At 34.5% G+C, this 72089-nt stretch overlaps 2 protein-coding genes across 3 annotated transcripts; one reads left to right on the plus strand and one right to left on the minus strand.

Annotated features, from left to right (window-relative positions):
- Window positions 1-24531: 24531 nt before the first annotated feature.
- LOC137813720 (SAGA-associated factor 29 homolog A-like) lies at window positions 24532-30881 on the plus strand. 2 transcript variants are annotated; one of them, XM_068616126.1, is made up of 9 exons: window positions 24532-24821; window positions 27972-28065; window positions 28141-28217; window positions 29225-29334; window positions 29599-29684; window positions 29947-30000; window positions 30182-30335; window positions 30472-30485; window positions 30571-30881. In XM_068616126.1, the coding sequence occupies exons 1-9, from the start codon at window positions 24704-24706 to the stop codon at window positions 30671-30673; spliced, it is 810 nt and encodes a 269-aa protein (XP_068472227.1). In that variant the 5' UTR covers window positions 24532-24703; the 3' UTR covers window positions 30674-30881. The 2 variants fall into 2 exon arrangements, with proteins under 2 accessions (XP_068472227.1, XP_068472228.1); XM_068616127.1 differs by having other exon boundaries at window positions 28141-28232; window positions 29201-29334; window positions 30571-30866.
- Window positions 30882-38408: 7527 nt separating this feature from the next.
- On the minus strand, window positions 38409-57309 carry LOC137813721 (serine/threonine-protein kinase STY13-like). Its single transcript, XM_068616128.1, has 6 exons — window positions 56583-57309; window positions 56274-56406; window positions 55911-56106; window positions 49450-49574; window positions 49196-49354; window positions 38409-39058 (listed from the first exon to the last, which is right to left on the minus strand). Exons 1-6 carry the CDS (start codon window positions 56711-56713, stop codon window positions 38744-38746), a joined length of 1059 nt encoding a protein of 352 aa, XP_068472229.1. The 5' UTR covers window positions 56714-57309; the 3' UTR covers window positions 38409-38743.
- Window positions 57310-72089: the final 14780 nt, after the last annotated feature.

A 72089-nucleotide genomic window follows, 5' to 3' on the forward strand; every position in this document is an offset into this window, starting at 1 on the left:
CTAAGGAAGAGGGCGAGATATCACTCGGTTCTCAGAGCTATGGGCAAGAGAATGCTCGGCTATCAGACAACTCACAAAGGAAAAGTGCAGCGTCTCGGCACTGTTGAGACCGCTATTTATAAGGCCCAGGGACCTTAGAATTCGAAACGTCTGATTAATCTCAACCGTTAGATCTTCTGGATCCAACGGTCCACAACGTTTCCTTTCCGAAAAAACCCTCATTAATGCAAGTCACGTCATGCCGCCCGAGGTCACATCACACCTCGGGAAACGAGACACCCACACATCCAGGGAGACCGATCGACACCCATTATCAAAGACTCATCGGACATAGCCGTCCTCGAGCCTGGGGGGCAAGTGTACTGGTATGGGCGAGACCGAGATTCGGTATCCCTGACCAGTACCAGGCAAACCTAGCCGAGACCAGGGAAACGACCACGGACGACCCGACCGATCGACATATAAATCCATTAACGCTCAAACCAAGGTCAGTGAAGCTAATCTGTCATTAAGGATTAGGTAATACATCCATAAGTGTGATCCATTCCACTAATTACGCCTAATAAGGTAAGCCCATTAAAATAATATAAAAAGCACACATTCCAAGGAGAAAGGTACATCATTTATTACTGTGCACCTACCCGAGTGTTGATCACCCGCTTTACTGACTTGAGCGTCGGAGTGCCTTCTGCAGGTACCCCCCCATTCAGTGTTCACCCGAGACCGAGAGCCAAAGAGGAGACACGAAGACAAGAAGAATCCCTGATGGAAGAGGCCTAAGCACCACTACAACTGAGAGCCCACCACCATGTCATATTGGGCCAATTACTAGGGCCATGGCTAGGAAGCTTGAAGAGGATTGGAACACTGCCACTGATGGCAGAGAGACCTATCTATACATCCTCAAAGATGCCATAGTTCCTAGTGTAGAATAGCTTTTAATTTCTTGTCAAAAGTAGCATAGAATACTTCTTTTGTAATTTTGTTAAAAATGCAAATTGGTACCTAAAATGCTAACCTAAGTTTAATTAGAGTTTCCTAAACTCTTAATTAAACTTAGGACCAACCCAAGCTAGCCCAAGGTGGAGCGTAAGTTCTAGATCTATTTACACATGCTAGATTTTAGAACTTACTTCCCATGTGCTGAATTTTAGGCGCCAATTCACTCGTGCATAGCTTTGAATTTCCCTCTCATTTCACCTTGTGTAAACTGGCCTCCAATGCTATTTAAGGAGTGTCTTGGCTCTTAGTTTTACAAGATTAATATACTTAGTGAATTGCTGCCAAATTGTGCCAATTTCACTTCTTGCCCAAAAACCTCTTAGGTTAGGCTATTGATCTTCACAAATCCCCCTTACCAAAGAGAGTTGGTCTCACCACTCTCAATCCCTACCTTTCATGCACCTTCAAGGTCACCATAGCTCCTAGGAGAACCTTGTTTCGTTTTCAACCCATGAAGCTTCCGCCAATCACCAACAATTCTACAAACAATGAAGGCACTTCTCCATCAATATCAGCCAAGCACTTAACAACCTGCCCGACCGAAGGAGGAAGACGAAGACTTCAATAGTTCTCTATGTCCCATCTCCCTAGCAGGAACAATACCTCATGAATTTGCTGAAACTGTTTATCTTTTTGTTGTATTACAAGCAAATATTCACAGGGGTGTTCAGAGGAATATATATCATAATATTCAAAAGAATACTTGACTTTCATTTGGTGATTCACAATAACAACCCCTATCATTTTGAAGCCAAAGATGTTTATAAAATGATACAAGGTTATTTATGTTGTATTCAGCATTTGAATAAACAAAGGTATAAGTAGATAACTATCCATAAGAGAAAACCTTTGAAAAATATGACAAGTATTACGAAAATCATTTTCTCTATGTCGTATTAAGTTGATTAACATTTTTAAACAAAATATTTGAATAAAGGAAAAATTCATTGGAAATAATATGAATAATGTTAGTGTTAGGCTCTTCTCCTTTCAGCTCAATATTAATCAACTCTTCATAAGATAGCACTATTGCTTGTTTTTTATTTCATAAATTTGGAGGAGGTTCTATTATTGGTGTATGCATAATATGAGGTACCTCCTTTTGATTTTCTAGGGATGGAAATATTGGTGTCCTTTGAAGAGATTCTATTTTTTCTCTAAATTCTCTCTCTTTGTGAATATAATCCTTTTCTCCATCTAGAAATTTCTAACCTATTGTAATAAATTTCTTTAAATTTTGAAAACTAGGTTTACAATAATAGATTCAACAAAAGATACCTTTTGAGAAGTCTTCTCCTATTATGTGGTTTGGATGAATAACCCTCCATTTTGTAATCCTTCCTAGGGTAGGTTGAGCTAGAATATTGATCCACAATGAGTTATAGAAAACCTCTTTACATGGAGAATATGATTTCTTATAAGGTTTAATGTTTGTACCTTCCCCTTGTATGCTCCTAGTTTTATGTGAACTTTCTTCGTATTTACTCCTAGACCTATATGTTTTACTTTCCTGAGTTTTGTTATATTTTATAAGCATTTCTTTTATCTCAAAAATATTTTTATCATGTTGGTCTAGTTGTAAACGAATATCTATTTGAGTTTGATCACGTATATTGCCATGAAATCTAGACTCATGAAATGATCCACTCATGGTTGATTGTAAAGAAAAATTCCACATTTGTTTGAAAAATAAGTCAACTAGAGTGAGTCCTAAAATTTTCAAAGTAAAATAATTTGTTTAAAACAATTTTGTGGGTGAATTTAGTAAAGGAAGAAAAAGTGATAAATTTTCAAGTTCACTCCCAGGAAAGCGAGGTGAGTCATAACAAGGCTTTCCCTGCAAAAGCTAACCTCAAAGATATGTCATAAAAGTTTCCAAAAGAAAACTTCAAAACAATTTTGGAAAACGGGAAAAGATATGTATGTATGTGAATGATCTTAAAACCAAAGAAAGGTTATCTAATCACAAGAAAAAGAAAATCCCTAAAGTATCACAGGGAGGTAAAAGTAAGCAAAATAAGAAAGGAAAAAAAAAGACAACAAAAGAATAAATGCGAATGTAATGCTTAACGAGTTCTATTGTGATAGTGCAATGAACACTGAGAGCTCACTGATACACTATCACTCTAATGCACGTAAAAATATTACAAAAGTTTATTGGGATTTCCATTGGAGCATTTTCCCAAACAACTAAAAAATTAAAGGCAATTACACAAGAAAGATTGAAAATACACAAAAGTGTGTGATACTAAAAAAGTTACAAAGTTTGAGAATAAGGTGTTTGGTGAAAGCACTAAGAGTGTTTGAATTGCTTCTTGAAGTGAAGTAGTCCGAATTTGCTTCTCTTTGAGCCCTCTTTCTCCTCTTGATAGAGAGTCTTGAAGACAAAAGAATAACCCAAAAATTATTGAGCCAAAACAGTTATTGATGTACCACTTCAAGCACCACCAACTCATAAAAAATGTGTAACAATGGAAGCCAAAGAACAAAGCAAGAAAAACTAAAAAAATTGGAAAGCTAAACTCAAAAGAATAATGTGTCAAAAAAGAACAAAATGTCAAGAAAAGACAATAAAAAATTAAAGCAACCAAGAAAAGGAAGTACAAGAAAGAAGACCTAACAAATGCTCAGGAAAAGATTACAAAGCAAAAATTCTATAAGGGATTGGCACAGACAGTTCCAGAATTTATATGAATTTTTCCACCAAGCTTTTGAATATGAAATTTTTATGGTGTATTTTTCACTCAATAAGAAACAATAGGGCAACAAATTTGAGGCTATTTGGTTCTGTTTTCAGAGAGAAATAAATGCGACAAGTTTGAGAAAAGCACAAGAAATTTGAAGCAATTAGGCAAGCTAGGTTTAACACTCTTGGAGTAGAGTGTAAAATGGATGGTAATTTTATATACAGAATTTGAAGCTAAAATTTTAACTGGATATAGGTAACATATGAAAAGACATATGGTAAAATGTTCAAGCTAAATCACTAAGGAAAACAGGTACAGAAAAATGAAAATCGAGAGCTACAAGTGCATTGAACAAAGTTTGATATAGCAAAAACGTCTGGGCCTTTGTGATTTTTAATTTTTTTTGTAGTTGATATTAGGATATGCCTTTTTTACTAGATGTTATAGACATGTTAAGGTTCATACAGAAAAACATTTCACAAAGTTTGGATGCAGAACAAGATCATAATAAATTTTGAAAACTAAATGAAAATCACACAATTCTGGAAACTGAAATAGAAACCTAAAGAAGTAATGAACAAAGGAACAAAACTTCAAGATAACAAGTGAAAATTGATTAAAGAAACTCACTAATGAACTAGTAGCAAGTTACAAGACTCAAGAATAGGTAAACAACGAAAAGCACTAAAGAAAAAACTCAGAAAAGTCAAAAGGACTTTAAACAAACACTAGGTGTGCATGAAAACAAACTAACAAACATGTAGCATGCAACAACAATACTTGATCGAATTAAGAAAAATTAAGAAAGAAATGAATGTGAAAATAAACATGCAAAGAGATGAAACACTAAACAAGATTTAATGCACACATACATAGATTAAAATGCAGGAAAACAACAAAGAATAAAGCATGATTAAAGGAAAAATTGAAGAACATATGTTGTTTGGACAAGGTTTGTTGCAAAAACAATAAGCAAACTAAAGAAGCAAAATGCACCGATCAAAAGATTATTTAAACCAATTAGACTTGAAAACAAAGAGATTAAATGGTGTAACAAGAACTAAAATGACAATTGCACCGATTGAAAAGAAGAAAGATATACAAACAAAGCAACAAAGCAGAACCATAAACAACCAAGGAGGTTATGCACTAGAAACAAGCCAAAGTGTTTAATGAGTGTTTGATAGAAAACAAATGGTAGAAATTTGATTTTAAATGGTGAAAAATAGATTACAAGTGATGAACAAGGAATATAAATAGTGGAAACAAAGATTGATGGAAGAACAATAAAGAAACAAGCAAGAAATGTGAGGAACACAACTTGACATAATTGTTTTTTGTGAAAAAAGACTTAGCTTGATCGTGGGATCTTTCATGTGCTCTGATCCACTTAATGTAGTACAAGCTTGTGGTTGATGAAATGATTGGAGTGGCAGTGAAAATGAGTTGAAGAAAGTGCGCCAAAGTTGAGAGAAAGTGAGAGGATTCGATGGAATTGAAGGTACAATGAATGGAAAGAGGTTTGGCCAACTTTCCTTAGGTTCACTAGGCCAATTAGGATCACTAGAAAAGGAGATTTGGGAGAGGATGAGGTTTCAATTTTTGAACTCTTCATATGCAAATCTGAATACATGAGTTTGATTTAGGGTATTTATAGTTGAGGGTAGGTTTCTCCTTAAGCTTCCATAAGCCTAGTTAAGTGGACTTAACTAAGGTGAGTTGTGGTGGCTCAAGGAGGTCGCGTGTGCTCTATTTTATATGCTCTAGGGACCCTCACTTGTGTGACAAGTTAAGGTTTCTAGAGTTTCTTTGTTTCATCTATAAAATACTATTGAAAAAAAAACAAAATATAGTTATTATACATGTTTATTCTAGTATTTATACAGATAGTTCGTCGGTCTTTTATTCTTGCTTATGGTGGCTTGGATGGTTCTCCATCAATACGTCTGAGGAATCTTTCATTTCTTCTGATAACTTCTCTCCACAAAGCATTTTCAGTTTCTCTTCAACTAGTTTAAGACTTTCAAAATTACCAATAGGTATTGGTTATAGATTATCCAATATGTATGCCAATAAGAAATTGGGATTTCGAGAGCTTGTCTTAGCTTTAAAGGTAGTCCCAGACACATCTTTCAGATATATGACACAGAAAATAGGTTGATTCACTATGCATCCAACCTTGGAAATGATTTTGTTTCAAACATTATCGTCTAGCATTAAGAACTGCTCATAAATTCCCTGATGGCATATCAGACGATTAATCAGAGTTGTGTAAGGAATGTTGTTCATTCCCTTTCCTACCTTTTCAGCAAGCTAAGCAGGTTCAAATAAATTAAATAAGGAAGGTTGAAGGATACACCAACCATGAGGTGCTAAACAACATGTCTTCCATACTCGGTGATGTGATTCTTTGAACCAAACATTGTTGTAGATTTTTTGCCAAATCTTTGCATTAGTACAAAGCTCATTGGAAATTGTTTTCTTACCAAACCGATAATTTGTAACTTTATTTTCATAAAGTTTTTGCTCTATGGTATCGATTTTAGAATACATTGATTCCCATTAATTTTGAAAGCAAATAGGTAGTCTATGACATTGAATAGCCTCAGAGATGTTGACCTGGTTTACAATAACTTCTTTCTCAAGAACCTTAGAGTTGATAAAGTTGTTTGCATTGAGCATGGCTTTTCTCAAGAACATCCTCACAAGTTCTGGATGAATAGTTTGAGGTTCTAGAAAGAAACCTAAAATACCGCATCTCTCCAAGTCAATACTTACTTGAAGCCCTATTTCATCTAGTTCTAGTAAGGCACGATGATGTTCTACTAGCAAGGTAGCATCTTTGGATGTTTTTCCCTTAATTGTTGCAATGGTAATGGTGTTGGAAGCCATTATAGAGAATTTTAGGTTGAGAGTTTGAAACATTTGTTTTTTTTTGTTGCATCATAGATATTCTCAATTTCTTTCTCATCTTGGAACATTTTTCTGATTTATCTTAAGCTCCTTGAATCACGTTCTTCGTAGTGTGAATTACTCCATTCTTTTAGTCATGTACTTTTTCTTCAAATATCTTATTTAATATGCTATTCTCGAACATTGTACTGACTCTTTAACATATCAAATGCTGAATAATGAAAGCTTTGGCTTGTGTCTTTAATGCTCATTCTCGCTTGTTCTTTCCTCAACTTAATCTCTTTTGATTTTTCTCTTTCACTTGTTACTTACAGCAACTTCAATGCCTTTAATTGAATTCAACAAATCTCGCTCTGCAATAACTTCATTTTGCTTGTTGGACGCCTGATAAGGAAACTTGTCATTGTTCTCCTATTCGTCTTGATGGTTCCTAAAAACATATTAGAAAACCTTTGCGATTACTAGTCATTTAATATATTCAAATTCTAAGAGCAAATATATCACTGAATAAAAATTTCTTAATATCTTAGAATATCAAGTGAATTATCAATACTTTCCATTCTTAGGTATTAATTCAAAATACATAATCAATATATTCAAGTTTTGGAATAAATCTTGCACATTTTCTCTTAAATATATTTAACAGCGTATATTTCGAAAAACCTTTTTTAAGACAAATTTAAATCTTAATATGGTATAATTGTGTTTTCACGAAAATAGCATATAAAAAGATATATCAATGAAGCTCATAATGTTTTTAGTAAATTGGACAAAATAGTCACAAGATATATTTGTTGAAAATCATTAGAAAACATTCTAAGGTTTAAACACTGCATTTTAATCCAATATGATTTGTATAAGTTAGCACAATCAAAACATGTTTAGAACTATTTAATAGTGTATGTAAAATTTATAGGAATAAGTATGGAAACTTCTTTGATACTTGTTCATCCAGGGCATGATCTTCGTTTGTCGCGTTCATTTGGTCATCGTATAGTGTGTATAAGGCTCATGATTTCTTGCATGCACCGTACCACGTTTAGAAACATCATCTGATGCATTTATGTTTGTTAAAATTATAGGCCTTAAACAAGAGGGGGTGATTTTTTTATGAAATATTTTCGCAAATATTGAAGGTAGATTGAAGGACAATGAGGAATCAATCAATTAAAAATCAGTTAATTTAATTTCAAAATTGTTTTTAATGTGTTTTCAGCAATCGGTTGTTTATATCAGTAGTGTTAAAAACAAAGCAAAAGCAGTTTTAACACAGAGAGTTTATACTGGTTTACTCTTTACCAAGAGCTACATCCAGTCATCAGCAACAACTGAGAATTCACTAATTAATCAAAATCCTTGATTACGCACAACACACCAAAGTGGTGATCTTGAACCCTTCAAGAACACACACCACCTTTAGAAAAGTAAATACACCACAGTTTTCAGAACAACCTCTGAAACTGCACAACAAAAATTCTCAAAGAATTACAGTAGTCAAGAAAGAAGGAATGGAGTATACCTGGGTACAATCACAGATAAAAGAACAATTGATACATCACAACCGTATTCCACTCTTAGAAAAGATCCAAAGCTTTTAGCAATCTTGGAAGAACTGATTTGAATGATTTCTCTTGAATTAATTGAGACCAGGAGCGTAAAACAACTTATATAAACTCCAATCAGTTGGTCAAAGCATTTAATGCAATAGCAAAAACAATTTAAATAATTTAAAACAAATTAAAGCCACTTAACATAATTTTGTTAAGGTTTTCAGAAAAACAATCTATTGAAAACACGAAACAACCAATTGAATTTGTTTGACAACAAAGTCAAGCTTTTTCCAATCCTTTTCAAAAAACACTAAGTATAAAACAACCAGTTGAATTGAAATTTCAACAGGTTGATTTTTCACTTTCCTTTGGAAACACATATTTTTTAAAGGGATTAAAATCAAACAACCTTGGATCATCAATTAGAGTGGATTAACAAATTCAACTACTCTAGACACACACACAACCAACAACAAAGATCTTCTTGCATTTCACTTGGATTTGAAGACATTAAAGCACCTTGTTCAACAATGTTTCAAATATATGGTCTATAGACTTTGTCTAATATGTTGTATGTGACTCTTTTCCCATTGAGTTATTTTGTAGACCTCGTCTATGATGATAGAGCCCCTAGCGAAGGACCAATCACTAGGGCAATGGCTAGAAGAATACAAAAGGAGTGAGACTCAGCTACTCCAAGCCGAGACATACTCTTATACATTTTTTAAAAGCCATGACCTAGTTGTAAAAATTAGAATAGGATTTAAATTCCTTGCAAAATAATTTTGTTCAAATAGTATAGATTTTGGCTTGTAATTTTACTCAAAAGAACTAGGGTTAGGGTTTCTAAAACCTACTTAGGGTATAATTGGGCTCAATTAAGCCCAAATTAAATCATAGGGAAGTTACTTAAACCTAATTAGTCACACGGATCTCACACCGTCACACTTTCATAAATGTGGTGCTTTATATGAGTTTATAAAATCTGTATGAGCTTTCCTACTATACTTGCATTGTGTGGTATATCTTTATGTTTTTCAGGAACTCATCAATTCAAAATCAACAACACAAGGGATTCGCCTTTATCAAATAAGGGGAGATTGTTAAAGAAAGTGTTTTGATGCTTCTAAATCTGATTTGAAGACTTGAAGAATTTGTTGTTGTTGTGTGTGTTATTTATTAGATTTTGAGTTGTAAATTCAGATCTAGTATTGATCCAAGTTCATGTGATTCTTAATCTCTTTTAGAAGAATTTTTTTCTAAATTTTTTGTTAATTTTAATCATTTGTTTCGTGTTTTCAATCAGTTGAAAAAAGCTTTTGTTCAAAGTTTGGTGACTACAACAAGTTTTTCATCTAGTCAATTTTTCATGACAACCGATTGAATTGCTCTTAGTTTTTTTCAAAGAATTTGAAAAAGCTTTGTTTTCTTTTGTCTTTTTTGTGGGGCAAAAACAATCAGTTATTTCGAGAAAAGAACTGGTTGTTTTATGAGAAATCTTTAATAGAAAAAGAATTCAATTAGTTTATTTTAAAACAATCAACTGTTTTTTAAACAAAATTATGTAATGAATTTCAAACTGCTTTTAAATTAATGATCTAACTATTTTAACCACTTTATTAAGTTTATATAAAAGCTGCTTTGTGATCATTTGAAAACCAATATGAGAGTTTTATCAAAAACGTTTTCATGAGAATATCAAGAGCTTTTGGATAATTGCTTGTGTGTGAAGTACGATCTGGATTTTCTATTCAATTGTTTTACTACTTTGTAAAGCCCAAGTGTATTCTATTTCTTTCTTTGAATATTGGAATTGTGTCTAAAACAGTTTTAGAAAGTGGTTCTAGAAATTGTGGTGTTGTTCAAAAGTGTTGTGTGTTCTTAATGTGAGTTGATTTTAGGATTGTTCATTTTAAGGTGTGACACTTTACTTAGATTGAGATTTTAGGAATTTAAGAGTGAAAACCTTAGGAAAATCCCCACTGAACATTAACTTAACCAAGTGGTTAAGTAGATGTGAAGGTTCATTTCACAAAGGCAAAAGGAAAAGACAATTATAAGGTGAAAATGATGTTAGAAGGTGCAGAATTAAAGAACAAGGAAAAGAAACCAAAATAGAATTGTCGAATGGAAACAAGGAAAACCAAACAAGAACATGATACAAAAAGTAAAAATGGAATGACAATGGAAGAATAGATGAAGGAAGGAGAAAGCTTATGCGATGGATTTGAGAAGTGGAACACGCCACTTGGAGTGTGATTGGCCTCCAAGATAAGTGAATATAGCCGCCACTTGTCAATACTCACAAGATAAGACCTAAATGTTAAGAGGAATTCCAACCTCACTAACACCTCACTATTAGTTTCAACTTTTCAAATACATTAGGTAGGCCTCATATTTTTAGTTGAAGGAGCCTTGGAGAACAAGCTAAAGGGGTAAGATGGGAAAAGGGAAAAAATGGTCAGCCTTAGGGTTTGACTAAGTCAAACCCGCATCCTAGGCTTGTCCTTCTAGAAACTAGGTCAAAATGCCTTCCAAAAGGGCTAGGAACATGCTAAAATGCTACCCATACCCCCTATTATGCTAAAGGCACCTTATTCTAGCCTATCTTTGCTATTTGGACCCCTAAAGTGAGCCCAATTATTTACAACATATTTGTATCTTATAAGAAGACCAAAAGGAAGAATAGTTGGTGTGATGGTTTATGTTAAGCTCCTCTGGTGAGGTTCATGTGATCCTTGGTGGGTTTATTAATTGGTTGCTGAGATGACAGTTCACCATGTGCTTTCTCTTTTGCTTCCTTGGTCATCTTCGTAGCTACTTGGGTTGTATCAGTTCTTGAGGGGAAAAATCAACATTCTTGGTGTGGTTTTTGTTAAGAATGTTGTGTGTTCTTGAGGGGTTCAAGATCAACATTCTTGGTGTGTTTTGTAATCTAGTTTTGATTGCATAGGGAATTCTCAGTGGTTAGCTAAGAACTGGATGTAGCTCTTGGTTAAGAGTGAACCCATATAAATCTCTTTGTGTGAATCCCTTTTTCCCTACTCTGATATACTGCTTTATATTTTGTTCTTTGTTTTCTACTGCAAACAGTCAGTTGTTTCGATAAAACAACTGGTTGAGTTTTCATAGAGAACTGTTAATATGATAATTAATCCAGTTAAACAGAAAAATTAATTGATTGCTTTTACAGATCTTTTCACTCCACTTCGAATCTTTGTGAAAATATTATGAAAACAATTTACCCCCTCTTGTTTTGGCCATACATTCTAAAATAAATGACATGTTGAAATGGAGGTGGAGGTGTACTTATGGCAGAAGAAAGAAACCTCAACTAGCATACAACATTCAAGGCTTCGTGTCCTTTGTTGCTAGTTACTCATTTAAGAGTTTCTGTGATGAAGTTCTCATTGGCTTCATGCATGTTCTTCTGTTGGAATGGAGAATTGGTTGAAAATATGCAGCCGAATTAGAAGAGATTCGTTGGAGAAGCCTATGAATTGTGTAAGCTAAGGAGAATAGATAGCTTTGAAGAGGTTAAACCAACTTCAAGCAAGATCTCTAGACTAGTTCACTAAGCAAGTGATAGAAAGAGAAAGGAGATTTTGAGAGAAAAAGTTGAATCCAATTTGGTAGCAATTCAATACTCAAAACAAGTCTGAATTTTACATGGTGCATATGCCTATATAAAGATGGAATTTTAACTTGCAAGCCAAGTTTCTAACTTCTCGCACAAGCCTTCCCAAACCCTAATTTAGAGCGTAAACTTCTCACTAGCGAGAGGTTTTCCTAGATCACTTTTACAAATTTCTATTAAAAAAATTGGATAGTTAAAATAAAAGTGGAACAAAACTAAAGTTTAAGTTGAAAACCCAAATAAAATTAAAATCGTAATATATATATATATATATATATATATATATATAATTGAAAACAATAACAGAAATTAAGGATAAAAAGTAAAAATAGAATCAAAAACAAAAATAGGAAAAAAAATAAAATAAATTCTAGAAAATCAAAATAAGATAAATATATAAGGTATAAGAAAATAAAATAAAATAAATCAAAATAAGATAAAGATATAAGATATAAGGAAATAAAATAAGGTCAATATATATATATATAAGATTTTTTAATTTATTATTATTTTTCGTTTTTAAAACTATAATAAATAAATAAAACTAATCAAAAGAAAACAAAGTTAGATATGAAAAAAAAAATATGCAGATAAAAAAAAATTGATCACCAAATTCAAATTCAATTCCCCGACAATAGCGCCAAATATGATAGTTGTTATTTTGCTGTCAAATTAAAATGATTACAGCGTAGAACTGTCTAACGCTAGAGAGACAATATGATGTGAGTTGATTTTAGGATTGTTCATTTTATGGTGTGATACTTTACTTAGATTGAAATTTTAGGAATTTAAGAGTGAAGACCTTGGGAAAATCCCCACTGGACATTAACTTAAACCAAGTGGTTAAGTAGATGTGAAGGTTCATTTCACAAAGGCAAAAGGAAAATATTATAAAGTGAAAATGATGCTAGAAGGTGCGGAATTAAAGAACAAGGAAAAGAAACCAAATAGAATTTCCGAATGGAATCAAGGAAAACCAAACAAGAACATGATACAAAGAGTAAAAATGGAATGACAATTGAAGAATAGATGAAGGAAGGAGAAAGCTTATGTGATGATTTGAGAAGTGGAACAAGCCACTTGGAGTGTGATTGACCTCCAAGATAAGTGAAGATAGTTGCCACTTGAGAGCTCTCAATACTCACAAGATAAGACCTAAATGTTAAGAGAGATTCAAACCTCACTAACACCTCACATAATTTGTGTAGAGTAACTCTTCTTCTATTAATTTCAACTTGCCAAATACACTAGGTAGGCCTCCTATTTATAGGTGAAGGAGCCTTGGAGAACAAGCTAAAGGGGTAGGAGGGAAAAAATGGGCAGCCTTAGGCTTTGACTAAGTCAAACCCGAATTTTAGGTTTGTCCTACTACAAACTAGGTCAAAATGTCTTCCAAAAGGGCTAGGAACAAGCTAAAATGCTACCCACACCCCCTATTATGACAATGACACCTTATTCTAGCATATCTTTGCTATTTGGATCCCTAAAGTGAGCCCAAATTATTTACAAACATATTCTATTTTTTAAGAAGACCTAAAGGAAGAACTTCTGATATTCGAGTTTATAGCTTCTTCTTCTTTTGTTGATTCTTTCTCGAGGCTTGGTGGGGTCTGGCTTTGTATCTTGAGATGACTGACCCTTTTGGGAAGTGCTTGTTGTGTCCTTAGTTATGTGTCGGTTTGTATCACAATAGTATAATTATAGTCAGATGTTAACAAATATAATAGCGAAATCAATAGATTAATGCTCAAAATCTATTTACAAGTAAGAAAAGTTAGCAATAACAATAAAGATAAAAATAAGGAGTTAAGATGGTTGAACAAAAAATATAAAAGAGATTAAAACAAAAAATGAGAAGCGGTTGATCCCCAAGTTTTTCCACCAATGAATTTTTCATAGGTCATCTAAAGATTATCATCCTTCAATTCTCACATAGAGCTAAATCATATTGAAGATGCGTTAATCTAATTCAACTTGAAGCTCACCAGTAAAACATGCGTTTACTAGTTTAATCAGTACCCACTTTGTTCCATGCGTATACTTCATGGGAATGTTTATTTCCTCTCTCTTGAATCATGCAACCAAGAAATTAATTACAATAATGCAAACTCATTAAGAAACCAAAGTTTAAGATAAGGAAGACTTTCAATCATAGACTTAACTAGAACCTCTCACAAAAACCAGTTTTCCAAGAGATTAGAATATTAAACAACTGCTAATAAAGAATTAAAAACCAAAACTTTTATTGATCAAAACCTCGAAACTCATTGGGGAATTATAAAAGGAATCAACCAAAAAGGTTTAGCCTTCCATTCAGAGGAAAAAAAGAATTACAAAGAAGAAAATAAACCAAGAAAACTTTGTGAAGCTTCCTCTTTTCTCCTTCAGACTTGTGTCTTTTTTATAGGTTTTTCTGCTCCAATATTGTGGTTTAGATTTTGTTAATAATTTCTCAATTTTCAACTTTCCAAAATTCTGGAATTTTGTTTCCTTGTATGTTTCAGAAGATTTACTTCCAATTTTGTTTCTGAGATATTGAAGATTTTATTTTCTCATTCTTCTCCTCACACTACAAAAAATGTTGTATACGGTGACTGTTATTTTCGTATAAAATGACATTTATAAATGGCACAATATACGCGTGTGGTGGTTTCCCAAACCACCATAGAACTGGTTGCCTCAAAGTTTAATGTGAGGGTTTTATGCTACCCACCGCAACACCCGCCACTTTAACACTTTGTTTAAAGTGGTGGTTTTTATATATAAGTAGTGTCAGTCATAATTGTCGCAATTTAGTTGTTAGTATTATAATAAATTGTAAAAAGAATACGTTGGTTTGTTCTCTTACCTTTGGACCCTAGAGGAACGATCACGACTACTCTCCTTATAACTGGATTTAACTAACCGTGAGTTGCCATTTTTCCTAAGCACAACTCCTTCTTCCTCGATATGAGTTGTAGTTCGTTCCCGTACTTCGGATAACGTTTTCGCCCTATTTTGGATTAATGAGTCGCTGGACGGGAAAGGTGTCGGCCATGGCGGTGCATCTTCCTCGCAATTTCAAATTGGCTTTGCGCAACTCCTTGTTGGCTTGTGCATGCTCTTCCATGGTCCTCCAGGAGGCCTCGATTTTTTCCATAAGACGCGCTTGATTCGGTCGCATTTCCTCCCGAAGACAATCTTGGTTGACTCGGGCTTCTGCGTGTAGTCGTTCTTGCTCGGCTCGGGCTTCTTCCCAAATTCGCTCTTACTCGCGTTGATATTTTTCATTTTCCTGTTGGAGATCTCTCATGGTGTCCATGATTTTTTGCAAGTTTGCGACCTCATCCCCTTTAAGTCCCTTCACCCCTTACCTAGTATTCCTCATCACATCGGGTTGCTTGGCTGTAAGCGTTAGTGGGATCAGTTTTTACCGGACCCCACGGTGGGTGCCAAATGATCTTATCAACTGATCTGGATCAGACCTTGGTGGTGGACTTCGGGCTGACTTTTCTTTTTTGTTGTTGTTGCTTTGGGATGTTAATAATTCATAGTGAAGGGAGCTCCACCTGTTAACAAGACTTTGACGATCAAGTCAGTGAGAGCATATAACTATGAGTATCTGAATATAGAGTATCTGTATGAGTGTAGTTTCACCATATTGAACTTACTTCTGTTCAAGGTCTTGAGGCCCCTTTATAGCATTTGTAAATCTCCCTTCAGAAGTTAACAAACATAAAGATATTTTGTTGATATATCCCTTTATTTTATGGGTGCAGGTATAACATTATCTCTAATTGTTATTTTCATTGAATCTCAAAGTAATATATGTGCTTAGCTAATTTGGTTATTCCTTCTGTTATTTTACTTTAATTATCTTTTTAATATAGGTCGCTAGCTATTTGGTCGACTTCCTGACGTATCATTAGACATACCATTTATCTTGGGTTGAGCTAATTACGTTCCCCCGTATTGACCTGACCAGCCAAAACAACACACTTAAGTGCTCGGGTCAGGCCCCAAGCACGTCCGACTAGTTCAAATAATATTTTAATTTAAACAAATTTCCTATATAAATAACTAATTTATTTTTAATTAATTGTAATATTATATTTGTAACAACATAAAAAAAAAAAGAAACACAGAACCCCCCATGATACCTTTCTCTTTTCTCCTCTCTCTATCTCTCCATCTCTCCAACCCTCTCCCTTCTTTCTTCATTCCGCACTCCATACATCATCTATTTTAGAATCTGGTCACACAACATAGTTGAGGAGTTAAGGAACATTTTTACCCGATCAGATTTTCAAACAGACTAAGTTCATTTTTTCTCTAAAGATCCTTTATTCTCTGTTTTTCCTTAGGATTTAGTCGTCAATCTTGGTAGGGTTAGTTGAGAAAATTAATCCTCTCAACTTATTCTACTATATACTGTATTTTTGTTTTATTTGGATAACTTGCATTAGGCCCTTATATCCTGAAGCTTATATAGACTGAGATGATAAAACTCCAGAGGTTGCTTCGAAAGCAAACAATTAAGGTAAGGAAAGCTAACTTTAACTTTCAATAGTACCCTAGGTTATAAGATTTGAATGTGGAGGGGACGTGGTCCCAAGTTTCAATTTCTCTTGCAGGGGTGTTATTTGATAAAATTGTTTGATTTTATGTTGTGTGAACGTGTATAAATATTAGATTTTGATAGTTTGGAAGCTAAATATTTTTTTTTTATGTTGGAAAGGTTCTTGAATGGTATGAATTTTTAAATGTTATGTAATTGAATAATATGTATTATATATGAATGATGAAAATTGTATGAAATTGATGTCATACATTTGGGATAATGTATGAGTTGTTGTTTGATGGTACATTAAGTATGAAAAGCCTATGTTTAACAGAGATCCTCTAGCTTCACTTATTATCTAAGTCATATAGACTAAGATATCAGGTGGTGACAAGCTGATGAAGGAGTTCATCCACACCAGGTTCCATTGTAGACAATTGGATGTTTGAACTTATCTTCATCCACACAAGGATTAAATGTTAGTCTCTGGTGGAAGCTACCTAATGAGTCTTCCAGAAGACGATGGGCATGTGTAGTCAGTGTGATTGAAATGAAATCAAACTTGAAATGAAATCAGACTTGAAATGAAATGAGACTTCTATGGATTAAAATGAAATCCAATGATTGTTGTTCTTGTCGGTTGACCTGCTCGTCGGTTGAGTCTAGCGACAAGCCTTGGCTCCGTCTATCTCTGTTGGAATCTACTCTTCCCTTTGTTACGTGGGAACGCGACTTTGTTGAGACAGAGGGGGCCCTACCTTTTAATTGCACTTCGACGATCAAGTCAGTACAGGGCTTATAAGAATTTAAGAAGTAATAAGTTTCAGTCTTAGAAACAACATACCTTAACCTGGGATCTCAAGTCCTTTTTATAGTTTACCTCTTGTAACAACTTTCTATCACGAGAATATAATCTCAATTGAAAGCATACTCAACAGGAAAATATTTTGCTCAAGGGCACACCTTCACGGTGTTGCAACAGAACAAAATCTTTCTTTCATGGAGTGCATAAAATAATAATAGAATAACCACCAGGGTACCAACTCATGTACCAGTATCACGGGTCCAATTTGTTTACGTAGCCACCCTCAGCGTGGCGCTACGCTCTTCTTCTGAATACATGCAACCTAACCTTGACGTGCCCTAGCACACATGGGCTTAGGTTTAAAAGAAAATATTTACTTAAGCTAGACCCCCTGCGCACTAAGCACACCCCTAGGTCCAAAACTACCCCTCAATAGCCGCCTAGGCCTTATACACAAATGATTATACAAAAAAGGAACTAACACATACATCTAAAGCCTAATCACATGGGCCACCAACTTGGCCCAAGAGCCGAGCTGACCTGCCTATGGCAAGTGCTGAGGTCCGACCACCGAGTGCGGAGCTCTGAGCGCTCTGGTCTAGTACAATTGTGATTGAAAATAGATCCATGTGTGGTTTATATGAATGATGGAATTGGTATTGAACTTTTATATGACAACATTTAAAGAAATGTTTATAAATGATTAGTCTGATTGGTTCTTTTTGCATGGATTAGAGTATGTTTTGGAATTTCTTTTCATTAACTTACCCTTGTTTTTCTTGTTGTGTTGTTAACTACGACGATTGTACTACGTGCACGAGCAAATGATCATACAGGTGTCGGAGGATTTTGAGGGCTTTAGAATGTTATTTTGAACCTTATTTTGTAAATACTTGTAATTCTATAAGATCTAATCATATATTAGAAATGTCTTGAAAAACTCTAAGCTTGTATAGAAACATGTAGAACTTGTATTGTAATAGTTAGATGCAATTTTTGGGGTGTTACATTTGATGGTATCAAAGCGGTTCATCTTAGGATGATCTGAAGGTAGTGGGTTTATTGTGTTTCTCTTGGGTGTAGATTTTTTTTAGTTTTAGCTTCAAGACTTAGTTAAAAGTTTCTAATAAGGTGTTTGAAAAAGTTGTTTTTCTTGAAATCTTGTTTGTGTTTGAGTCAAACTAATTGTTATGAATAAAGATGAAAGTATTAAGAATGAAAATAATCTTGATAGAGTGGTGAGGGTGCACACTCATGACTAGATCAAGATTATTTTCTATCCTAATTCTAAATAATTAGAGTACATTTTAGAGATAAGTTTTGATTGATTTTGTACCTGTTTTGTGTGATTATTTCTTTTAAGTTAGTTTGTCTTGAAGATGTAGTTGGAAATTTTTAGTAATTTCTAACCCATTTCTTTATGTGCTTAGAAGATGGCACGTAGACCACTCATTCCTCCTCCACTAGTAGATATGCCCAACTTAACAGCCAACAGAGATGATGGCAACAACCTTGCAACAACATAGTGTTACTATGATTACACAACAACATCAGGCTGCCCTTCATCAATTAGAAACAACTATATTGGTAGTAGAAGTGTCTCAGCTTCGTCAATAACCTCATACCTTTAGCCTGGAGGATTTTTTGAGACACAATCCATCCAATTTAATGGGAAGGTAAATCTAGATGAAGCAGATCAGTGGTCTTGAAGAGAAGAAGTTATCTTATGCCATTTTTGGGATGTTACAATATATTTTATTAATTAAAAAAATAATTAATTATATTTATTATTTCAAATTATTTTTCAAACATTTTTTACAATTTTCAATGAATAATCGATTATATAATATGTTATAAATGAGACACAACCGATTATCCACTAGTTTTGAAGGCATAATCGATTATATAGTATGTTATAAATGAGGCATAATTGATTATCCATTAGTTTTAAAAGGCATAATCGATATAGTATATTATAAATGAGGCATAATCGATTATCCACTAGTTTTGAAGATATAATCGATTATTTAATATGTTATAAAAGAGACATAATTGATTATCTACGTGGCATGTTGTTAGATTTGTGTTTTTGTTTTTGTTTTTTTTTTATGAAAATGGTTAATTTTTGCCCAATAATATGTGTAACTATTGAATGCATTTTTATTATAAAAAATTATTATACAATTAATAATATTATTTAAATTCAATACAAAATTATTTATAAAATTATATTTTATAAAATTATGAATATTTAAATTATTTATTTTTATCTAATAATTTTTAATTTTTACATTGATATTTTTCTATCTCAATATTTTACAAGAATATCGAAATCTTATTTTTAATGCAAACACGATTATTTTATGATAATTTTGTACTTTCTGACAAATTTATGTAATTTGTATTTTTTTCGAAGTCAATTCATACGTTGTGAAAATAATGTTTTTAACTACAAACAACTAAAATACATAAATAAATAAATTATTTTTTAAAATTATTTTAAACATAATGATAAATTTGTATATACTTTAATAGTATTATTTTTATGACAATTTTTCATGTTCCGATAATGTCAGGTAACTCTACTATTTTCAAAAATAATAATTTAACGGTATCAGAAATAATTTATAAAATTTTAATTAACTCAAATCTACATAAAAATATCTCATATTTCATTATTTAAGTATTTTTAAAGAAAATGATAAATTTGTAAACTTATATTATACACCTTTTAAAAAAATTAAAAATTTCCTCACAATCACGCATCACTCATGCACTTCAACCAATTTTTCTCACACTTCACTCTAATATACCTCAATCAAAACAATCACACTTTCTTCCCAACTTCTTCTCAAAACATATAAGAAAATGATATATAAAAAGATGATAAGAAAAAAAGATATTTCTTATTCTCTTGTGTGTATTTACATCACTTCATTCATGCATAGGAAATATATACAAGTGTAGAAATACTTTCTCTCTCCAAATTACCAACTAATTAGGTAGGGATCCACTAATCATGAGATTCTATCATTATTAAATTAATTGTACAATAATTGCGTACAATAATTGCGTATAATTTGATAATTAATATTTCCTTAATACTCCCATCAAGTTGGTAGGTAAAGATCATGAATTCCCAACTTGTGTCACAGCGTAAAAATTTGTTCATTTCCTAGTGCCTTCTTAAAAATACCAGCAAGTTGATACTGTGTCGGTACATATGAAGGACTGATTATTCCAACTTGTAATTTTTCTCGCACAATGTGACAGTCTACCTCAATGTGTTTTGTGCGTTCATGAAATACTAGGTTTGCTGCTATATGTAATGTCGTTTGATTGTCACAGAAAAGTTGAGCTGGCAAGTTACATGACACCTTTAAATCCTGCAACAGATATCGCAGTCAAACTATCTCCAAACAAGTATTAGCCATCGCACGGTATTTTGCTTCCGCATAAGATCATGATAGGTTTGTGTGTTTTTTTTACTTCCATGAGATAATAGAAGAACCAAGAAAAATGCAATACCCAGATACTGATCTCCGAGTTTTCTGACAACCTCCCTAGTCTGAGTCGCAATAAGTTGTCAATGTCAAATTGTTCTCAGATGGCAATAACAATCCTTGTCCCGATGATCCTTTGATGTACTTTAGGACTCGAATTGCGACATCCCAATGAGGTTTTTGTGGAGTCTGTATATATTGACTTAGGATCCGAACCGAAAATACTATGTTAGGTCGAGTAACTGTGAGGTATATCAGTCATCCCACAAGTCGCCTATATTTGACTGGATCCCTTAACAACTCTCTACCGTCTAGTGTGAGTTTTATGTTTTGCTCCATTGGAAATTTGTCTGGACGAGCACCTGTGAGTCCCGTATCCTGCAAAATATCAATCGCATATTTTCTTTGTGACATGTAAATACCAGCTTTGGAACGGGAAAATTCAATCCCTGGAAAATATTTTAAGTCTCCAAGATCTTTAATGCGAAATTGTTGTAATAGACAGTCCTTAACACGCTGAATTTCTGTCAAATCATTTCCTGTCAAAAGAATATCATCCACATAAATCAAAAGGGCAGTAAATAGAGAGTAGTCTGTCTTGGACTGTTGAAATCTTGCAGATTTAATCACATGAGAAAATGTTGAAAACCATGTACGGGATGCCTGTTTGAGACCATAAAGGGATTTGTTGAGTCGACATACAATGTTCTCCCTTTGTCGATGATGCCCGGGTGGCAAGTCCATGTAAATAATTTCATGCAATGTGCCTTTTAAGAAGGCATTTTGCACATCTAACTGGTGAGTAAACTCATTTTTGGCTGCTACAATGGTTAGAAGACACCTCAAAGTTGTTAATTTTGCTGTTGGTGAAAAAGTTTCATAATAGTCAACACCTTCAATCTGAGTGTACCCTTTGTGACAAGGCGCACCTTATATCTGTCGATGCTGCCATCTGAGTTGTACTTTATTTTATAAACCCATTTGCATTCTATGGGTTTCTACCCAGCGGGTAACAGTGTCAAGATCCACGTTTGATTTAACTGCAAGGCGGAAAGCTCTTTTTTGCCAATTTGAATCAAGGATAGCTTAAGCATAAGTGTGAGGTTCTTTGGTGGCTATGATGTTAGCAAGATATGCACTATGTGTAGAAGAAAATCGTGAATTAGAAAGAAAATGATGCATAGGATACCTGGTTCCATTCGGTCGATCTTGGACAGTGGTCAAATGATTGGTTTGGGATCCTGTTACGTAGTCTTGAAGCCAGGAAGGTGGGGTTGATGTGCGACTGGATCGTCGAACAGGAAGGTCGGTTGGAGAAGGTTCAATAATGGGTGTTAGACTTCCTGGCATGGGAGAAGAAGGTTGGTCTGCTGGAGGTTTATATTAAGAAGTGGACTTTAAGCCTAACTCAACCCCATAAAACCGGCTCATAGGGTTGAGGTTTGCACCCACTTATATACAATGAAAGGCTCTAATCTCTAGTCGATGTGGGATCTCCAACACACCCCCCTCACGCCGAGACTACCAACTCGTGCGTGGGACTATATATTATGGGTGGTCCGATAGCGGCCCGATAGCGGGTGGCACGATAGGCCCAACACAAACACTCGCTAGGATAGGCTCGAAAATGGCTCTGATACCATATTAAGAAGTGGACTTTAAGCCTAACTCAACCCCATAAAACCGGCTCATAGGGTTGAGGTTTGCACCCACTTATATACAATGAAAGGCTCTAATCTCTAGTCGATGTGGGATCTCCAACAGTTTAGGTGCATTGTGACAAGTAGGAGAAGAATGTTGGTTTGTTGGGGGTTCAAGTGCATTATGACGAGTAGGAGAACAAGGTTGATCAAGTGAATGTTGGACAAGAATGGGTAAGTCAATGTCAATAGAGGGCAAAATACATTGTAATGGAGGTGAGGATTGCGTCTGGAACTGTTGGTAGAATGGAAAAACACTTTCATGAAAGATGACATCCCGACTTGTAAAAAAAGTGTCTACATCTATATCAAATAATTTGTATGCTTTTTGATTGAAAGGATAACCAATGAAGATGCATTGTCGAGCACGCGGGTCAAATTTTTGCTTAGGGGAAACAACAGTTGCATAAGAGAGGCAACCAAAAGTTTTTAAGTGAGAAAGTGAAGGTGGGCAATTATATAACATCTCAAAAGGTGATTTAGTTTTCAGTAAAGGTGTTGGCAAACGATTAATGATATATGTGGCGGTTAAAACGCATTCCCCCAAAATTATAATGGTAAATAAGACTGAAATAGGAGGGCTTGTGTTGTGTTTAAAATGTGTCTATGTTTGCATTCTACTACTCCATTTTGTTGAGGAGTGTAGACACAAGTGCGTTGACATTCAATACCTTTTTTGAGAAAAAAATTACGCATAGAAATAAATTCCAATCCGTTGTCAACGCGGATGGTTTTAATAGATGCCTGAAATTGATTTTGTGCAAAAGTAATGAATGATTATAAGAGATGTTGGGTTTCAGACTTGTTATTCATAAGAAATAACCAAGTACATCTAGTATAGTCATCGACTATAGTGAGAAAAAAACGTTTTCCAAGATGAGTTGAGGTTTTATGAGGACCCCAAATGTCACAATGCAATAGATTAAATGGAGAATGAGATTTTATTGTGCTTAAAGGAAACGTAGCTTGTCTGTTTAGTTTTGGGAGAAATACTACAATTATTACTGATAGGGTAGTAAGGAAGATGCAAGTTGTAGTCATGTCGGAGAAGGATGTTCGAGGTGCTTGTGCCATAAATCAGAGTCATGTAGTATAAGCCTGCGTATTGTTTATGCGAGCCAATCATCCTCCCCGTAGTCAAGTCCTACAAAATGCAACCATGTGGAGTAAAAACGACACAACAATTTAGTGAACTGACGGACATGATGAAATTAAAATTAAAAGGAACGCAAAGAACATTTTTTAGAGTGATTTTGTAATGAAATTTAATTGTGCCGTAGATGAGATGTGCGCAGTTGAGCCTGAGAGCAGATTAACATTTGAAATATATGATGATGAAGTGTGTGAATTGTACGAGGTTTCTATCGTAACTTATGTCTTTTTTGCCAAACATAATCTCTTTTATTTAAGGGATAAAAGTGGAGAGGTTGTCAGGACACCAAGATCGGTGCTCTGATAACATATAAGAAAATGATATATAAAAACATAGTAAGAAAAAAAGATATTTCTTATTCTTTTGCGTGTATTTACATCACTTCATCCATGCATAAGAAATATATACATATAAAAATATTTTTTCTCGTAATTAATTAGGTAGGAATCCACTGATATGATATTTCTATCATTATTAATTTAGGTCGTATAATATCATACAATACTTACATACAATAATTGTGTATAATTTGATAATTAATATTCTCTTAATAAAACACTTTAAATTTACTCCCTTATAATCTTCACACATCCCTTTCCAATCAAAACACATTCTTTCCCGAATCCAAACCTAAGTATTTTTTTCACGTAAATAATGCATATCAATTTTATTTTTAATTAATTTTTCAACGACAAAACGTTTTTTTTACCAAATATAAAAAGGTAAAAAGAAGTAAACAAAGCAGTAGTAGGCATATATAAACCAAAAAACGGTTTTTCTTACTAAAAGTATTTTATTAGTTGATCTGAATCTGAGGTTTAATTTTTCGTGTAACATACAGTTTCAATTGGAGATGATATAGTTATTTTTAATAATAAATTAGAGATATATTTTATCCCAAAATTAGCTTATGCTGTGAGAGAAGATTGTTTGGGTGCTCAAAAGTTCCAATTATCTTATTGTAACACCAAAGATAAAATTGTTTCCAAATATTAATATATATATATATATATATATATATATATAATATTTAGAGAAAGCGGAAGCCAAAAGCAAAACATTCCAATTTTTAAATTTTGCTGAAAAAAAAGTATAATATTAGAAATTTCAATTCCGCTCTGGATTTTCGATTTAATTGGATAGCAACGTCGGAGAGCAGAATCGTTGGAAGAATCTGGTTTTTTGTCGTCGTTGTTGTTTCACGATCAAAACGATGTCGTCTACGGACGTTGTCTCGCTATTGGAGAACTCGAAGGAGCTCGATCGGGTAAGGAAAGAACAGGAGGAGATTCTCTCAGAAATCAACAAGCTTCACAAGAAGCTTCAAACGAGTCAGTTCTCTCTTATTCAATATTTTTCTCTCTGCTTTTTTTTTTCAGTATTGCATTTTCGTCCTTTTTGTGATCCTTTAGGTTCATCATGTGTATGTGTATGTCTGTAAATCAGGTGTTTCTTTCTTCTGTTTTATTTATTTTTATCCATTTTAGTTTTGGATAAATAGAACTTAAAATATAAAATTATAAAAAAAAAACTGTTTTGTGTGTTGGCTGTTTCTTTTGAGGAGTTACAACTTTTATTACCCTCTAAAATGCCCTGGTTTTAAGCGTTTTTTGGATTGGGATTTTTTTTTAAATTACTTTTAGATTTTGAATTTCACAAGCATAGATACTAACGTGTTTGTTTGTATTTCATACATGAAAAAAAAGTGATTTTCTTGTGCTGATTGGTAATAAGATAAAATCTTGGGAAGGAAAGGGTAAGAGAGAAAATGGTATGATAAACATGTTTGCCTAATGTAATATGGTCATGGCAAGTGTTATGAACATCAATAGAAGTGCTAGTATGCAAAAATGGAAGTCAGCCCCTTTAAAAGGACAGAAGATTACCTAAGGAAATGTTATCAGAATCTGAATTTCGAGTGGGACACTGCTTTTAATGTGCTTTAAAGGCACTTCCATGCATAATCAGAAAGTAAGGGTATATTAGTGAGAATATTGAACGCCCTTGGTAAGATGGTTGGATATCCATAACAGTATGAGGGTTACAGGATTCAATGGTGTTGAGCATCATTGGCTTGATCTTCTCGAGGTTGTGTCCGGACCTCAGTTTGGGCTGGATCTCAGCTGGCTGAGTAGAATCCTGGTTTCAGTTTCATGAGCTGGATTTGCATGAGTTTGGATGGGAGCTCTAAATATGGGCATGTGAACTGTGGTTTGAGTCCAGAAGAGAACATATTAAGAGAAACATTTAAAATATACTTTGCTCTAAATAACAGTGATTGATCATCAATTAAACCTCTAACAGACATCAAGTTGTGGGAATGGGGCAAGACTTGAAATGGATTATGTCATGTTCTTAAGCCTGTGAAAAGTGGATAGCTTTAGCCAAGTTAGAGTTCAGCAATAATTTAAAACCAAGTTAGAGTTCAGCAATAAATTAAAACCTAAGTTTTATAATGCTTTCCTTCATTGTGCCTGCCTATTTCTTGGCTTATTTTTATGAAACGTTGCAACCATGATTGTCAATCTCAACTTAACTCTTAAACTCTTACAACTTTTGTGATTTTAGGTGACAAAACGAGTTAGCTCTCCGTCAACTTCTGTTGTGGTAAACTTAGGCATAAATGCGCAAGTAATAAAACGAGTCTATGTGTTTGAAATCAACTTTAACTTTTGTCCTCATTGACCTTGCAATGATAGGGTTTACCCTGACTCAAAGGATTTGATGAAATTAACTCCTTTTTAATATGTTTTCACTTTAATAACTTTTGTTTTTATGAATTTATGTATAATTTGGTTGTTTAGTTGTCTGATCTTATTCATTACTAATTTACTTTTACAATTTATTATTGTGTTTTGCTATTTTGTTATATTGTAAAGTTTAAATATTGAATTATTGTTGTGTAAGAGTATTTTGTGAAGCCTATATGTTATTAAATAAGTTTTTTAATATAATTTTTTCTATTAAGTAAACTTGAAGATTTACAAGTTAACTCTACAAGTCAAGTTTATAGAAGTTACACAAGTTAGCTTTATGCTGATGGCGTAAGGGATTAACTTGCAAACCATTTCTTTATAAGTGAGTCATTTTCCATGAATCAAAACATTTTTGTTATATTCAATGATCTTTACTTGGTATACCAATAATCTGCTAAAATGTATTAGCTAATGTGTTATAACTGAGTATATTTTATTTTCTATTCTTCTGAATTAAAAATGTTGAAACTTAACAAGAGTTGGTGATTTTAATAGAAAGGCTTTTAATTCACCCAAATATTTGAATACATTCAGATACCCTTTGTTCAAAAGAAATTCTTTGTATAATTTAAAACAATATGTTTATGAAGGGTCAACATTTACATAAATTCTGGTTCTGTGTGAAAAGGGGTAGGATTAGGCAAAAAGCTAATTGTTAAAAGCGATCTTATGGTGAATAATATCTTTGAGAATTTGGTTTTTAACTTGAGCTTAATAGTACTGTGTAGTCCATGTTTTCAAAGTGTGGAGTAAGACTCCTGTTGCTGTAGTTTTTGGTATATTTTGGTCTTCAATAATTAATATTATTTAATATGCACATTTCTCATGTATTCAATGTTGCTTCTGTTTGTGAAATTCCTTTTCTTAAAAGGATAATTTATCAAATATCCAAATTATAATGGAAATGTTGATTTGGTTAATTTCGAAAGAGTTTTTGGAAAACTTATTGAATTAAGGAAACAAACAATCCTTTGAGTTTGAGATGTAATCTAAAATCCATATTTCCGTTATAATTTGGGTATTTGATAAATGATCCTTTAAAGACAAGGCAGTTAGCCAGCAAATGCAAACATTTAATACATGAGAAATATGCATATTAAATAAATATTGATTATTGAAGAAAGATATATATAAACAACCATAGCAACAAAAATCTTATTCCACTAAGTAAAATCATTCATGTCTTCACCTAACACCTTATGATGCATTTGGATTTCTTGGTTCATGTTGTGGTATAAGAGCCTCCCCATACTAATAACAAGTTAAATTTTAGCACAAGGTAGGAGAGCTACTTCATTATGCACATTTCAAGGACAAATGCACCTGAGTGAGGGAACGTGTATGAGACATGATAAAACATTCATTTATATTTGTCTAACAACCAACTTATGATTTGGGTTTGTTTGTTCATGAAACTTTCTTTGACTTCAGGGATTTTAAGTAATGACACACTAAACATTATTAGTTGAAATTTAAATTCCCTTGCTTTAGTTTCCATGCTTTTGGATATGAAACTTAAAATTTTAAGATTTGAGTTAGTTCGTCACTGGGAGCCATTACTTAGAATGACTCTAGTTTGACTAGCCAAATACTCTTTGTACTTGCTAGACTGGAATGGCTCCACTTGTTTCCATTTCTGAGAATCATAATTTGATGTTTATTCTTGTATTCTCCAATTATATCTCTTTATTTTGTTGTTGATACTTTCTTGTCACTTTGATACAGCTCCTGAAATGGTTGAGAAACCTGGGGATACCTCATTGACAAGGCTTAAAGTGTTGTACACTCAAGCAAAAGATCTTTCAGAAAGTGAAGCAAGGTATGTTTAATTTGTCCATACTGTCCAGGCTTGGCATTCTATAGCATATGATTCTTATATTGATTTTGGCTGCAGTATTTCCAACTTAATGTTAAGCCAAATTGATGGAATACTGCCTACAGGTCCACAGGGGCAAACACGAAGAAGAATAGGTTTGCCTCAAATTTGTGACAATTATGTTCCTCTTTCATTTGAAACATAATCACATCTGTACTTAAGCTTAAACATTTAGAATTCATCCTTAAAATAGATATATTCATCTTTCACTTGAAATATATAGGTTTAGACATTTACAATTTGTCGACAAAATAAATACTATAAACGGATCAGAATCTTTTAGTATGTTGGTCTTTTAATATTTTCTTTTTATTTGTGTCATATGTATTAATCAAAGAGACTACTAGGTATGATTGTGAACAACATTATAGAACCCAAGTAAACTCTCTAAAGCATTAGAGTTATGCTTTTTCAGGGGAAGGAAAGTGGGAAGTAAATAAAATAACGGGAGGAAACGAACATCTGACAATTTTTGTGACAACTATGCCAAATTTCAATTCATTTGATGCTGTAAATTTTTGGTTGTCTTTTTAAACTTTTTTTTTCCCTCCTTTTTTTTTTCTTTTCCAGGAAAAGGTAAAGTCTACTCTTTGGATACTCATCTCTGCTGCCATGTTGGCCAATCCTGTATAGTCCTGCTACATGAAGAAAAAGGGGAGGGAGGGCAATCTAACGAGTAATTTTAAGTAAAACTGAAAATTGTGTATTAGTTATATTTTTACATTTTGTTCCTTTTCTGCCTATACGGTGTAAGTAGAATAAATAAGCGCTGGGTATATATACGGAAATCATGCGGTGCAGGTTAGCTGAACTTATAACTCATTAGCAAGAGTGCTTTTGCATGCTTTTGTTATCCCCAGATAATACATGGTGATGCATTGGTCCCAACAATATGGTAATGATTTTGTACAACATTCAGTTGATAAAGCAAGACTATACAAACATGAGAATCAAAATACGGACAAATATGTGAAAGCATTTATGGACCTATTGTGGTTGAAGCAAATAATTTTCTCAAACTTTGTTAATATTATGGTTTCATTTTCCTTGAATGCTAGTTTCTATTTATGTAGTCTAGCTTCTAACTGTATACGTGTTACAGAAGGTAATGAGCAGAAAAGGAAACGAGTGAAGACTGAGTCAGATATTTCAAGGCTAACTCCTAGTATGCGAAATCATCTTGAAAATTGTGCCAATCTTAAAGGAGAACAGGTATGCATTTGTGCTGAAGTTTGATGAATACGAATCAAATGCTCGTCAGTTATACTGCACACGTGTGAGCAGTACATTGCTTTTGATAAGTTTGTCTTTTTTGAAACTGTTAGAAATTCAGTTGTAGTTAGTTAATTTAGTTCATTTAGATGTTCACAGTTGTAATTCTGTTATTCATTTTTTTGGGTGAAATCTATTAAGTATCTCTCACCAGGTTATGCATAAGGATGAATGTTTTATTCCTTTAAGTTAATTTCTTGTCAGGTAGCAGCAAGGGTCACCCCACGAAATGCTGATAAGGATGAATGGTTTGTTGTAAAAGTGATTCATTTTGACAAGGAATCAAAGGAGTAAGTATAATATTAATTTTTTTAATTTTGTTCTTTCATTTGATATTAATTTGGGTAGTTACCCACCTCCTCTATGGTTATGACTTAAAAACTAGATTTGTTGCAATTGATGCGGTTTTTTTTTTCACAAAGGAAAAAGATTGTTAAGAGCTGTTTCTTGTGTATGGTTTGTAATCAATAAGAGAACATTTTGACATTAGTGTTTTTTAATTCTCCTCTTTCTTTAGTTTATTTGATGTTCATGACGTGATTTGTTTTTCAGATTTGAAGTACTAGATGAGGAACCGGGAGATGACGAAGAAAGCAATGGTCAAAGGTAACCTACCATATTAGGAGTTTTGTCATGTTCAGTTACCTAAAGTTATGTGCCATCTACTTGTTTTGCTTGAAGTACCATTTTAAACTTACATGGAAAAATTTCATGTTTTCCATGTGTATTAAATTGTTACTCCATTTGAATGACATTTTACTTCATTTGATTCTCTTTCTGTATTCAGACAATACAAGCTTCCCATGGGAAATATCATTGCCTTTCCCAAGAGCAATGATCCTTCAAGTGCTCCAGATTTTCCTCCTGGAAAACATGTTTTGGCGGTCTATCCAGGAACTACAGCACTCTATAAAGCAACAGTTGTTCAAGGCCCTCGCAGAGTAATAATCTCTCATTTTCTTTAGTATAGTCAGATTATTTCCTGATTCCCTTCTATTATTGTGTGACTCAGATTTAATACTGACCAATGTTATTTCGTATGTTCTGGTTATTCTTCAACCTTTCGTAACTGTGCAGAGGAAGACTGAGGAGTAAGTATACATTTCTATCCTTTATATTTTTGTGTTTGTTTTCTCCCTACTTATGGTGGATTATTTTCTGCGGTGATTGGAACAGCTATGTGTTGGAATTTGATGATGACGAAGAAGATGGATCTTTACCTCAAAGGACAGTGCCCTTCCATAAGGTGGTTCTTCTTCCAGAAGGACATCGCCAATGAGGTTTAAAGTAGAAACTATTTATAGTTGTGTTTAAAGTAGAAACTATCTATAGTTGTGTATAAAGTAGAAACTAGACTATTGCATATGTGACAGTTGTTAGTATGCTGTTATGGCTTTTTCAAGATTGACATTCCAAGCATGTAAGAAGGACACCTTACTTCAACATTGATTATAAATGATAAAATATCCAAAGTTAGTTTGTGACAACTTTATACTTCCTATCTTAAATAAAAATATAAAAAATAATATTATTAATAGGAAGAGTCAATATAATATTATTAATAGGAGAAAGAGAGCCATCTGAATTTTGTTTCCAATTAAACCTAATTTTTTAAAAAAAATTAGGAATGAACTGTTAAAAAAAATGTACATTTTTTATTTTTCTAGACAAAGATAAAAAGAGTTTTAAAAATAAATAATAATAATTGAAATAAATAATAAAAAATGTTTATATGATTTTTATGCTTTTAGATATAAATATAATGGGATAAATGATAAAATAAAACTACTTAAAATAAATAAACATCAATTGAGTTTGGTTTTAAGTAATAAATTAATAATGATTAATTATTAAAAGTGCTATAAAATTTTAATAAAATAGAAAACAAGAAAAAAGGTATGCTAAATTATTAACATAGGTATAATTATTGATTGAATAATTAAAAAATCAATTTTGTTGTGAAATAAGTAATGTAGTTTGAAAACTTTAATGATGTATACGGACAATTTGATATTTAAATAATAAATAAAAAAAATTATTGATTGAACTATAATATTGAAATAAAAAATTTATGAAATAATATTAGATTATGAATTATAGAGTTTTTAAGTAATGAATTAAATTGAAAAGTACATAAATAATAATATGGAATAATAGAATGTATGAAATTCTTTGGGAGTAGTAGTAGTGTACCAATGTATATTAATAATATTATTATTAATATAGATTAGTAAAATAAATAAGAATATAAATTGATTTGAAATGATAAAAGCTTAAATATGTTTTACAAACAACTAAATAAATATTAAATTAAATTTTTTAATATTATTTTGTATAAGTGATTAGCATAAACTAAAAATATTAACGTATAATTAGTGACAATATATGAATTTGAAATTATAAAACACTGAAATTGACGTAAATTTGAAGAACAGTGGCACAAATAGTGATGAACACAACTATGCATATGTACAAAATAGAAACGGAAATTGGATGACCGATTAAAACGAGATTTGAACCAATTAAACTCAAGAAGATTAAACGGTGAAAAATGAATTTTAATCCATTAAAACAAGGATTAAACGGTGAATATTGATTGTTAACGGTGCAAGTGAGTAAAATAAAGAACAACAAAATAAGCTGCGGAAATGGAAAATTAAACAGTAGAAATCAATGACAAGTAAGAAACATCAAAACGCGGAAATTATTAGAAATTTGTTTTGAATACACAATCAATATTCTTCTATTTATACATGCAAATCCAACAAAAATTTAAATACACGCTCAAAAAGCAAAAAATAAATAAATAATACAAGTATTTTATATTGGTTTAGGGTTTACTCTTTTTTAATAACTACATTTAGTTACCACGTCATACTAAAATATTCTCAGTAAAACACACAATCCTTTACTAAGAACACACAAAAATATTGTTATTAAACCCTACAAAAATGACTGTTTCTTCCTGCACTTCTATTATTTCTTCTGCCATCTCTATACAGACGTAAAAATACCTTTCTGTCTTTCCCGTGTCATCCCATAGAGTAGTTTCTGGATTATCTAATCCGGACACGCATTTGAAAAAAGACTTTCGAATTACATAATCCGGAAGCTAAAAAAGACTTTCTGATTATGTAATCCAAAAACTAGTCATGCATTTGAAAAAAGACTTTCAGATTATGTAATCCGGAAGCTAATTACGAATTTAAAAAAAGACTTCCGAATTACATAATTCAAAATATTACAGAGGAATATTTTTAGAAATACCAAAATTTATGAAGATAGGAGAAGAACATGCATGAAGAAATAGTCTACAAAAATATATTCTACCCAAGTAACACCCTGTTACAAATTATAGCACCCCGAGAAATCCTATCTTTAAGTATCCTAGCTTAAATTGTAATACAATGTAAAGACAATAAATAATTACTAAAGGAATGAAATCACCTGAAAATAGAAAACAAAGAGCCATAGCAAGGGTTTTCTGCTTTTCAGAATAGTGAAGAATCCTTCACAACACAAGATGATGATGAAAAACTCCAAAAAATTTAGAATTCTTTTTTGTTGAAAACTTGTAAAATCAGTTTTGAAACACATTTTCACAGGTTTGAATACGAAAATTATCTCAGTAAACTTTTTGAAAGCTTAAAGATCCTTTTTATATATTCTGACATACATATTTTCATAATACAGCTTATCAAAATCAATCTCTTAATGCACTAATGCATCATTACTTAAATAAACTTACCAGTACAAAACCATTTTTTACCAAATGTTAACAAGAACTTGGAATGAAAAACTCATCTTCTTGAACACATTAAAGTACAATTTTAACATATTGAACAAATTACCAAAATCACTAAAAAATTCATAAGTGTTTTCAATCAACTGATTATTGAAAAGAACTAATTAAAAACATTCAATTAAACATTCAATTAATTGATTAATGAAAAGAAAAAAATTAAAAACTTTAAACTTTTCTTAGATTCATCATCTCATAGAGCAAAAGATAAATCATAGACACAAAACAAAAGAAAACAAAAACTATCTAGACTCACAAGACTTCATCATACATAGCTTGGACCCTTGAGATGTCCAACAAAAACCTTAGAAGAAGTGAAGACTAATTCATGGAGAAGGAAATCTTGAAACCAAATTGGTATCAACACTTACGGATTCATGTTTGTTGTGTTTAGTTTCTCATCTTGAACTATCACTATAAGATCTTATCATTAGTTGCTAAATCTATCTTGTTGGAATTAAATGGCTATGTGATATTTTTGGAGTTATTATTGTTTATAGATGCATATTTCTCTTTTATATTCAAATTCTTTGGGTCTGGTAGTGTGCTTAATGCTCACTATTAAATAACGATTTCATGTTTTTGAACTCTGTTCAACCAACCATAGGATTCAATGGTCGTAGCGCGAAGTTAAGGCTATAGTGAAATGTTCCATCCTAATGCAGATGTAAGTCATAATAGTGACTTATTGCTCTAGATAAACTTGTGCGATAAATCGGTTTGGTTTGGCCAAAATAGGAACACTGACTTTGATTAAAACATTGCATTTATAAATAACAATAACAAAGGAAATTCATAAAGCTATTTTAATCCCAACATATGTGTTATGTTTTTAATTCCTTGCTTCAGTGATTTGTCTAAACTTCACCTCTCGATTAAATGTCTATTAGTGTTATTATTTATAGTTGATATTTATAAGTATTACATGCAAATCAACTCAATTTTACATATCACTTCATCTTAAAAGATAATTATACTTTGATATCATTAATTCTCTGTGGATACGCTAACCCTCAACTATACTACAGTTGACTCGGTCCGCTTGTCGAGTAAAAAGAGTGGGATTTAACTTAACTGAATTTGATTTAACGAGTCCGCTTGTCGAGTAAAAAGACTGGGATTTAACTTAATTGAATTTGATTTAACATAGCCCACCACCAAGTTTTCTTCCTCAACTAGGATTCGTCTAGTCTTAGTTCATTTCCATTCAATACGCTTAATAAGTGAGTGTGTCATAAGAAGTCCACAAGTGTTTCTAAGCCTCACTTAGAAAACAATAGCTTAAAATTAATGTTTTGTTTAACATCTAATGTATTTTTGTAAAGTCTTTAATTTTCTTTTTAAGTTTAATTTCTTTAAAAAATTTAATTGAAGTTTTTATTAAGGGAGACTGATGAAGCTAATTGAGGGAATCAGGAAAGACTTGGTACCTAAGCAGTCACAATGACTCATCTCTCTTTCTTGGGAGTGAACCTAGAAAAATATTTAACCCTTCAACCTTCTTGCAAACTTTTGTTTTCAAAACCAAAAAAAAAGAATGATCATTCACATAAGTCTAGTGTCAATAAGTCTCGTGTCCAAGGTAGTTTTCGGATAGACAAGGTGCAAACCTTCAAGAAGAAATAAAAAATGCAAAAAAAAGAAATATCTAAGTTGAAAGATATGTTGTCTAAATATTAAAGTATTAATGAAAAACCTAAGAGTCGAGATGTGGAAGGACCTAGTAGAAGAAAATATAAGATGCTAGAACACCATTCCCACATTGAAGAGAAGTATAGTAGTCACCATAACATGGATTACTATAAAAAAAAAAAAAAAAAACTAAGGTCGAACTTTTTCTCTCTAATGATAGAGAAAATGTTGAAGAATATTTCGATTGGGAGATGAAGGTAGAACAAATATTTGAATGTCATCAAGAGAGAAGAGTATCCCTGGATACACTTAGTTTTCAAGGACCAACCATGTATTGGTGGACCTCATTAGTTAAAGACCTTGAAATAAATAATAACCCTCAAATAAGATAAAATAAAGACAAGCGAAAATAGTCAAAGATAATGGAAACTAGAAGACACGGATTAAAAGAAGGAGACTGGAATTGAAAAGCAAGAGATGGAAAGGAACTTAAGCGGTTCTAATAATTATTTTTTCTATTTGTTTGTATTGGGTCTTATATGTGTTTCTATTTTTCTTGTATTGAATTGGCCAAGGTCCCTAGTATATAAGGCTTTTTATAAACTTTTATACTAAAAAAAATGTCCATTTTAGAAGTATATAAGGTCAAGATCTATTTGATGTTCAATTCTACTTAAAGGTGGTAATCTTTTAGGAGGGTCTTGGAAGGTATCCACATATCCCTTTAAAAGTTTTTCCAAGCATAACAAAGGTAAAGTTGGAAATTGAAAGGACATGAAACAAACATCAATAGGTAAAAGAATAAAAGGGTTTATGTGCAAATAGTACCTTTCTAACTTCCTTTGTGGAAGCTAAGAGAGTCACCTTGTTTTTTTCTCTTTTTTTTTCTTATTTCTTAGAGCCTTCATTTTCATCTTCCCTTGTTTGCCACATCACCATTTTATCTCTTCTCACTTATTTAGAAGTGATAGGCTTTAGGGATTTTTTCCGCTATTCTTAAATGTGAAAGGGCCATCATGAGAGACATGTTTATCATATTATCATAGGCTTCCGAACAATACATGGCTGGTTTGCATTGGTACCACATCACATAAAACTTCTTTATACTTGTCAATGTTGAAGCTAATGAGCACTTGTTTAGTAACATTAATTTCTCAATCTTCATTCAACCATTGTATTTGCACATTTTGAATGATGAATGGTGGGGAGTTTATGTTTTCCCATCATCCTTTAACTTCTTAAATTAGTTCAACTTCTTCCATCAATGATGATGAGGAGGCAAACTTTGTTATTAATGACGCATCTAATGTGCAAAATATTTTTACTCTTTCTATATCATCAATATCCTTTTGGACATATCCTAGCATTCATCTCTTTATTAACAAATCCACCTCCATGAGAGAAAGTTTTCATTCATCACTACTAGAGGAACTTTCACTAGAAGTGGAAGAAGAAGATGGAGAAGAATGTCTAGACTCAAGTTCTTTATTCTTTATCACCATAACCCTTTTTTATTAGAAGTAATGTCCAAAAATTAAAATCTAAAACTTTTTGTGGTGCTTGTCTTTTCTTGAACGGTGTTTGTCTTTTCTTGAACATGGGGTTTTGATGAAGAAGAATAAGGAACTTGAGTTTTGTGATAATAAGAAGTCTAGGGAGTTCTATGGTGGGAAGAAGAAGCAGCATGAGGATTTTTAGAATAGTTACCTTAATATGCCTTCTCCTCCTCCTTTTATTTTCCATGTGTAGGACGATGAAGATCTTTTATAGAAACTTTTCCTTTTAAATTGAATCTCTACTTTAGTAGCTTGATGAATAAGTTCTTTTAAAGTTCTAAAACGATCCATCACCACAACATCTTGAATATTTGGGTTTATCCCCATCATGAACCTTGCCATGGTTGGATCTAAACCTTCAACAATCTCATATTTAACAAAGAGCATCTCCATCTCCTTAATACCCCTTCACACTTTCCTAACCTTCTGTCAACCTTTTGAAGTTGAAGGATCAAATTCTTTTTATAATAAGTGAGTATAAACGTCTTCTCAAACAATCTTTAAAATCATCCAAGTGATTATTGACATTCTTTTTTCTTCTTATATCACTAGTTACTTGGTTCACCAAAATAAAGCTTAATTTCATACTATAAAGAAGCAACTTTAAAAATATCCAAATTACAAAGTTTATATGAAAAGAAAATTTTAATCTACTTTATCTTCCATTATATATAAATTTATAAAATGAAAAGAAAATGATTGGAACTAACTGCAAATTTATAAATTTTTACATGATTTTGTTGAATTTTTCTTTACGTCTAGACTGATGTGCAACCCTTTCTCTCTTTATGATTCCCCATTCTTGGTTGTAGAAATCACCCCTTTCACTCTCATAATAGGAGGAAGGTCTTGAATGCCTTCTTCTCTTCTTTCACCCTTCCTTTCTCTTTCAATGTTTATGATTTTTAACCTATGTTGTTCCATGATATCTTGGAGTTGTTGAAGGGTCATTTGTTTTCTCTCCATGTTCACACTCTTTGGAGGACTTATGCACATTCTAACAAAACTAAGAACAAAACAAACCAAGAAAGCAAAATACTAAAATATGGGTTAGTAAGAAATTTCCTAATCATTCACCTAAGCGTTTTCACTCAAAAGGTGTTTAGACTTTTATCTAAAATATGCACGAAATTTTCACAATGATAATGGTCACTCAAATTGTTCAAAAGAGTACTACATAAATGTACTAAAATTGCCTTAAATCTAAACCAATAATTACTTTTAAAAGTGAAAGAGGCATTAATACAAAATGCACTTATAAAAATATTTAGGAAAGAAAACTATAAGAAACAATGTCTAGGAATTTGAAAAGACAAACTAAGAATGGTTTAGACGAAAGGTTAAACCAAAAGATCAAAAGATATGACAAAACACTCGAAAGTGCAAAATAAAGTTAGAAAAAAGACACTTGAAAGAAGCAAAATTAGGTAATCAATTTCACCTACTAGATTCATGTTATAATTTCTAATGAGTCACCTAAAACAAACACAATAAAAGAGACAAAACCCACACAAAGAAAATAATATTATTAGAAAATTCCAATAGTAATTCAATAGGTGAAAGATTTCAAAAAATTAGGACAAAGTACTTAAGTGAAATTTAACTAGTTTTCCAACTAAAACCTTTATTTTGGCTTTCTTTGAGTTTTATTTGGCCTTTCAGACACTGTCCCGACATTTTCATAAATCAGTGTCCTAGTATGATTGGTTTTTTATTTTGATTCTTGAATTCAATTATCCAAAGAACAACCGCAAAGAAAATGAATTTGTAACACTTGTAACAACACGTAAACTTAACAAACAAGAGCTAGACACTACCAAGATAAAAAAGCATCAAAATCATACCTATTTTTCCTAATAAGATTCGGCCAAACAAGAGATATATGGATAAATTGGTTGATCAATGGAGAAATAGTCCTAATCAACACATATGTTCTGGCCATCAACATTGTGCATTTGGCAAACATAAGTGTTTGACATATTGTAAAGGTTACAAAGTTCCATAAACGGATCACATAAATGCAGTGATAAAAATGCTCCCCCATTTTCATTTATTATTCATGTCATTTCCATACATCAAGCATTAAGGAGGTAAAGGCCTTTGGATGAACCATATTGTACAACAATACATCTCAGCAACCACAACCCCAATTAGTTAGAAGTGAGTAAACCTAATGTTAAGAGAGAATGGCATGCTAATCTTACTAAGAACATGGAATCAAGGTGAACTAAACTGACTTATTGGATAAAAGTTTTCTTGTTAAGATTAAGATTCTAGTTGTAACATTTTGAGACGAATTTATTCAGATTGCCATACTGTGATATGGGGCAGCCCCAGTTATGTTAGCATTGTGTAGTCATCAATAACAGTGATTAGAGCAAAAGAAACACCATTTAGACCTGCCTTCAATATCAACTTGTGGGGTTTCTCCAGAATCATCTCTTCCAGCCATTAAAGCACTTGTACCTGGAGATTCTGGTGGGAACACAGCATTTTTGGATGATGCAATTCGCATTGGAACAACTGGATCGGCCGGTGAAATGGTAATTAGATATTGAAGCAACATCTGTATTATTTGACTAAAATTGGGTCGATCATTTGGATCTTCTTTCCAACAAGAGGTCACAATTCCAGCTAATTCATCAGGGAGGTCTTCAGCACTAGGCCTTGTATTCTGAAATAGTAAAGTTAATATTTGAATCGTGAATCCTTAGTGAACTCCACCAAAAAAAGCAGCACACTCAATGATAAACAAAATTTCAAAATATGATCTTGAAAATAACAATGTAAACACTTCAAGATTACACTAGCCTATGATGTATCACATAATTTATATATTGCAAAGTGCTGATGTTAATGCATCAGAAACAAGACTAGTTGATAACCAAACCAGCGCAATGGTGATAGAGTAAACGCCATTGACATTGGCAATTTAAATTGAAGGATCTGCATGATTTGAAAGAATGTTTTTCTGTTAAGTAATAGTCAAATCTTAATTTTAATGTTTTTTGTTTTCAAGTGTTTAAACATGGAATTGTGAACACAGCATTTTATTGTCTCCCCATGTGACCATTTGTTAGGCAGGAAAATAAAGACAGTACCTGGAGGGTATATCAGGTTGATTTTGGCTTAATCCCAAGTCCCACATCGGTGGATTCATTGTTTGGGAAGGAGGTTTGAAGGTTATAAATTAAACTCTCCCCCTTCACTGTTAAAATATCCCAATTTGTAATATCTTCTCTCATAATAATAAAAGGGAGTTGTTTTTGCTGTGCTCGGAGATTAGGCTAAACAGGCCGAACTCCGTTAACAATTTTCGGGTGTGTTTTTTCCTCTTTATCTCTTTTATTATTCCGCTTTATTTATTCAATATTATTTGTCGGGTAGCTATGTTAGGGTTTTGTTTTAGTGGGAAAATTACCCGTTTTTCCCAACAAGTGGTATCAAGAGCCGAAGGTTCGCCTTGGGTTGTTTGAAATTATTTGTAATATTGAATATTATATTGTGAGTCTGTAATGGAAAATAAAGATCAAGAAGGGAAGGCTCTGCAAGATGCAAATGTTGCAGAAAGCAAAAGTGATGTGTTGATTGTCTCGCTTTCAGCATCATTGCATCTAGATGAGTGGATACTGGATTCAGGTTGTACCTATCATATGTGTCCCATTCGGGAATGGTTCTTTGATTTTCAAGAACTCGATGGCGGGGTTGTTTACATGGGTAATGATAATCCATGTAAGACAGCTGGGATAGGTTCAATCAAGTTACGGAATCATGATGGATCCACCAGAATTTTGCGGGATGTACGGTACGTGCCAAAGTTGAAGAAGAATCTCATCTCATTGGGGGCTTTAGAATCTAAAGGCCTAGTTGTGACAATGCGAGATGGAATTCTTAAAACAACTTCAGGAGCACTGGTGATGTTGAAAGGCGTGAGGAAGAACAATTTGTATTACTACCAAGGTAGTACAATAGTGGGGACAGTAGCGGCAACAACTTCTAGCTCTAAGAAGGATGCTGAGGCAACGAAGTTGTGGCATATGAGGTTGGGACATGCTGGAGAGAAATCCTTGCAAATTCTTACCAAGCAAGGATTGTTGAAAGGTACGAAGGCTTGCAAACTTGAATTTTGTGAGCATTGTGTTCTAGGAAAACAACGAAGAGTGAAGTTTGGCACGGCAATTCACAATACCAAGAGTATTTTGGATTATGTGCATTCAGATGTGTGGGGACCTGCCAAGACTCCGTCAATCGGAGGTAGGCATTATTTTGTCACTTTTGTTGATGATTTTTCCAGGAGAGTTTGGGTGTTTACTATGAAGAACAAAAATGATGTGCTTGAAATTTTCCTTAAGTGGAAAGCTCAAGTTGAAAACCAGACAGGAAGGAAGATTAAGGTTCTCCGAACAGACAATGGAGGAGAATACAAGAGTGATCCGTTCTTGAAGGTATGCCAAGATTGTGGCATAGTTCGGCACTTCACTGTTAGAAAAACACCACAGCAGAATGGGGTGTCAGAGCGTATGAACAAGACACTTGTGGAGAAAGTTCGTTGTATGTTGTCTAATGCTGAGTTAGGCAGAGAGTTTTGGGCTGAGGCTGTGACATACGCTCAACATCTTGTCAATCGTTTGCCATCATCTGCTATAGATGGCAAAACCCCGTTAGAGGTATGGTCTGGAAAACCTGCAACTGATTATGATTCTTTGCATGTTTTTGGTTCTATTGCATATTATCATGTGATTGAATCAAAGTTGGATCCACGGGCAAAGAAAGCTCTTTTCATGGGCTTTAGTCCTGGAGTGAAGGGATACCGTTTGTGGTGTCTAGAGGCAAAGAAGACGATTATCAGCAGGGATGTTACCTTTGATGAATCTGCCATGTTAAAGAAGGTAAATCCAGAAGGAGCTGATAGTACTCCGCAACAGGTGGAGTATGCCTGGAAGCAGGTGGAGTTTGAGCCGACAGTGGTGATCCCAACACGAAATACCACAAGTGACTCTCCTATGGCAGAAGAAGAGTCAGATGAGGAAGAGGTTCCTACCCAAGAATCTCAACAGCAATCAGCGCCAATTGCAGTTAGAAGACAGAGACGAGATATTCAGAAGCCTGCTCGTTTCATGGATATGGTTGCCTATGCACTTCCAGTTGTTGATGACATTCCATCCACTTACCCAGAAGCCATTTTGAGTTTAGAGAGTGGTAATTGGGTAGGTGCGATGGAAGAGGAGATGCAATCTTTGAATAAGAACAAGACGTGGAAGCTGGCACAATTACCAAAAGGTAAAAAGGCAATTGGGTGCAAATGGGTATTTGCAAAGAAAGAAGGATTTCCTAATAAAGAAGATGTTCCCTACAAGGCAAGGTTGGTTGCTAAAGGTTTTGCTCAGAGGGAGGGAATTGATTATAATGAGGTATTTTCTCCAGTTGTAAAACATTCCTCCATTCGAATTTTGTTGGCCTTGGTAGCACAGTTGAATTTGGAGCTTGCTCAACTTGATGTAAAGACCGCGTTCCTACACGGTGATTTGGAGGAGGAAATCTATATGACTCAACCAGAAGGATACAAGGTTGATGGTAAAGAAGATTAGGTTTGTAAACTTAGCAAATCGTTGTACGGACTGAAACAATCTCCGAGACAGTGGTACAAACGATTTGATAAGTTCATGAAGGATCAGAAGTACATGAGAAGCAAATATGATCACTGTGTGTATTTGCGCAGACTTGAAGATGGTTCCTACATTTACTTACTCTTATATGTTGATGATATGCTGATTGCAGCAAAGAGCCAAGTTGAGATTGACAGGTTAAAGGCTCAGTTGAGTAAAGAGTTCGAGATGAAGGATTTGGGGGAAGCCAAGAAGATTCTCGGCATGGAGATAAACAGGGACAGAGAGAAGGGAAAACTTTGGCTGTCACAGAAGCAGTATTTGCAGAAGGTACTACAACGTTTTGGTATACATGAAGATACAAAACCTGTAAGTACCCCACTTGCTCCTCATTTGAAATTGAGTAGTCGTTTATCTCCGACGACTGATGAAGAACGAGAATACATGGCGAAAGTCCCATATGCAAATGCAGTTGGAAGCTTGATGTATGCAATGGTGTGTACAAGACCGGATATTTCACAGGCTGTGAGTGTTGTTAGCAGGTACATGCATGATCCGGGCAAGGGTCATTGGCAAGTTGTGAGATGGATTCTACGGTACCTCCAAAGTACCTTAGATGTTGGATTGGCATTTGAGCAAGATGAATCACTTGGTCAATGCATAGTTGGATATTGTGATTCTGATTATGCAGGTGATTTGGATAAGCGACGGTCAACAACTGGCTATTTGTTCACTTTAGCAAAAGCGCCAGTCAGTTGGAAGTCTACCTTGCAGTCTACGGTGGCTTTGTCTACGACAGAGGCAGAGTATATGGCGATTACAGAGGCTGTGAAGGAAGCAATTTGGCTTCATGGGTTGCTTAAAGACTTGGGAGTTGGTCAGAAACAACTTGAGTTATATTCTGACAGTCAGAGTGCTATTCATTTAGCAAAGAATCAAGTCTTTCATGCACGGACGAAGCACATTGATGTTCGCTATCACTTTGTGCGTGAGATTCTCGAAGAAGAGGAGATTGTTCTCCAGAAGATTCACACTACGGAGAATCCTGCAGATATGCTCACCAAGGTGGTTACAAGGACCAAGTTTGAACACTGTTTAGACTTGGTTAATATCTTGCACATTTGAAGTTGGCGTCCGGAGGCGCAAATTTGAAGCACTGTAAAGTTTGTTTTTGTTATGTTTTGAGAAGATTTGTTTTAGGTGAGACTTGAAATTAAGCCAAGGTGGAGATTTGTTGATTTTGGCTTAATCCCAAGTCCCACATCGGTGGGTTCATTGTTTGGGAAGGAGGTTTGAGGGTTATAAATTAAACTCTCCCCCTTCACTGTTAAAATATCCCAATTTGTAATATCTTCTCTCATAATAATAAAAGGGAGTTGTTTTTGTTGTGCTCGGAGATTAGGCTAAACAGGCCGAACTCCGTTAACAATTTTCGGGTGTGTTTTTTCCTCTTTATCTCTTTTCCCAACATATCAGAGAAGGAAATTTAACAATAGAGATTGAGCGGGTTAGTTAGTTGTTAGGTGAGTTAGTTGAGGTGAGGGGGGTCTTTAAATAAAGGCCGACCTGTTGTGGGGGAGGGGATCGGAATTGTTGTAAGAAGTTGACAGGATTAAACCTGTGTGAAAGGAGCTATTCTCCTTTGTAACCCTTTTGGGTGTTCTGTTCTGCACTGTAATAAAACAGAGTTTTCTTTCTTCTTGTTGTGTTTGGGAGGGATTCTGGGTTTTCTGTTTGGGATCCTAACAGTTTGGTCCGACCTGCCGGATCTGAATAAACAGAGAGTGAGGAAGAAAAGATGGAACAGAGGATGGCAGCAGTAGAGAAATTTACCAGCGAACAATTGAAATGGAATTCTGAAATAAGAGCAGAAATTCTGGGGTTGAAAGAAGGCATGCTGGAGTTAAAAGAAATCAAAGAAATGTTGCGGGATCTCAAGAAAGGAGATAGAAGGTCGGAAGGGGGAGAGAGTTCGGTGAATGGTGAGGAAAGAGGGGAGGAACCATCAAGACAGGATAGCCAATGGGAAAAGATGAATGAAGGTGAGATGAAGTCGTGGGGTAGGAGAGTGGAGTTACCGGTTTTTGAGGGCGAGGATCCAATGGGTTGGCTGGCCAGAGCTGAAAAATTCTTTGAGGTGCAGAAAGTGACAGCTGGGGAAAGATTAAAACTGGCCTTCATCAGTATGGAGGGAAGCGCCAGTCCTTGGTTCAGTTTTTGGAGAAAGAACTCCAAGAATCCTTCTTGGGAAGAGTTTTCCATGGCGCTGAATAGGAGGTTTGGGGGAAAGGAGAGAAGCTCTGTTTTTGAGAAGCTGGCAAAGATCAAACAGAATGGAAGAATTGATGAATACATTCAAGATTTTGAGCGGTTAGTGTCACAAGCACCCTAGACAGGAGAGGAACAGCTGTTGGGATATTTCTTTGCCGGATTACAGCCCAAGATTCGTAACCAAATCAGACCGCATGACCCCAAAGAATTGATGAGAGCCATGGAGGTTGCGCTGGATGTTGAGGAGTCCATCAAGGAAGAAAAAACGGGCAGTTTTGGGCATAGGAATAATGCGTCGTTTGGGCGATATCAAGGAAGCACCGGGATAACAGGCCGCACAGATTGGCAGAAGGGGAATACTGGGCCAGGCTCATCTAGTGGGATTAGTACAGCAAGGAAGGAGTCGTCTTCTTCCAGTAGAGAGTTTCGGCCAGGAGAAGGACCCAGAAACAGGGGGTCCAGGACCCTTGCCTATCCCGAATATGTGAGAAGAAGGGAAGAGGGAAGATGTTTCCATTGTGGAGGGACTTACGGTCCCGGACATCGCTGCCCAGAAAAGGATTTGAGGGTTATCATCTGCGCAGAAGATGAGGGAGACCCTGCAGAGGTGAACCATGGTGGGTGGGGACAGATTGAGGAAGATGTGGAAAAAGAAGAAGAGGAAAGGGAGTGTCTACAGATGGATTTATCCATTTTTTCGGCTGGGGGTTTAACACAACCCAACACCATGAAGTTACAAGGGGAAGAGCAGGGAAGTATAACGTTGGTGTTGATTGATAGTGGGGCTAGCCACAATTTCATATCGGCTAAGTTGGTTAGCAAATTGGGATTACCAATTGAGTCCACGCCGGTGTATAATGTGAGGTTAGGTGATGGCCATAAGAAAGGAGCAAGTGGGTGTTGTCAAGGTGTGAAGGTGAAGCTGGGAAATTATAGGTTTGAAGAGACTTTTTTCCTTTTTGAGTTAGGAGGGGTGGATATGATCTTGGGAGTAGCTTGGTTGGCAACGTTGGGTGAAGTGAAAGTCAATTGGAAAACGTTGACGATGAATTTCTGCATTAACGGCCATCAGGTGCAAATTAGAGGAGATCCCAAGTTATCTAGGACCTTGGTGACTCCTAAGGCGTTAAACAAGGAGACAGAGATCGAATCAGTGTCCCTCATATGGGGACTAGAGAGCGCAGACCAGCCCAATGCACATCATATCGAGAGTGACAGGAAGATGGTGGGGTTGACGGGGAAGCAAACAACCGAATTAAAAGATGTTCTCAAGGAATGTGTAGGGGTTTTTGAAGAAACCAAGCAATTGCCACCCAATAGGGAGATTGATCATAAAATCCCACTTAAAGCTGGGATAGATCCGATTAATGTCAGACCGTATAGGTACCCACATCTGCTAAAAACAGAGATAGAGAAGCAAGTGGACGAAATGCTAAAGGCAGGGATAATCAAACCCAGCAACAGCCCGTATTCGAGTCCTGTGATCTTAGTAAAAAAGAAGGATGGCAGCTGGAGGTTCTGTGTGGATTATAGGGCCTTGAATAAGGCAACCATTCCGGATAAATTTCCGATTCCGGTAATAGAGGAATTATTGGACGAATTGTATGGGGCCTAATACTTCTCTAAGGTAGATTTACGGGCTGGCTATCACCAGATTCGGATGCATGAATCGGACATACAAAAGACTGCTTTTCGGACTCACCATGGGCATTATGAATCGCTCGTTATGCCGTTTGGGCTAACTAATGCTCCGGCTACTTTTCAATGCACCATGAATAACATTCTTCGTTCATACTTGAGGAAATTTGTGCTGGTTTTCTTCGATGATATCTTGATATACAGCAGAACTTGGGAGGAGCATGTAACACAGTTGAAACAGGTTCTAAAGACTCTTATCCAACACCAGTTTTATGCAAATCACAAAAAATGTGAGTTTGGTAAACGAGAAGTCCAGTATCTGGGCCATGTAATTTCAGGGGAGGGAGTTCAGATGGATCCTCATAAAATTTCAGCAATAATGCAATGGCCCACGCCTAAATCAGTGAAGGCGTTGAGAGGATTTTTAGGCCTCACAGGTTACTATAGAAGATTCATCCATAACTATGGAAGAACGGTGCGACCCTTAACACAGTTGTTGAAAAAGGGGAAGTTTGAGTGGACGGAGGATAGTACCAATGCCATGCAGCAGTTACAAAATGCGGTCACTAATGCTCCGGTGTTAATGATGCCAGATTTCAGCCAACCGTTTTGCATTGAATGCGATGCTTCGGGCACTGGGTTGGGAGCAGTATTGTCCCAAAATAAAAAACCTATAGCATTTTTCAGCAAGGCGTTAGCGGAGACTTCGCTGGCAAAATCTATATACGAGAAGGAATTAATGGCCTTGGTATTAGCAATTCAGCATTGGCAGCCTTACGTGATAGGCAAGAAATTTACGGTTTACACGGATCAGAAGAGTCTTAGGTATTTACTTGAACAGAGAATCACCACTCAGAACCAACAGAATTGGTTAGCCAAATTGTTGGGATATGAATTTGATATTGTGTATAAACCGGGAGTGTCTAATAAGGTGGCAGATGCATTATCTCGAAGGTTGGAGGAGGAAGAGGATGGAGGGGTGGAGATCAATGTATTATCCAAACCTTACTGGCGGGATGTTGATTTAATAGAGGCAGAAAATCAGCAAGATCCGACTTTAAGGAAAATCATGGAAGAATTAAGAAGCAATCCGGAGTCACATGGGAATTATACCTTGGAAAATGGAAGACTACATTACAAGGGCAGGATGGTCTTGTCATCATCTTCGAGTTGGATTCCCAAACTGCTCCAAGAATACCACACGACACCTATGGGAGGACATTCAGGGATTTTCCGCACCTACAGAAGAATAGCACAGTCCTTGCATTGGATGGGCATTAAGAAGACTGTCACGGAATATGTCCAGGCGTGTGCGGTGTGCCAACAAAACAAGTATCAAGCGTGCTCCCCACACGGGTTGCTCCAACCGTTGCCAATTCCAAAAGTAATTTGGGAAGAGATTAGTATGGACTTCATTGTGAGACTACCTAAATCAGGCGGGAAGGATGCGATTTTGGTGGTAGTGGATCGTCTTAGTAAGTATGGACATTTCATTCCTCTTAAACATCCGTATTCGGCTAGGACAGTCGCAGAAGTGTTTGTCAAAGAGGTGGTGAGATTACATGGCATTCCAGCCTCCATTGTCAGTGATAGAGACTCTACGTTTCTAAGTCTGTTTTGGAAGGAATTATTCAAGCTGCAGGGGACAACGTTGAGAATGAGTTCAGCGTATCACCCAGAAACGGATGGTCAAACTGAGGTGTTGAATATAACGTTAGAAACATACCTTCGTTGCTTTAGCTCAGACAACCCAAAATGTGGGTATTTTTTCTTCCTTGGGCGGAATATTGGTATAACACCAGTTTCCATGGGGCAGCAAGGTGTACACCTTTTGAAGTGGTGTATGGACGACCTCTTCCTTCGTTGGCTCGTTTTGTTCCAGGGGAAACAATGGTGGAGGCGGTAGCACAAGATTTAATGAATAGGGATGAGGCCCTGACCCAACTCCGATTTCATTTAAGAAGAGCGCAGGATCAAATGTCCAAGTTCGCTAATCGTCACAGAAAAAGTTCCCCAATTAAAGTAGGAGATAAGGTGTATTTGAAAGTTCGGCCGCATCGCCAACTATCTATGCCTAGTCGATTGCATCCTAAACTGGCAGCTAGATATTATGGGCCTTTTTGAGTTGTAGCAAAAGTGGGTCCGGGGGCTTTTCGACTACAGTTACCGGAACAAGCTCGAATACACTCGGTTTTTCATGTGTCTCAACTCAAGTTGGCAGTGGGACAACACCAAATATATCCGGATTTGCCTCAAGAATTTCAGGGACAGGCTGCGAACTTCTATCCAAGAGGAATTTTGGATAGACGTGACATATCAATGCAAGGAGCACGCGTTCCACAAATCTTAGTTCAATGGACGGAAGGGGACAATGATACTGCTACATGGGAGGATGTGGCTATCATCAAGGAGCAGTTTCCTGATTTCAACCTTGAGGACAAGGTTGTTTTGGCAGAAAGGAGTAATGTTAGGCAGGAAAATAAAGACAGTACCTGGAGGGTATATCAGAGAAGGAAATTTAACAATAGAGATTGAGCGGGTTAGTTAGTTGTTAGGTGAGTTAGTTGAGGTGAGGGGGGTCTTTAAATAAAGACCGACCTGTTGTGGGGGAGGGGATCGGAATTGTTGTAAGAAGTTGACAAGATTAAACCTGTGTGAAAGGAGCTATTCTCCTTTGTAACCCTTTTGGGTGTTCTGTTCTGCACTGTAATAAAACAGAGTTTTCTTTCTTCTTGTTGTGTTTGGGAGGGATTCTGGGTTTTCTGTTTGGGATCCTAACACCATTCCATATATATATCTTTGAAAACATGAAACAGTGTGAACAAAAACCTCGAAATAAAGGTTCAAGGGTCTGATTCAACAATATACGAAATTTTAGAAAAGCAAAATAAGAAGACGAAAATTAAATTGACATTTGCATATGTTAGAATTAGTTTATGCATGAACTAACATAGAAGCTCTTTCATATAGCTTCTCCAAATTTTTACTTTTATCTTGTGCATAAGCTAATTTTAACTTGTGAGAAAATTTCATTTTTTCTTTATATTTTTCTCTTAAATATTCTAGAGAAACTCGTCCCTAAATATGCTTCTAGAATGTAACCCTAAAAGGGAAAATATATTTCCACATGCATCAAGAAATTGTCCCCATCAGCCTTTCTAAGTAAAGGTAAACTTCAGTGTGACTCTTCTAGTTATGATAGGGGATGCCTTACTAGAGGAAACAAATTATACAAATAGTATGACCTTAAACATAATTCATTAAAGTAAGCACCAAATGAAAAGAATGTTATCAACCTTAAATGCAGCTGCATATGCAGCCTGTAGATTTGACATGCCTTCAAAAGGCAACCTATTATGGACGAGCTCCCACAACACTATAGCAAAACTGTAAGCATCCACCTTATGGTTGTAATGCTTCTTCTCTCCTTGTCTTAGAGTGACAGTGCTGTAAAGCTGTCACCAAACAAGAATGAAATTGTAAATTACTAACATGGACCACCAAACTGAAAAATTAACAAATTGTTTAGTTTTTGACAATTAAGAAGTACTTCTGGAGCCATCCAACGATATGTCCCTGTCTCAGCAGTCATCATCTCTGTTAAGGACTCTTCTCTGGCTAGACCAAAATCGGCAAGTTTAACAGTTTTATGATCTTCTGTCAAAATCAGGTTATCTGAGATGAAAAAAGAACAGTTGATCAGAAATCCACTTGATCATAGAACAGATAGATATTAATATCAGCTTTCTACAAATACCAAGCTGTTTCTTTCCACAAAATATATTCATCAACTCGATGGTCCATCCAAATATCATTGCATCTTACAAGAGAATGTAGGAATTGCATACATTTTATCATCCGCTAAAAGTACTTTTTTGGTCCTTTACATTTTACTAAAATTCATTCGGATCCTTTATATTTCAAAGGATTCATTTTGGTCTTTTTTAACTCTAGAATTTCATGTTAATGTTGTCTTTCTGAAACTCTAGTCAGTTCCCATTTGGAGAACGGTTTTGAACCTATTTTTCATTGATTCAAATCATGAAATTTATCTTACTAGATTTACCAACATGAAAGTATGAAACGGGATTAATTATCAAAACAAAAAGGGCATAAACAAAGAAGACAATGTGAGAAAAGTGAGTCTTACAAGTAATCGAAAAAGAATCTGATATTAGATTTTTCAGTTTCCTAGTTGATCATGGAACTCACTTTTTCATGCTATTTCACCACATGTTCATGATCTTTTTTGGTTTGAACAATAGTTGAGTTTCATACTTTCTGTTACAGACCAAAAAGAAGAAGAACAATGAAACAGTGAAATTGGAAAAAGATGTTTATTTAATATTGAAACGGAAAATACAAAAGGAATAAAATCTAATTGCCAAAGATCTAGGCTCCCACAGAGCGGCTACTGCCCTAACAGCAATGTCTATTCTTTTTCTCCCCCTTCCCTCTGTCCTTAACAGTCCTCATATACCCTATATTTCGCTTCATGAATTTGTTAATTGTTACATTTATTGCGATGTCAGCCCCTCTCTTTCCTTCTTTGTTCCTACTAGCATAGACCCTCCAAACCTTAGGCTGGCCTTCCCTCTAACTCTAGTCCTATTAATATCCCCTTCCCCAAAACGCAACTTGTCCTCAAGTTCCAGCTGAGGAAACTGGCCTTTGATCTTGAATTCCTCTTCCCAAGTTGCTGCCTCCATTCCTTGTCCCTGCCACCTGGTTAATAGATTCTCTAGCTTTCTTGATTACTCTTCTAGCTACCATTCTTCAGGCTCCATACTCACTGTGTTGTCACTTACCAACTCTAAAGGAAGTCTCACCTCAACATTATAGTCACCTATCACCCTTTTTATAGTAAAGACACACGAAAAACCAGATGTATCTTTGCAGTCTCAAGCAACTGCAGCTAATATATCACTACGTTATGATTAGTTATTGTTAGAGAAAAGTCCAATACCCTATGATTTTGATTAAGTACTGAAAACAACTAAGTATAAAAAACATGATTGTGCTTCGTCTGAAAGACAAAAGTTTGAGTTCAACAACAGATCATGTAAAAACGCAAGTATTTCGTCTATAAGACAGTACAACATTGTGTAGTCTTATTTTACATCTCATTAATGAAACTCAAACAATTGATTAAGAACTGGACGTAGTCTGCGTGGTCAGACGAACCAGTATAAAAATATAGTATGTAGTTCTCTCTTTTTCTATCTCTTTACTTTGCAGGTTTGCACCAACTTAAAAGGAGAGTAGTCGTGAGAATACGAAAAACAAAAACATTTTTAAACAAGTAAATCAATCAAGTTATAACACTGCGTCTATTGCACTTCATCATACACAACTCCTATCAACTAATTACTTTATATAGAAAACTATTGTCTGAATATTACTCATCAAACGATATTTGCAAAAAAGTGTAAAAAGTTTTTAAAACACAATTTAACCCTCCCTTCTTATATTTTTTCCTATTTTCACAATTATGAATCCTAAAGTTAGTTGTTTTTATGTTTTTGACACCCAATCACAAACTGTTGAACACTCCTTTTCATCCCAAACCAAATTAGATTCTCAACTAATCTCCTACATGTTTTACCCAGAGTGCCTTCCTTGAGGAGTCTCATGGAATTCCTTGAGCATTTTTGGTATACATGTTGAATTTGAAGAAAACACGACCCCCTTTCATAAAAAAAGAGTTCCTTTGTAAAAAAATTCGGGCCTAGTTTCCTTACCTATTCAAGTAGGAGATGATGGTCAACAACCTCATCTCAGTGAACCTCCTCCATGGCTACTTGAATTCCATCCATCTTAGGTTGATAAATCATAGTGGTAACTCAACCTCACCATACATCCTTGATAATGCCTCAGTTCCTCTATCTTATATCCTTGGTTTATACTCAATGTCAAACCTATTCCCCAACAACTTAGAAGGCCAATTTTGTTTATATGTGGTAATGACTCTTCCCAAGAGTAATTGCCTCAAGCTTTTCTGGTCTATGCGAACTGTGAATTTTCACCTCGACAAATATGGTCTTCAATTTTGAATTGCTAAAGCCACTACCATTAGTTCTTTCTCATATGCTGACTTGGCTAAATTCCTCTAGCCCAAAGCCTTGCTATAGTTATTTATTTGGGGTATTTTGAAGTTATATAATTCTCATTCACTACTAAATGTAGTTATTAAAAAATTGTAGACTTATTTGTTTTAACTACTTTGATTAATTATATTATTGAAATATTTTTTTCAAGTTAAGTAAACTCTTACAACAAGTTGAGTTTACAAAGCTTCCACGAGTTTACATAGACTCTCGAGTTTGATAACATTAATGGTAAGGAATATTATTTTATTGCGTTTTCTTCATTCTTATCTTCCTAGGAAAGTTTACATCAGTTAGCATGTCCTCACACTCCACAACAAAATGGTATAGCGAAGAGAAAGAATAAGAATCATATTGAAATTGCATGTTTTCTAATGTTGAATACTAATGTTTTTGTGCAAAAAATTCCCCATTATAATTTTTCCAAATGATCCTATATATCGTGTCTCTCCACAAGTGTTTGGGTGTACTTGTTTTGTTCATAATGTCTCTCCAAGTCTACAAGCTTTTTGCAATGACTATTAAGCATATCTTCTTAGGACATTCTCGCCTCAGAAAAGGGTAGAAATGTTATTCTCCTTCAACTAGAATGTATTATATGTTTGTTGATGTTACCTTCTTTAAGGACACCTTTTTTTTATCCCATGGAACATTCTTCACCTATTCAATAGGTCTTTCCTATACCATCCTGTGATCCATTGATTATTCCTCTTTCTTGTCAAACTCAAGCTCAGAGTGCAGATGATATTGTTCCACCACCTTTTCTCACATACCAGCGTCAGGAACAAATCACTCCTCCATCCTTGCTTGAGGATACCCATGACTCAGAATCTCCAGCACTAGATTCCCATACCATGGATTCTTCATCCTCGTCACCTTCTTTTGACTTTAATCATGCTTAACCTATTGCTCTTAGAAAAGGTATTTGATCTACTCATAATCCATATCCTGGTTATAATTTTTTATAAGTTTTTTAAGTTATCATTGTTTGTCTTGTTCATATTCCTCTTTTATTTTCTCCTTGTCCATCATTACTGCTCCTATCAATGTCATGAGGCACTTGATCACCCCTAGATGGCGACAAGCCATGATTGATGAAATGCATGCACTTGAACATAGTGGTACATAGGAGATTGTCCCTCTTCCTCCGGGTAAGTTGTAGATGGGCTTATGCTGTTAAGGTTGGTCTTACTAGTGAAGTAGGTTGTCTCAAAGTTCATCTTGTAGCTAAGGGATACACTTAGATTTATGGTCTCGACTATTGGGATACTTTTTCTCCTATAGCTAAGATGAGCATTATTCGTCTTTTCCTTACTATGGCTACCATTCGCCATCAACCTCTTAACCAACTTGACATTAAGAGTATCTTTCTTTATGGTGATCTAGTGGAGGAGATTTACATAGAGAAACCTCATGGATTTGTTGCTTAGGGTGTATTTAGTTTAGGTTGTAAATTACATTGGTCTCTTTATGGCTTGAAGCAATCACATTGAGCTTGGTTTAGTAAATTTAGTCATATTGTGCAGATTTGTGGGTTGAAACGGAGCGAGACAGATCATTTAGTATTTTATATACTTCCTTTGGGAAGTGTTTTTATCTTATGGTCTATGTTGATAATAATGTTATTATAGGAATTATATTACTATAATTGCTCAACTGAAAAAGCATCTATTCAGCCACCTTTAGACCAAAGATCTAGACTATCTAAAATATTTTCTTGCTATTGAAGTGGCACAATCAAAAGGTGTCATCACTTCGCAAAGACAATATGCTCTTGATATTTTGGAAGAGACAGGCCTGGCAAATTGCAAGCGCATTAATAGACATATGGACTCAAATAAAAAATTAACGAGAGACCAAGGTCAACTTTTTTTTAAACCTAAAGAGATATAGGTGTGTGGGAAAACTCATTTATTTCACTATAACAAGACCTGATTTTTTTTCATCGGGTGGAAGTTGAGTCAATTTATGCAAAACCCTCACAGTCATCATTGTAATGTTGCGATTCACATTCTTAAATGTGTAAAAGGAAACCTAGGAGAAGGATTGTTGTATAAGAACAAGGGAAACACTCAAGTCTAAGGTTGGTTGTCCCACTGACAGGAAATCTACCACACGATATTGTGTATTCCTTAGAACGAACCCTATATCTTGGAAAAGTAAGGAATAAAGTGTTGTTGCTCAATCTAGTGCAGAAACTGAATATAGATCTATAGCCCTAGCTAAAGAGAACTTTTGTGGATTGAACAACTCCTTCAATTCAAGAGTTGAAATTTTGTGAAAATGAATAGATGAAGTTGTATTGCGACAATCAAACATCTCTTCACATTGCCTTCAATCCGGTGTTTCATGAGAAAACTAAGCATATAGAGATTGATTGTCATTTTGCTTGAGAGAAATTGTTGCCCAAGGATTTTATTACCGAGTTTGTCAACTCTAGTGAACAACTTGCAAACATTCTAACTAAAGCTCTAAGAGGACCTAAGATTCAGTTTATATGTTCCAAGCTTGGTTAATATAATCTATAGTAGCTTAAGCGGTTTTAGACAAGTGTCTTGCCTCTTTTTGTATCCTATATATATATATATATATACACACACATAAATAAAAAGCACAACAGTGTAAAATGAATACACTGTGTTTTTTATCCATCTTATTTGTTCCAAGTCCATATCGCTCCAATAATTCCACTTTATGTTGTTCCAATGTGAGAAGTGATTTAAAGAAGTGAATTTTGGACCAGTCCATGCAGAACTGAGATAGATTCACCTTAACATCTAGATAAGTTCCCTGCATTTGGAAATACACTTTTGCACGCACAATCCAACTGGCAAGGTCATCACTGTCAAACATCGGCAACTCCAGCTTCTTCATTGACTGCTTGAACTCCACTAACATCTCACCTAGTAACCTCAACATGGTCCCTTTACCATTTGATTCCTCCTTGTTCTTATTAATCATGGGGATTAACCTTTCCTGATTCTCCTCTACTTGATCTGCATCGCTTGTAGGATGGATTTGAGGCCTTCTACCTCCGTCTCAAGTGCTGCAACTTTTGGCCTCCACCTTCTAGGGTGGCACTTGCTGATTTTGTCACCATAAAAATCGTGTCGGACCAAATGTTAGAGACCAAAATGAAGAACAGTGAAATGTCAAATAATGTTGAAACGTAAAAATACAAAAGGAATAAAATCCTACTGCCACAGAGCGGCTACTGCCCTCTGTCCATAACAGAAATGTCTATTCTTTTTCTCCCCCTTCCCTCTCTCCATAACACTTCTCATACAGCCTACATTCCGCTTCATGTATTTTTCAATTCTGTTATACCTACTGCCACCTCAACCCCTCTCTTTCCTTCTTTGTTCCTCCCAACATAGACCTTCCAAACCTTTGGCCTTCCCTCTAAACCTAAGCCCACACCTCCATTCCTATTACTTTCCATGTAGGTTAATTTAAGGAGTCAATCTTGAATCAATAAAAAAGTGGTTTGAAATTGTGTCCTAAAATTGGAAACAATCAGTTTCAAAAGAAAATTAACTGAAATTTGAGAGTTAAAGGACCAAAGATTTGCAACATTGATATCTAAAACAACAAATACAGATGGAATCTTCAAGAATAAATTTCAGAAATTGAGAACAATCAGTAATAATATCAAGGATTTGCATCTCTTATGCACAGGCAATACAGGCTGGAAAAGAAAAGATGATATGCTATTATTCATGACCAAAATAGAAAGCTGAGCTTTTATCAAGATAAACAACCTTGAGAAATTAAGAAGCAAACTTTATCTTATGGAAGATGTCAAATTCCACAAAACTCTAGCTCAGTCCCAATCTTTTCCATTATAAACTACTAAGTATAATTTAACAACACTAGCAAGTTTGATAATCTTATATACAAATACCAGGTTTAAGGTCACGATGGATGATCCCATGAGAGTGTAAGCATTCCATTGCTCGGGCAATATCAAGAGCAAATCCAACTGCCACCCGCATATCCAAGCAGTTTGGCCGGATACCCCACAGGTATTTGCGCAAAGTTCCCCCTAACAGAAGTTCAGTTACAATAACCATAACTGGTTCTTTGCAGGCTCCAATAAACTGGCATCAAACAAATGTATACGTTATTGTGTGACTTATCTTTGCCCAGTTTATATACATATTTGAGCACTGGTTAATGTTGTCATTATCTATTGCCAATTTCAATTAGTGTATGTACACAAACACAATTCAGAAAAGAGAAAAGCATTCATTCTGGGATGACCCACCTTAACTAGATTTTTGTGTTGAACTCTAGATAACATTGCAATTTCTCTGCCAAACCGAGCCTCTCTCCTAGAAATCTGTTCTGGGGTTTCACCCTTATTAATAATCTTAACAGCAACATTCTGATTTTTATATCTACAAAATAAGAAAATCAAACAAGAAGACGACACACAGTCATCCATTAATGGATGCAAAATATGACCTTTTATAAACAAACATCATATAAAAAGTGAATGTGAAATTGTACATAAATCTAATGATATCCAAAAACATAACCAAATTTTCTCTACAAAGAATAAACGTTGACTTACTTTCCTTCGTACACTTTGGCATGGGCACCTTCCCCAATTTTTGGCCCAACAAATAGTTGCTTGGGATCTATAAGCCACTTTGCATCGAGAATAAACTCCACAACTGAGTGGACCTCATTGCCAGATCCCATTCTCCCCTAAAGATGTTGAACTAACAAGTATAGCAAGTAGCAGAATTACTCACAGTCAGCAAAAAGACCATGCCCTCCAAGCACTACAAGGAACAGTTCATACACTTGGGCTACAATATATCAAAAGTGAGAGCTTTGACTTCTGGGTTGGACAAACAAAAAATGCTGAACTGGGTACCCAAAAAGCACCAAGTTCAATTTTTTCAGAAGCACTCGCGAAGAAACCAATAAATCAGAATAAAAGGTCCTTAGAAGCAATGAGTAGCAGAAGAAACAGGATAAAGTGTTACACTCTTTGATTGAGGAAGGGAGTTGAAGGTTGAAAAACAAAGGTAGGCACGAGAACTAATGACCCAGATGGAGATTTGGGAGAAGAAAGAGGGTGGATGTTGTAGTGGGAAGAGAAGAGAAGAAAGGAAGGAAGATCACATTATTTTAATCTATAACGCGTGAGGCATTCCAGAGAGAGATGTTCTGGTGGTAAAGTGAAGCCGCGGAAGGAATGGTGTCTGTGTCAGAAAACAGTGTCACAAGTGGTGGGTGATTGTTTTTCTTTGGAATAAATTTTGCAGAGAGATGAAGTTGGAAGAAATCTAGATGCTATTATGGGTATGTATAATATATACTAATAATAATAGATACAAGACAAAAAGTTGGCATTAATTAAATAAATCCTTAGAGATATGTGATATTTGAATAATTAATAATTATTAATGGATGATGTGGTCAGTGCAATTAGTGTGTTAAGTTGGACCTTTTAGCTCCAACAGGATTTACCAAATTCGGAACCTATTCTCATAATTTGTTAGGTAAATTGCGATGTACCTCCACATTATTGGAATGTGTTAATTACACCTCCTTAACTTTTTTTATTGATTTTATCAGATCCTAACCTTTCTATTAGCATTAAAAAATAAAAACAATCGAACTCAGGTTTAATCACTTCTCATACCTAGTATGGATATTAATGGTCCCTTATCCACTGTCTATTTTTGTTTAATTTTTGTTGTCTCGTATCCAATTTATTACTTGTTGGGTATCTATAAAAAAGTATTTGTGAACTTTTTTATATTTGTAGATTTTTTATTTTAAATTAAGTTATTTAAAAATAAGTCTTTGAAATATAAATTTAAATAAAAATGAATTTTAAAATACAATTCAAATAAGATTGTCCATTAAAATATTAATGTAAATAAATTTGGTCTTTCTAAAAAAATAAATTTAAACGAATTGCACCAAAGTATAAATTTTAAAAAATTAATCTTTTTAGAATATATTAAATTTCATATATTTAAATAAAAAATATAATATATAAAATTAAATTCTAAATAATTTTTTAATAATTTTATTTATATTACTTAGCTTCTTTGAAAAATACTGAAATAAATTTAACTAACAATAATTAATGAATAACAATATTTACAAGTTGAATACCATGATAACCATACTCTCTTTATTAACAAGCTAATAATTAAAATACTCATGTCCAATATATAATTAAGAGTATTCATCTAATATCCATTATATCCATAAACATATATAGAAATTTGTTGTCTTCCGCACACACATGAATGTACATGTCAAATTAAAAAATTAGGGCAAGTTTTATCCTAAGACAACCTAATTTACTTTCTAAAATGTGCTTATTTGATTTTATTTAATATAGGTACTATTATTTCTTTTACCATATACACTAAATTCAGAAGATAAACAAATTCTCATTAGAAATTAATTTATCACCTCAAAAAAATAAATCATTCTAAAAAATTTTAAAAACAATTTAGAATATTTTCCTTTCTCGTTTATAATAAAAAAAATTGGAAGCTTTTATTTAGTTTTAACTAAATCTCATTGTGTAACATTATCCCTAAACAAATCAATCCTAATTTTAAAAATTTTACCTCAATACTAGTTTCTTTTACAAATAATCCACTTTATAAATTTTTATGCACACTTCACTTTGATTCCCTTAAAATATTATTTATTATTGTAATTAAATATTAATTTAAGGTAGATAAAAATAATTTCAAATATCTATTGTAAAATTTTAATTTTAATTTATGTTTTAACATAATATTTGAATCGGACCATTTTTTTCAAAATTATCACCCCGTGAACTTGCTATAGAATGAGATAAAAAAATTATCCTCTCAGACTCCTCGAATCAAAATTAATTTCTCTAAATCTTGTTATAGAGTATTCGATGCTGAAATCCCGTTGTAAGTTGTGCTTTTGTCATTAATTATATAATGTGTTTGGTAGATGATGGAAGACTCTTGACTAAGGGACCAACAATTAGAGGTATGGCCAAAAGAATAGAGGAAGATTAGGAATCAATTGATCTTAGTAGACTCAAGCTATTATGGGTCATATTTTAGCCTGTATAATTTTGTATATAGTGGAATAGGTTTCTTGGGCCTTATATTTGTCAAGTAGTAAAGAATATTCCAATCTTGTATTCAAGTCAAGTAGAATAAGATTTTGGGCTTGTATTTGAGTCTAGGTTAGATTATGATTAGATTAGGATTTTCTTAACCTAGTTAGGGTTTCAATTGGGCTTCCAAAGACTCAAGAGAAACCCTAGGAAGTCATAATCCATGGAGGAGCGCACCCTAGGGTTAGAAAGCTGCATGTTTCCCTTAGTACAAAGTCGCGTTAGAAGATCTATAAAAAAAGTCAACTACAGATGATCTATTTGACAGTGCTAAATATTATACGCTTCTAAAGTACAAGTCATATCAGTGAAGAAGATGAGCAAGACTCACTAAAATATCTTACAATGAAAAGATTTGTGGATAGTCTAGTAAAGATGCATCAGATGATTCAATCTTCGCCTCAAGATTGAACAAATCTATAAGTGGTTATATGATATAAAGATAAAATGAAAAATATTTTGCAAGAAGATAATTCGAATGTGAAAAGACACGTTAGAAGATCTCATAGGACTAAATTAGACATTCTTGCCAAAAGGTCTCGTTAGACGGTCCCAAAAGGCACAACAAGGTAGACGAACCCAAAACACGTGAAACCTCAACTATACAGTGCCTATAAACTCATTAGATGGTCACTGAAGATCACACATGACAAACGATCATCACATCTTTTGTACGTCATACGATCTACTATATCAGGGAGTGTCTATACTTAACTTTTACGTTCTTGAATCTTATTTGACATTCTTAAATCATATAAAATAAATTTTTCAAATAAAATTAATGTTAAATGATTTTGGAAAGTTTTCTTATTTGAGAACGTAACACATAGTATACTGAACATCCAAATACTACGTGCTTCAATGATTTGTGATGAAAAACAATTTCCATATTGATTATAAACATTTTCGTATATAGTTGTGCATTCACGATTAAGTTTAAAACTATATTAAAATGTTTTTAAATGAACAATGTTATTGTAGGTATAATTGGCTCCTGAAAAGTGGGGATTGAATGAAGCTTGAACTCAATTCGCTTAATTAAAACACAATCAAACACAAATTATAATAAGCAAGGGATAAAGAGAAATATGCAAAGTTTTATACATGTTCACCTAATGATGTGAGTTGATTTTAGATTTAGCCATTTTTAGATATGACACTTTACTTAGGATTGAGATTTTAACAATTAATGGTGAGGACCTAAGGAAGATTCCCATTGGACACGAACTTAAGAAAATGGTTAAGTAAGTGTGAAGGTTCACTTTACAAAGGAAAATATGGAAAAACAAGATATGATGAATATGGAATGCAATTGCGGAAATGAAATGGGAACATGGTAAGCATCATTGGTGGTCATTGGCCTAAACAAAAGGGGGGGTGAATTGTTTGACAAAAGATTTTCGCAAAGATTGGCTAAGAATGAAGATTTATCAACAATCACAGAAGGAAAAATTAGGGAAGCCAAACAATCAAAACAATTAAAATTGTTTGTAGAAAAATAATTGATTGAAATTTCGTTTTAACCGGTTGTTTATAGCAGTAGAGACACAAATCAAATCAAACAGTTTGTAATGAGTAAGAGAGAGGGAGAGAGATTACACAATCAATTTATATTGATTCATTCAACTAGGTATTCCACTTTACACAATCACTTTACATCCAGTCCCTAGAAAACCACTAGGTATTCCACTAGCAATCAATCACATATTACAACTACTCAACACCACAAAGAAGTGATCTTGACCACACAAGAACACTCACCAGCTTTGCTTTTCACACAACCACAGTCAGAACAACCTCTGACCTTACAAATTAACAAAGTTACAAGTATAGAAAGAAAAACAATTACAATAATCAAAAGGAACAGATTATACCTGGTATTCAGGAAATCACAGAGCTCCTAAGATCAATTCTTGAACCAATGCACAACCTTTAGGCAATCTTGAAAAACTTTTAATCAAATCTCTTCTAAAAAACGTTTTCAATCTTTCTTTATGTATCTTTTTTAATATAGAGAGAAACCATATCTATATCTCTTAAATCTAGCCGTTTTAGGCAGTTAATCATGAGCCAAAATAGTTTTAATTCAACTTAAAATAGATTTAACAAGTTTTTGAAAAACTGTTAAGAAATGTGACAATCAAACGGTTGAAATGTCGTTTTAACCAGTTGAATTGGTTTTGACAGTTAGTCAACCAAGTCAAAGTCAGTTTTGAAAACCTTCAAACAGCTGGGTGTAAAACAAACGACTAAACCGTGAAATCAACCGATTGTTTTTCACTTGGCTTAGAAAAACAATTTTCTCTTTCAAAACAAATTCATTCAGCTTGTGCATAGGATTAAGAATGAACTTTACACAAATTCTAAAGACCCTAGAACTAAGCTTCAATCAAAGCAGCAAAGCATCAAGCCCTTATCACAAATTTAATTTCATCAAAGCTTTCATGTTCTACAATCTCCCCCTATTTGATGAAGACAAATCCCTGAGATGCTTTTGGAATGTTCTGTTTAGAATCTTGCTCAACTTGCAATCTTAAGCAGAAATAGAAACACAAAATAATCTATTCCAGATCAATCAAGCATCACAAACTAGTTTCCACTAGGTGATTTCCAAAGAGGAACATAAGCCAAATCAATGTAAGAAACCAGTCAAACATGCATAGGTGCAGCACTAGAAAAACAATTGGTTATTTCACATGAATAACAAAAAAAATCTATAAGAGTTTATAATAACAACTTAAACCAGTTAGAGTAATGTTCAAGCAAATGTGCAAGCAAAAATAGATGCAGATATAAGAACATTACAAACTAAAGCACACTTCTCCCCCTATTTGTCTTCACAAATAGACTGAAAGAAGGATTAAAACACATCATAAAAGAAAATAAATTGTTAAGAAAAGTAAACCAGAATTTTAAATGAAGGCTTTAAACTTGCGTCATTCAATTTGTAAATTAAGTAGTTGGTTCTGCACTTCCTCAATTTGTACATCCAAGGTCTGAAACCTTGAATCCATATGTTGGAACCTTGATTCACATAGCTCATGAAGGCTTCTTTGATTTTCAGCAAAGTTGTTCATCCTACTTACCATAAGCCTTTCAAAAGGAGACATTGAAGCTACCCCTTTAGCTTGTTCTCCAAGGCTCCTTCACCTATAAATAGGAGGCCTATCTAGTGTATTTTTAAAGTTTAAATTAATAGAAGAAGAGTTACTCTGCACAAATTGTGTGAGGTGTTAGTGAGGTTTGAATTCCTTTTAGCATTTAGGTCTTATCTTGTGAGTATTGAGAGCTCTCAAGTGGCGATTATCATCACTTATCTTGGAGACCAATCACACTCCAAGTGGCGTGTTCCACTTCTCAAATCCATCACATAAGCTTTCTCCTTCCTTCATCTATTCTTCCATTGTCATTCCATTTTTACTCTTTGTATTATGTTCTTGTTTGGTTTTCCTTGTTTCCATTCGACAATTCTATTTGGTTTCTTTTCCTTGTTCTTAATTCTACACCATCTAGCATCATTTTCACCTTATAATTGTCTTTTCCTTTTGCCTTTGTGAAATGAACCTTCACATCTACTTAACCATTTGGTTAAGTTAATGTCCAGTGGGGATTCTCCTAAGGTCTTCACTCTTAAATTCCTAAAATCTCAATCTAAGTAAAGTGTCACACCATAAAATGAACAATCCTAAAATCAACTCACATCATGTGGTTATCAGAGCTTAGGTTCTAGAGTTTATTTTGTTTTGAGTTGATTAAACTTTCCATTCTTTACATTCAAGCACCTTTAATTTATTGTCTTTAAATTCAAGTACCTTTAATTCTTGTTTTTAAATTCAAGTACCTTTAATTCTTGTCTTTACATTCTTGCAATTTAAATTTTCGGCCCTTTATTTTTTCTTGCAATTTAAATTTTCAGCCCTTTATTTTTTCTTGCAATTTTTCATTCGGCCATGTTATTTTCCATAGTTTTGTTTCGCTTTTGGATTGTTATTTTGTGTCTTATTGAGTTCTTGCCTTTTGCTTTGAGTCATATGTTCATTAGTGTTCTAGGAGTCCTTACTTTGATTCTATTTACTTTGCTTTTAATTTTGAAAGTTTGAGAAGTAATTAGAAACTTGTTTTAGTAGAAGTAGATTTAAAATTCCAAACAAAAGATTTCAAATGTTCAATTATATTGAATCCCAAAAATTTTGTGAAAATTGGAGTTATTGGAAATTATGCGTGATTAAAACTATGCGTGATTAAAACTATGGACATTTCATTTCCATAATTAAAAAACTAGTAAAAAGAAAAAGAAGAAGTGAAAATGCAAGTTTGTGGTATCAATTACCAAAGCAAAACATTTTCCAAATTTGGATTCAACTTGATGGGCAAATTGATTTCAACCATTGTGGAATTTTTTATCCTTTTGCTTTAGCAATTTCTAAAGAAAAAGTTCCATTGTTAAAAGTTTAGAAAGTATCTTTGAGTATATTTTTTTGTGTGCTTTTTTTCTTGATTGTCTTTCTTCAAGTGTTGTCATAATCCCTTTCTCAAATTTGGTTTAGCTTTTCTTGTTTGTCTTTTATTTCTTTTCCTTAAGTTTTGTGGTGGTTTCCTCTAAGATCAAGTGTTGAAGCTTTTGACCCTTTTCATTTGAGAGTATTTCAACCTCAAGAAAGACCTTTGTTCAAGGAAGAAATTTTTTCTTTGAAGTGCCTTGAGTGTTCTCTTCTTGAATTTCACCAAAAATGACGCAAACATGAGGGGTGTTTAAATTGTTTTCACTAATTGTTTGTTCCTTTGTGCAAGAAAATATGGGTAATTTATATTTAGGTGAACCTTCAAAACCGCAATCATATCACAAAGCCCACCTTTTGGGAGAACTTGTGGAGGTCAAGAAGCGACTTGTCCACAAAGACGAGAAAATAAGCCAACTAGCAAAAAGATTGCAAAGACTAGAAGAAGCTCAAGCGAGGCAAATTCAAGAAAGCAGATTGGAGCTGCCAAGAGCACCTAGACCATCCATGCACTATGGGAGTCAAGAACATGATGGGCTAGTGCACACTTTTGCAAAACGACACCATCAACACCACCACCAACCACAACATTCTTTTGATTTTGTAAAGTTACCTAGTTTTAGTGGGTCCAATGACCCTGCTTTGTATTTAGAATGGGAAGCTAAAGTTGTACATCTCTTTAATGTGTATACCGATGACCAAAAGCTTAGGTTAGCTTCCCTAGGTTTTTTAGAATATGCCAACCAATGGTGGCAACAAACTGTAATGGACAATGGGCTAAACAAGCGGCCAATCGTGGTCTCTTGGAATGATTTGAAAGAATGTATGCATGCGCGGTTTATTTCTCCTCATAGGAAGGAACACTTGTTGAAGCTCCAACGGCTTTATCAAGGACCTAGGACGGTAAAGGAATATTTTGAGGATTTAGAAACAACTTTGACTAAAATTAATATGCCTAATAGTGATGAGTAAAAGATAACTATGTTTGTGAGTGGTTTGAGGCGAGAAATTCGAGATGTTGTAGAAGTATATGAGTACTCTTCTATAAAGAAGTTGGTTCACCTTGCCATCAAGGTGGAATCACAAATTTTGAAGAAAACAACTTTAAAAAAAACTCATAGTGATGGCTTCTACAAATCTTCTACAAAAACTTATCCTTCCCATTCTTCAAAAGAAATCACTACACACCAAAACGTTTCTAAAGACCACCTTTTCACCTCTACCACTAAGTCACCAACCAAAACCTCCAATATGAAATGTTTAGGTTTTGGTCACATCGTTGCCAACTGTCCAACTAAAAGCACTAAGTTGGCAACTACAGAACAAATACAAATAAAAACAAAAAGAGAAAATGAAAAAGTTGAGGAAAGTAAAAAGGGTCTCATCTTGTTAGACCTCTAAAAAATAACTGCGCCTTCACGGTATACTTCTTCCTTCTCTTTTTCATTCATAAAGGTTTCTACTTACTTACCATCTCTCTTAAAGAATTTTAGGGATTATTTTCAAACACCTCCTAAAGGTTTCCACCTTTTAAGAGGATTTTCATAACAAGGATTTGTCATTCCCAAATATTCTTTTAAAACTTGGTATGTAAATAGAACCCTGTCTTATGCACTCCCTGTTGAACCAAGTGGTGTTCAAGTTTTGAAGAATCCAAACCCTTTGAAGGATGTTGAAGCCTCTGCTGTGCTTGGTCTGTGCTGGTTTGGCTTAGTTCTGGGGTAGTTTGAATGTTGTAATCCACCCTTTGATTAAATCTAAAGCATAAGCATCTCAATCTTTGTGAAAGAAAAATGTTTTCAAACTAAGTTAAAACAGCCGATTGTTTTGTCGAAACAACCGATTGTTTATACTTAGGTGTTTTGAGAAAAAGATTGAAAACTGTTTTTAAAATGGTTGAACTGTTAAGAACCAAAACAACCGATTGATTCGAGGAAACAACCGATTGTTTGTTTTGGGACCATAACAGAAAAAACTGTTTTATCTTTGACCGAGCTTTAAATGTTTTAACTGCTTACGCTCCAGTCATTAAATGCTTTGACCAATCTTTTAATGCAATTTAAGAGTTTGTTAAGATTTGATAACAAACTACATCTTTGAATAAATTCAGAAAAAAATAGATTTGACAATTAATCTTTGACAAGTTTTTGCTAAGAGTTTTTGAGTTTTTCAAAGAGCTGAGATTGCTAAGAGCTAGTGATTGATCAAAGTTGTGGAATAGGATTCTGCTTGTATTGATTTCATATTATCTTCTGTAACAAGTGTAATCCTTGTTTTCTGAAAAACAAGTTTCGTTTCTGTGTTTGCTAAGATTGGTTGTGTTCTTGAGGGGATCAAGATCAACAATCTTGGTGTAGGTGTGTTGACCAAGGAGAGTGATATGATTCCAATAGCAAAGTATAGATGATTCTTTGACATTTTATGGAATCATCTTGAGTTGGAGAATGAATAGGCACTTTTAATAGAATTGGATCAATGTTCTATGTTTCAAGAACTCACCAAAACTTGCACCAAACACCAAACTCACATGGAAGATCCATTTCTTGCCAATTGAACCGATTAAAAGAGATAAGAACACAAAAGCACCGATTAAAAAGCTTGAAAACTGAATTGCACCGAACAAATTAAGAAAAAATGAAGAAGAAACACTTGAATCCAGCAAAAGAGAGCAAGAACCGAACACTATATGAATTTGAACTCAAAAACACCGAATAGAAGGAACCTAGACATGTTTTTGAATTTGTATGAATATGGAAATGAAATGAAAAGATAAAGAAGAGAGGAACTTATGAGAATGAAGAGCTTGGTTGATGGTCACGCCACTTGAAGTGGAAGGCTCCAAGATAAGTGAGCAATGCCGCCACTTGAGAGAACCAAGGCACTCAAGATGAGACAAGGAATAGGAGAAGACAAGTTCTCACACACTCTATCACCAATTTGGGAGAGTTTTGCTATATCAATTTCTCAAATCTGAATTTTACAAGAGCCCACACCTCTATTTATAGTGTGAGAGTGCTGAAAAATAGGTGGGAAAATTCAAATGAAACTCATTTGAAATTCCCACAAAAAACAAGTCACATGGGAGGTGTGACCTTTTTCTACTATGACACCTCCTAAAAACTACACCTACACCTACTCTCCTAAGTCACATGGACAATGTGACTTTATTTTACATATTCACACTCCTTTATTTAATATCCACACCTCCTACAACTATACAAGAGTAATTCAAATGATGCTCTTTTATTTAATGTTTGGCCTTGCTCCTCATGGGATGGACTTGGGCTTTGGGCTTGGGCCTCATCTTTTGAAAAGACTAATAAGAAGAACTTTAAATGATTTGGCCCTTGTCCATTCTTCCTATTAACAACATCTTTTTGATTCTCATCAGAGAGTGTGTTTCTTGAGGTGTTCAAGGTTATTCTCTTGGTTGTTGTGTAAGTGATCAAGGTGTGATTGCTTAGTGGATTTCCCCAGGGTTTGGAGTGAACCAGTATAAACAACTGTGTACAATCTCTCTATCTCTAACTCTTTAAATTCAGTTTTATTTGTTGTTTGCTGGTATAAACAACCGATTATTTCTATGAAACAACCGATTGTTTTTCTGGTTGTGCTGATTTTGTTTGCTGTTTTTGGTAAACTGAATTTCTTATCAATAGTTTCCAGAGAAAAATTCATTCTTATTTTAAAAGTTTACGAAAATTCTCTTTAAACAATTCACCCCCCCCCTCTAGTTTAAAGCCATCCATTCTAACACTCCCAACACTTAAAGAACATAAGTTGAGTTCACATCCCAATCTCTAGACTATGTTATATGTGAAGAAACTAACTATGTTATCTGCAGGAGTTCTGAATTTGAGGTCAAATTCTCTTGAACCTGGGGGGCATGATACAAACCAAGACAACAAGAAGATGACCAAGGATGCACACTATGAAAGGTCATCTCAACATTCAAGTGAAGACCTCACTAGAGGGAGAAATGGACAAAGACCAGAGTAACTCAAGTTCTTCCTTTTGGTCTTCTTATAAGATACAAATATGTTGTAAATAAATTGGGTTCACTTTAGGGGTCCAAATAGCAAAGATAGGCTAGAATAAGGTGCCTTTAGCATAATAGGGGGTGTGGGTAGCATTTTAGCTTGCTCCTAGCCCTTTTGGAAGGCATTTTGACCTAGTTTCTAGAAGGACAAGCCTAGGATGCGGGTTTGACTAGTCAAACCCTAAGGTTGTCCATTTTTTCCCTTTTCTCATCCTACCCGTTTAGCTTGTTCTCCAAGGCTCCTTAACCTATAAATAGGAGGCCTGTCTAGTGTATTTTTCAAGTTGAAATTAATAAAAAGAGTTACTCTACACAAATTGTGTGAGGTGTTAGTGAGGTTTGAATTCCTCTTAGCATTTAGGTCTTATCTTGTGAGTATTGAGAGCTCTCAAGTGGCAGCTATCATCACTTATCTTGGAGGCCAATCACACTCCAAGTGGCATGTTCCACTTCTCAAATCCATCACATAAGTTTTCTCCTTCCTTCATCTATTCTTCCATTGTCATTCCCATTTTAGTGGTAGTGGAAATCACTTAACCTTGTCGTCTTTTGCATATGGTCTTTGAAGATGTGGATCTAGTTGAGCTTAACCTTTTTCATGATGAAGTAGATTAGAAGCAAATCCTCTTCTGAGAGAGTGGAATGATTGCTCCCTCTTGGTGTGACAATCCAGGAAACTATGAAGGCAATGAGCCTTTCATCCAGCTTCAACCCTCTAACAGAAAAATTTCTCACCTTTGAGAAAGGACTTTTTAGGCAACTCTTGTAGAATTGCATTTTGTTGAACTCTTCCACCACTCCAAGGTTGCCTTTTTTGACTCTCAAACCAGTGTATTTCAATCCAGTTATGGTAGTCCATACATCATGTGTTATCTCAATGTCCACTCCTTTCGCATGAGAGTGGAGGTCATCACTATTAAATTGAATGTTTGTGTAGAATACCTTCATCAAATCTGGATAGATATTTCCAGCCATCTTAAGGAACCTCTTCAGCCTTTGCTCCTTCAATAGGTTCCTCACTACAGTGAGGTTCTACTGTTTCATCCAGCTGTAGGAAACAAGTTTTGGAGTGTTGACAATTTTTCTACTTATTTCATGTAGGAACATTTCAATTAGTTCAGATTTTCCTGAAAACTAGCTTTCTAGTTTTCCTCCACTCCTTACTTCCCTTTTCTTCATCCTCTTAGATGATTTGATCCCATGGTTTAGTTAGAGAGAGAGGATGTGGGCATACGACAGAACAAATTAGTGTAGAGAGAAAAAATAGGTTGTTTCTTGTGACAATAACAACTAGTAACCACACATTTATAACCAGATAAGCCAGTCAAAGTTTTGGAATTTAGTGGGTTAAATTCAAACTGAAAAGTAATAAAATCAAAAGTAATAAAGCAGTCTGACAGACCCTAACAAAAAGCACAGAAAAATCACATGCTGATTTAACCAAGTTTTAAAGGAATTTTAGTTTCCAATGTTAAGAAGAGTATATTCCATGAAGAGTAGTAATTGTAGAGAGAATTCATATTCAAAGTTATAATTAATGCGTTATTGACCACAAACGTCATTGGGATTGATCATAAAAGAAAATCAAAGCACAGAGAATTAAAACAGATTTGACCAGTGCTGACAAGGCTGAAACAATTGGTTGTTTCGTAGAAACAATTGGTTGAATTTCTACAATAGCAGAATAAAGTTTGGAAAATCAAATTCTTTTAACAGAAATTGAACATACAAGGATTCAAATTAAAGCACATAGTTTTTGTATTGAAACAAAAGGAATACGAAACAAAATAATCCAAAACCTTAAGAGTGTAAGTACATAATTGGATTTAAAATTGAATGTTCAAGCATAGGAAGAACAAAGAATTATCCTTCAAGTTTATAATACACATTTGAAGCAATTCATAATTCCAGAACTAAGGCACTATCTTGCTTATTTGCATCCATGAAATCCTGATTCTACAGATCCTTCATGTGAAGGCAAAGTTCTGCAAAAGAAAGCTTATTAAATAACAAGATTTGATCCTTTAAAGAATTTGGGACCTTTCATGTTAGATTTATCATTAGAACTATTAATATTTCTTGGAATCCATTTCAAAATACCTTTAGGAACAAGAAATTTGTGAATTTTACAAAATCCGACAGAGTGACCCTTTCAAATATAGTAGAAACAACAAACAACCGGTTGTTTCGACTTTTCAATCGGTTGATTTTCTGTAATGGTTGAAAAAGGTTTTAAACAACCATTGTTTAAACAAACCAGATTTTCCAAAAACACAATTTGAGATGCTAAAGCATTCTCAAGGTTGGATTTACCTTTTTCACAAATTCTTAAGAATGAACTTTTCACAAATTCTAAACACCTTAGAACTAAGCTTCAATCAAAGAAGCAAAGCATCAAGCTCTTATCACATATTTGGATTCATCAAAGCTTCCATGTTCTACATCTTCAATATAAGAACATGTAAAAAGGAAACAAGCCTCATTATAAGCTCACACAAATTGTGCAGAGTTTCATTACTTCTCAAAATTCAACATGTAAATACAATGAGGGAGGCCTTCTATTTATAAATGAAGGAGCCTTTTTAAATAAGCAAGAGGGGTATGATGGGAAAATGGGAAATATGGTGCGGCTAGGGTATTGACCTTGGTCAATGTTGCACCATCATCCTAACATTATAGAAGGTAGGTCAAAACATGATGGAAACCAAGTAGAGGATGCTCAAGCCCATGAAGCCCAAGCCCAACAAGGGGCCCAAGCCCAACAAGGGGTCCAAGCCCAACGATTTACTAGGAGCATGGCAAGAGCTTCGGGACAAGAGTATAATAAGATGGCTCTTCTTATTTCTTTTGTAGAATAGGGGTGCAGATGTAATAAAAAGGTGTAAGTAGTAAGGGAGTCTAGGGGGTAATGTAGATAGGAGTTAGGAGGTGCCAAACTAGGAAGGAAAGTCACACTTCCTTCATTGTCTAGTTGGCGCCGAATTTGAGTAGCATTTGAGGGTCATTTGGATTTGCATTTCAGCACCTCATAGGCTATAAATAAGGTGCTTCCCTTTGTATTTTTCAGATTAGAATTTTATAGTAGAGAGACTATACTCAAATTTAGAGAGAAATTGTGAGTCTTGAGTCTTCTTCTTCCTTTGCCTTATCTTGTGAGCAATGGTGAGCTTCAAGTGGCGGCATTCCTTCACTTATCTTGGATCAAGGTTCCAAGTGGCGTGAATGGTTCTTCCAATTCTCAAATCCAGCAAGTTTCCTTTTATAAGTGCTCCTTCTTCCTTTTCTTCAATTTCCATTTGGTAGTTCTTAATTTCTAGCATTTTTCCTTCATTTGTACCGTTTGAATTTGTAGTTCCAGCTTTGTTTCCTTGGTTCTGTTCGGTTCAGTAGCTTAGCATTACATTTCTGTTCGGTTTATGCCTTTGTGTTCTTCCATTCTTTGTTGTTTGATTCCATTTGACAATATATGGACTTCCATATGAGTTTTGGTTGGTGCAAAGTCTTGGTGAGTTCTTGAATTAGAACATTGATCCAATTCTAAGTAAAGTGCCATTTATGACCAACTCAAGTTGCTCCTAAGAATGTCAAAGAATCATGTATTCTTGTAGTTGCATTCACATCATCAAAACAAGCTCAAAGTGATAGCTCACCCCCTCATTTTATGCTTAATAACACCTATTCTACTAAAATTAAAAATAATGAAACCAACTGATGCTTAACACCCAAGGCCTGTGCTCTGCTCCTCGTGATCCTCTAGGGCAAACTAGGTGTCAAGGTAGTGGCTTGAGAATCTTGACCTAGCCATATGTCTTGAGGCATGCTCCTAGTCTTCCTCATCAGAGGTTGGTCCTGGTCAGTAGACGCACTTTCTCCTAGGTCCTCATCACCCAATCACTAGGGCTACGTACAGTCCCCTTAAGCAACCTTGCTTAAGAGGCTTTACTATCACGAGTATTTGACACCTTTTCAGGTACACAAGTATTCTCCACCTCTTTAGGTATAAGTGTTCTTCACCTCTCCATTACAAGTATTCTATACCTCTCTAGGTTAAATTCCCTTGAGACCAAGACCTTGCAATAAGTGAGAAATAGTCTCAAATTGAGAGCATCAATGAAAACATACTGGGTTATCTTCACACAGTGAAGGATTTACAATATATGCTCACTCCCCAAACAATAAGTTCTCTGAACAACAAGTATGAAATATAAGCAAAATAAGACTATTCACGCTACAAATTTTGATCGTGTTGTATATTTGTGGTGTTGTCTCATATTCTTAATTTTCAATGTCTTTATATAACCTCCAGATTAATTATTACAATTGAAAATTTGATATTTTCTCGTGGCGTATTGGACTTTAAATATATTCTAAATTGTTTCTTTCTTTGTCCAAATGTGAATGCTG

Source organism: Phaseolus vulgaris, chromosome 1, assembly GCF_000499845.2.
Source record: "Phaseolus vulgaris cultivar G19833 chromosome 1, P. vulgaris v2.0, whole genome shotgun sequence".
Taxonomy (NCBI): Eukaryota; Viridiplantae; Streptophyta; class Magnoliopsida; order Fabales; family Fabaceae; genus Phaseolus; species Phaseolus vulgaris.

Coding starts and splice junctions, on each gene's coding strand:
- LOC137813721 (XM_068616128.1), bottom strand. CDS start 56,713: ATGGGATCTGGCAATGAGGTCCACTCAGTTGTGGAGTTTATTCTCGAT. Junction 56,107..56,273: donor AACACAAAAATCTAGTTAAG/GTGGGTCATCCC, acceptor GTTTGATGCCAG/TTTATTGGAGCCTGCAAAGA. Junction 39,059..49,195: donor CATATGCAGCTGCATTTAAG/GTTGATAACATT, acceptor TTACTATTTCAG/AATACAAGGCCTAGTGCTGA.
- LOC137813720 (XM_068616127.1), top strand. CDS start 24,704: ATGTCGTCTACGGACGTTGTCTCGCTATTGGAGAACTCGAAGGAGCTC. Junction 29,335..29,598: donor CCAATCTTAAAGGAGAACAG/GTATGCATTTGT, acceptor ATTTCTTGTCAG/GTAGCAGCAAGGGTCACCCC. Junction 30,001..30,181: donor GAAGAAAGCAATGGTCAAAG/GTAACCTACCAT, acceptor TTCTGTATTCAG/ACAATACAAGCTTCCCATGG.